This window comes from Erigeron canadensis, chromosome 9 (assembly GCF_010389155.1).
Source record: "Erigeron canadensis isolate Cc75 chromosome 9, C_canadensis_v1, whole genome shotgun sequence".
Lineage (NCBI taxonomy): Eukaryota > Viridiplantae > Streptophyta > Magnoliopsida > Asterales > Asteraceae > Erigeron > Erigeron canadensis.
In genome coordinates, this window is record NC_057769.1 from 7,246,449 (window position 1) to 7,318,537 (window position 72,089).

At 33.2% G+C, this 72,089-nt stretch overlaps 3 protein-coding genes, 1 long non-coding RNA gene and 1 other non-coding gene across 5 annotated transcripts in view; 1 reads left to right on the top strand and 4 right to left on the bottom strand.

Annotated features, from left to right (window-relative positions):
• Positions 1 to 22,073: 22,073 nt before the first annotated feature.
• On the bottom strand, positions 22,074 to 25,191 carry LOC122583122 (pentatricopeptide repeat-containing protein At3g63370, chloroplastic). Its single transcript, XM_043755556.1, has one exon. It carries the CDS (start codon positions 25,189 to 25,191, stop codon positions 22,507 to 22,509), a length of 2,685 nt encoding a protein of 894 aa, XP_043611491.1. The 3' UTR covers positions 22,074 to 22,506.
• A 1,043-nt stretch (positions 25,192 to 26,234) lies between these two features.
• LOC122581797 (protein SPIRRIG-like) lies at positions 26,235 to 47,008 on the bottom strand. Its single transcript, XM_043754077.1, has 19 exons — positions 46,791 to 47,008; positions 45,181 to 45,250; positions 45,011 to 45,096; positions 44,118 to 44,253; positions 43,974 to 44,030; positions 43,634 to 43,798; positions 43,216 to 43,404; positions 43,073 to 43,138; positions 42,721 to 42,835; positions 40,516 to 41,594; positions 39,112 to 39,799; positions 38,546 to 38,648; positions 37,364 to 38,445; positions 34,917 to 36,537; positions 31,188 to 34,175; positions 29,921 to 30,214; positions 29,176 to 29,482; positions 28,554 to 28,700; positions 26,235 to 27,840 (listed from the first exon to the last, which is right to left on the bottom strand). The coding sequence occupies exons 1-19, from the start codon at positions 46,973 to 46,975 to the stop codon at positions 26,668 to 26,670; spliced, it is 10,551 nt and encodes a 3,516-aa protein (XP_043610012.1). The 5' UTR covers positions 46,976 to 47,008; the 3' UTR covers positions 26,235 to 26,667.
• Positions 39,875 to 39,979, bottom strand: LOC122584058. Its single transcript, XR_006321410.1, has one exon. It is a non-coding gene; the product is annotated as a U6 spliceosomal RNA (small nuclear RNA).
• Positions 47,009 to 64,382: 17,374 nt separating the features above from the next.
• On the top strand, positions 64,383 to 68,993 carry LOC122583866. Its single transcript, XR_006321339.1, has 3 exons — positions 64,383 to 64,524; positions 65,343 to 65,523; positions 68,622 to 68,993. It is a non-coding gene; the product is annotated as an uncharacterized LOC122583866 (long non-coding RNA).
• A 1,733-nt stretch (positions 68,994 to 70,726) lies between these two features.
• LOC122582799 (protein indeterminate-domain 12) overlaps positions 70,727 to 72,089 on the bottom strand; it is a 3,999-nt gene continuing 2,636 nt past the window's right edge. The window contains exon 3 of the mRNA XM_043755236.1: positions 70,727 to 71,573. Coding sequence (XP_043611171.1) covers positions 70,940 to 71,573 — 634 coding nt within the window. The 3' untranslated portion in view covers positions 70,727 to 70,939. The remainder of the gene's footprint in view (positions 71,574 to 72,089) is intronic.

Consider the following 72,089-nt stretch of genomic DNA (forward strand, 5'->3'; position numbering starts at 1 on the left):
AAACCTTGCATGTTATCTGGTACGGATAATTTTACTACTTTTGTGTTCACTTTGGGGGTTTTGTTGGTATTTAGGGAGCTTATATTAAACTTCTTTTTTAAACTGTGTGATTTGGATCAGTGATTCTGACTTTCGGAGATAAAAGTCAAAGGTTTGATTCTCTATCCCATATAATTGTCGGGGGTCATTTTTTACCATTTAAGTAAAAAACAATTTTTAAAATATTTTTATTACTTATCTAATTAGAAAACCAAATAATATACAAAAAAAAAAAAAAAAAACCCATAAAAATAAGCATTTTCAAACACCTCTTAGTTTTTCATATATTTGTAACTTTATAACTAATTGTTGACATATCTAAACAAACATATATCGAAATGAAGTCAGGCTTTAAGCTTTGTGGCAAAATATATTTGCTAAGCGAAGTCCTAAGGACTGTAGTCAAGGTGTATTAAATAGGTATACATTTATCATAAAATTTAAGAGTGACTTTTTGATATGAAAAGTATAAAATTTTATGTATGTTAAGTGTAACTATAAAGACTATATTTAATATTTTCCATAATTTATTATCCATCGTAATAATTTAAAATTCTATTTATGGATCATACATAACTCTTATATCATATACTAATATGAAAAATCAGTATATTAGATATCAAATTGTTTATTAAGTGACTTTGGGACACAAAACTAATTTTGATAATCTAATCATAGTAACAATTTTTTGTTGTTGAACTTTTTAGATAGTTTTTTACAAGTTTATTGTTACTTTCGTTATCGAAAAGAATGTAGAACTAAATCGTAAACAAAAGATATAGAATCCATGTGTAAAATAACATGAATTTATGGATTTTAATTTAGTTATTCCGAAAAAAACATATTTTTGAAGCATGTGGAAGCAATTTCTAGTGGTCCAGAGGAGACAAATTGAATATTATCACACCCACGCCACCTCCCTCATTAGGACTTTGGACCTTTTCTTTACTACCTTAATTAATAATACATCGGGGTATTTTTTAATAAGAAAAATGTTAAACCTAGCCCTATTTAATGTGTATAAAAAATTTATACATTTTGCTATCAAAAGCCCACTCCTTGAATTTTATGATAAGTGTACAACTATTTAATGCACCTTAACTACAGCCCTAAGGGTTCCGTTTAGCAAAACCTTTGTTATAAAGATACCGAGAAGTGAAAAATAAAATGTAAACTAATATTATTCTGACAAAATTATTTTAACAATTTTTTTACAATAGTTTCTTTTAAGATTTGTTGCCTACCTTTTACGATTTATACACTGATGGACAGTTTTGAAATTATCAAATTTTCAAATTGACAAAAAAAAATGAAAAAGGAAGGATGAAAAGTAAAAAAAAAACACTAACGAATGTGGGCAACATTAACAGAGAGAATCTAACGCCATTAGTCGCGGGGACGAAAAGTGAAAGAGTGCCAAGTTTTGAATTTTTTGTTATTTTCACTTAATGGATGAATAGTACAAAACGTGTCAAGTTTAGAGACGAGTTAATAAAATTTTGAATGTAAAATATATATATATATATAGTTTAATCGGATAATACCACAATCACACAATGTGTGTTTGTATATGTAAGCATATATGTGGGGGATAAGGAACAATGATGCAATTGGTTCTTTCTCTCGGTTCCTTTCATTGCACATTTTGACACTTCGGTTCCCATACACCATCCTTCGACACAAAACGATAAATAGCACCTGTTATATATAGGCTTTATGGTGCCGATGCTTGTAAACGTTGGGAGCGTGTTGTGTGCTAGTTTTTTTTTCTCAGTTGTAGTGCTAAGCAAGATTTCGCCGAAAATCTAATTTATAAGTTGGGGTTTTATGATTTTGAGACTAATATTGTGTTTTTCTTGGCTTCTTTTGCCGGAATCAATGTCAGAACCAATTTTCCAATGCTCCTCAACGTACACCTTCACTATTCCAGCGAGATCTGAAACCCTTTTGTACGTTTCCAGCGAACATTGTTTTTATCCGTTTGGGGGTTTGCATCTCCTTGTATGGGATTTAAAATTCCTTATTTTGGGGTTTCATTTCATCACCGGCCACTACTACTATTTTTTGGGTTTCCGGTCACTGCTGTTGATATATGTTACTGCTACTACCTTTTTATGCTTATATCTTACTGTTTATGTATATTCGTTGCATAATATTGCCGCTAATTATTTTGTGATTAAGTCGGTAGTGTTGTTGGAATTGTTATTCCGATGTAGTGTTGCCGTTTTTTTCCATTAAAGAAATTGTGGTTGGAAAATGTGGTGTTACTGTCGATGATGATATCGTTGAACATTTAGGTTGATGGTTTTAAGTTGAATGGGTAATAATGATAACAATGTTCGGAAAACGAGACTCATATGAACCAGGACGTATCTTGGCGAGATAAACCTTTAGGTTAACAATTATGGTGTCTTCGATTTTCGAATTCCCGGTCCCCAATTTCCGAACCCAAATTTGTTTGCAAAAATATTTTTACTCTTATATTTTCCAGTAACTTTTATAAATTTCGGTCATGTTTTTCATATTTTTGGTTTGGATAGTTTTGACACCATACCTTGTTTTTTACATGTATATACATGACGCATTCTGATTGTTCTACTTTTCTTGCCAATTAGCACTACGCCCCTTCAAGAGAGATTCTTTTAAGTTCATTAATATAAGGTATATGATGGATGCTTGGTAAGCATGCAACAAATTGCGACATCTATATACCTCTAAAGAACAAAAAGTTTAAACATATCTCGATTAATTAAGTAAAAGGTTCTAGGGACTACTTATATCATAAAGTTTAACCACTTCTTGCCAATTAAAAACTAACACATCCCCAACATGCATTATGTATGATTAATTTCTTCTTTTCTTAATTATATTGTTCGATAACAATATCTATACCAAATTAATCACCAATATCTTTAACAGTTCTCTTTCACATTTTAGTGTGCTGTTGATCATAGTTTTGTTTTTCTGATTATTCTTTATGGATCCATCACTTCTCGTACGTAAACTACTAAACTATCTGTCTACCCTTTATATATTAATGTTAAATTTAATTTTAACTTTCCCATGTTCTAAGTAAGTTGGGGCATGTGAAGTGTGAAACCATTAGATGCGCAACACATGCATGCTTATAACAAATTTTCATTAGAGGAGAAAATTTTGGTGTTCTATATTGTAAGTAGCTATTATATGGGCACGTTAATTTGATACATCTTTTAATTTATATTCTTTAAGCTTTTTCTTTTTTTACTCTTTTAATCTAATTTTAGCATTATGCATGAGATACTTTCGAACGAAACAATAAGGGGGGAGGGAGCCGAAAGCAAGTTGGCCAGCGAGATGGAGGGAGCTGCAGCGAGGTCGGCGAGCTGCAGCGAGGTCAGCGAGCTTCGGCCGCCATGGAAGGGAGATGGCAGCGAGAAGGGGGGAGCGAGTTCATAGCTCACGGAAGGTTGAAGGGGAAAGGGATCAGAAGTGGCAACCCATCAAACTTGGGTGTATGACCGTTGGAGGACCAGAAAGGGGAAGAAAGAAAGAGCCAGGGACCAAACTTGCAATTATGCTGAAAGTTTTTTTTTTTTAATTTTCTTATATATATTACCCATTTAAACTTCTAAAAACACAACACACACTAACACACACTCCAAATCTATACTATATATTATAAAGCAGATTTTTCCTAGATTTTCAACATTGAACTTGAAATTTTCAATATTGATTTGAAGTTCTTTCCCAAAATGCCCTTCCTATCTATTTTATATTTATCTAAAATAACTATAATATCATTTCTCTCTCTTCAAATCTCAACCAATCATCTTTTTTCTCTCTCCTCCATAAATCATTTATTCCTCCAATTCATTCAAAATCTTTTATCTCAAAAACCGTACATCGATAAATTATAAAAATTGTATGGATGTTCTTAAAATTTCATGCTCTTTCATTAGAGATGTCATTCGATATACTTTCGACAAATTTTTAAATCCGAGGGCGGATCCCGTACGGCTAAGGCATTTGACTATCATACTCTATGACATATCAACGCCTATAACCTATCATATTTTTATGACCTAGGTATCACCCTACCATCTCACCGCCGCAACGCGCGGGTACTTGCTTTCATTTCTATTGAGCTCGAAGTGGCCATAAAGTAAATATATATGTGACATCCGTCACCAAAATCATTATTTTATAATAGTCTCTAAGTTGTATTAGAAATCATAATCCTATTAGAACTCTTGATAGATTATATACTATTGTATCCTAATTATATTCAAACTCCAAAACACTTATCTCCATAATAAATATAAAGTGAATATTTTAAACAAAAAAAAAAAAAATTAAACCACAATTGTGATTTTTGCTCTCTGCCGTGGAATACATCACCAAAACCAAAATTTTATAAATCATATATTTAAGCCTACATCCTAAAGATTTCTTGGATATTTAGTATCTAAGGAGTGATCTTCAATCTTGGGGTAAATTACTTATCTTTTCTTTTCATATATATAACTATATTTTTTTTATTGATCTTTTATTATAAGTAGCATATTTGATGAATATATATTATGACAAATTTATAATAATGAATGAAAGGGGTTTTTTTTTAGGGTTAAATCAAAAGCTTGAAGTATAAATCATATTAATGTTAAAAGTTTACGTATCTATTTTAGCATAATAATTAAGGTGATTAAAGAAATTCAATTATGAAGGCATGAAAATCATAATAACAGATGTAAATAGGTGTTGGAAAGATTTGAAAGTTTATATGTGTATATTAGTTGTAGTAGTCTTTAAAATACTAAGTTTGAGTTATTTCAGAATTTGGACAGATTCGGTTTGTTAATTTGAAAGGTCGTATCTTGGTCATGGAAGATGGTTAAGTCACGTTTTTGGTGTCTAAAATTAAATTCAGGAAGTCTACTTTCTGGTGGAGTTGGTTTCGTGTAAAAATATGAAGTTTAAGGTTGTCAAACGAATTTTATAACAAAACTGCGCAAAGCTGAGTTTTCCGAACAGATTTAGGTCGACTTCAAATAGTCATATCTTGGTCGATTTTATGAACTGGGAGATTGTTTTTTTCCAGAAACATTTTTAAGATGTTAAGAGTATGCAGTAAAAATTTGGATTTTTTTTGAAGCTTCGAAGGCCCTTAACTTTTATAAAAATTTTCTGCGCGCAAATAGTGAATTTTCTGACTAGTATGTGATTATGGAATTTTTAAAAATATTTAACTTGCGAAATAAATTAAGTAAAAATTCATGTAAGTTTATAACACTCTAAGGTTACAGTAGTTAAGAACTTGCATTGTTCGTTTCATCCTAATAAAAAATAGATAAAGTTACCAAAATTTTTAGTGAATATGAACTTGTAAAAACTAATGGTACATCATTAAAACAAATACACTATATTAAGTTATGTGACTTGTAACTTAATAATACATGACAAAATCAGTTGTGAATATTTTGAAAGTATCCATATATGTATATCATCAAATGCGGGTTACAATGGACGGTTATTGACCATGTCCATAATTGTAACTTGTACATGTATATGTTGTGTAGATTCTAGTGATCTTTTGGACTTTGCACAACTGCTTGCTGATTGAGGTGAGTTTCGTGGCCCCTTTTTATTTTATTTCTTTGGGGAAAAATGATGCTCAAAACACTTTTCATTTCTTTACTAGTTGTGCCAAAACTTATTTGTTTTCTTGGACAAGTACGTGTAATTATGAAATGTGTATGCTAGCTTGTTTGTGTTGATTCTATGATGCAATAGATGTCTGTTGATATCTATTGAAGACTATTTGAAATCTATCGACCAACTATCTACTCCGGCTGGTAGTTGTTGGTATTACAGTGTGTGATTGAGTTGTTGGCAAGTGATGTGATTGAGTTGTTGGCAGGAGTGATGGGCATTGTGTTGTTGGATAACTATGATGGCATTGATCAGTATTTGGATTGCATACAGGCTGCTACATGTTTATATTTATACTATTGTCCAAACCTCATTTATCATGCACAGCAAGTTCATTTGTATTCCTATAAATCTACGAACTCACCAACATTATGTTGACATTTTCGAGCATTCATTTTTAGGTAATAACAATGCTTAAGGATATTGAGCATAAGGACTTTAGGCAGACTAATAAAGAGATCCTTCATGGACCCCTAGATGCATTTAATCATTGAACTCTATTTGCTATTTGTTATATCTTTTGCTATTTGAGGCGTGTTGCCTAGACTTATCCCGCTTGTAGGAATTACATTTAATTGGATTTCATTTAGTATAACTCTATTACAAATTCCATGTGCTATTGCTATATCTTTTCGTCATATCCTACGATTCCGCCTAAGGTGGGGTGTGACATATATGAAGGAATTGAAAACAGGCGCGGGGCTAGTAGGGGACTGGCAAATGTTCAGCCCCGCCAACATGGTCTGTTTAATCTCGACAGGTACAATCCAACAAATAATTCTTGAAAGTTTTTGTAAATGAGCCTCCCCCAATCACTTAAAAAAAGATAAATTTTACCCTTTAGAATCGAGTAATGGAATTAAACAACTGTTTTCTTCTAAGCTTTTTGGTGCCGAAAACAACCGTTTGGTTCATCTTCTCCAGTTAGTCACGTTTTCTTCTTTTATTGTTAAATCGAGGTTATATGAGACTTTTTAGGTTATATCTTTATTGTTTTATTGAAAGTTGATAAAATTTTGTATCTAACTAATTTAAGGGGGTGTCATATCAATGGGACATCCACAACTTATAAAGTTACAAGAAATATTATAGATTTTTAATTTAATTTATATAATCTATAAGGTTTTTTTTTTAAGTTCTTGAAGGATTGCTAGAAGTATTACCACATATCTAGATCTTTTCAAGGTCATTCAATTATAACGTACTGATACTCAATTAGTATTACAAATCTGGCTTGTTTTGAACAATTATATATAACTCGGATAAAAGTATAGTTATACAACAATTACCATCAAAAGACATCTTTATCGTTAAATTTACAGTGAGGAAAATTCTTGTTGTTGTACTTTCTAATATAATAGAGTTATGATTTTTTTGTATAAAAACGTTTACATTGTATATCAAAAGTCTACCTTTTATGATAAAGGTATAAGTGTACAACTAATTTATGCATGCACTACAACAAATATGTTATTTCTTAACACTCATTTCTTCGCACTTTTTAAAAATGTTAAAAAAATTGTGAATTTGTTCACACTTATAAATGTGTGAAAAAAAACTCACATTTAAAACTGTGAATAAAGTTAAAGGATCAAAAAAATTTCACAATTATATATGTAGAAACAAAAAGTTCGCATTTTCAATTGTCTAAAAATATATAATTGTTCACACTTAAAAGTGAGAAAGTAATTTGTGACACCAAATTTTACTCACACAAGAGGAAGTGCGAGGAATTTGAGTGTGATAAATTAGCTCTCACACTTTTAAGTGTGAAAATGCTTAATATTTTTTCACACTTCTAAGTGTGAACATTTTGTTTATACATTTATATATGTGAAAAAAGTATTACTTTATTAATTTTTTCACACTTCTAAATGTGAAATTTTTTTATACAATTTTAAATGTGAACAAATTAACAAATTTTTTCACTTTTTTTAGAAATGCGAGAAAATAATTGTGAGCAATTGACATTTTTGTTGTAGTGATGTGAATAACAATTCATAGCAAAGCCATAGAATTATTAGTTTGTAGTGTACAAATAAGGTTGACTTATTAGACAAAACTTTTAGATTATTTTTATTAAAACGAAAGAACGTAGTCATTTATAACCTAGAACCGCAACCTTGCTAGATTATACGATACGAACATGATATTAGTCACTAAGTATAATAAGAAATCCACCCCCGATAATTCGAAATCCTAGCTCCCCCTTTGATTGAAAACATGAATAAGATGTAGCTTCTAAGCAAATGACAATCTTTGATTTACACGTTTCATATATATCATGTTCTAGAAGGGTTTAAAGTTCCTACTATGTGGCCACATATCTAAGGGATATTCTCTTTCTCTTAATAATAAAAGTTATAAAAGTTAATATGTTTGAAAAAAGTAGTTATAGTTGGTTTCGATAAAAGGGTGTTAACATGAAATGAAAAAGTATGATTTTAACATAATATTACTTTTTAAGTCTGCATGTAAACTATGATCAATTGCTGATGTCAATGTTAAAATCGATAAGCAGTTTTAATAGATTTTTTTAACACGTCCATTTTCAATAATTTCTCCATAATATATTATCTATATATATAAATAGACTATTGTGATGCAATTATGTGATACTCATCTAATCAAATACTTTATTAATTAATTTTGCCGTGTTAAGTTAATGTATGTTATGTTTTTCCGTATGATTAGTTTAGTGAAAGCAACTGACATAGATAAAAAAAGGCAAAGCATATTAGGTGGATTATCTGGGATTAATAAGTGGTGATTAGGCATTGCAAGAATCTTGAATCTTAAGTGGCTTTGCTTAATTCCCACTTTAAAATTATACCCAGTAAGTGGTTTTGTTTTAATCATATCTTTTTATTATATTAAAACATAATTACCATAATAGTTTATTAACCAATCAAAGCTCATGATATTCTTAAACTTTAATTTTTGATTTTTATGACTTTTATTACGAATATATTATTAATTAATACATATTTACGCTAACTAATCCTATATCTAAAGATAAGTGTTAAAATATTTAAAAAATTATTAAAGTTCATAGCCAGTTAGCCACACTCCATAATTTGATACAAAATTACTACAAATATACCACACCTATGGGTTTGCATAAGGGATAACATCATTAATGTTAAATTCTGAGAATTTTAGTTTTATAACTGAATCTTAAATACAAATCAATATAAACCTCATTTAAGATTTGTACTATCTCTCAATAAAAATGATACAATTTTCTTAATTTTATGTATTAATCTATGTATAATAATGTTAAATCAATCAAGAGTCTTAATTGTTATTAAAACATCTAATATTAGTAATGTCGTAAGCTTCGTGTCCAATGTTAGACACGGGTCAAAAATCTAGTATTCTTATCATTTGTTAATCATCTAAAATAATGTAATTTGGTTTCTAATAGTTGTTCAAGAGTTGGAGCCTAAAAGACCTATCGAAATAAGGCCTTAATTACAGTTATGGGAAGTGATATGTACACCACCGGATTTTAACCGTACGCCATCAAACATGCTATATAATGTTGTACTGTACAACACTCTAAAACACATTTGATGGTGTATGGTCAAAAACATGTGGTGTACAGATCATCTCCCTACAGTTATATGTTATCATATTTTATTTTTTCTATGAGATAAATATAATAATTATTTTATAGAATGTACTGTATTAGAGTCAACTACATGAAAATTTGCTAATAAAAAAGAAATTGAACTAGAATAATGTAAAACAATTAAAAATAAATAAAATTTAATAATGTAAAACAGTTAAAAATAAATAAAATTTAATAATGACCTTCAAATCGAACATATATACTTTGGTTGACAATTGTTTAGGGACGGTGAGGAGACATCCTTGGATTGTATCATAATTTTTTTGTTCAATTTTTTGAAGTGACATATATGATATATATGTCTTATTTTACCTGAATTTTTTACAATCACATAATGCCCTGGTTTGTTTGGGTCTTCGAACATTAATGTTGTGTTCATGAGTTTTTTGTTGAAGAGAAAGGAAGAGAATATGAAGAATTTTTAAAATATTTGTGTTCTTGAGTTTTATTAAAGAGAAGAAGAGAAAAGAAAAGAAAGGAATTGGAAGGAGAAATCAATACATTTTGGTTATAATTTTTTCCTTCCACTTTTGGGATGATTTGGAAGGAAAGAAAATTCACTCATTCTCTTCCATTCACCTCTCTTCTCTTCTTTCCCCTTTCTTAAAAAAAAAACTCAAGAACATAGCATAAAAGAAGAAAACATTTTACTTAAAAGGATATGGTCAAAGTGAATCCATAAGTATCAAATTAGTTAATTCTTTTCGATTTTGATTTATAGCGATATGAGTATAGAGATCATGCACATATTATACATTATAAACCCCTAATAATTAGATAAACAAAATTAATACTACTGTTTATATATAATAAATGCATAACAAAATGTGGGAAACCCTTGTAATATGTGTCCGGTACGGCCAATGGGTTAAAACCCCAAGCAACATTCCGAAGCCTTGCAATGATGCTTGGATCCTGGGAGACTAGGGTTCGAGTCTGAGCAGGCAAGGTTCTACCTCCAATTTAACGTCGTGCATTCTGCAAGTATAGATGTAACGGCTAATGACTTCCTGCAAGTATGGATGTAACGGTTAACCGTCCTGTGACACGAACGTTCAAAAAACAAAAAAAAAAAACAAAAGTGTCCGGTACGTAATGAAGTACTGGAGTCATTGGACCATCTTTTGATTCCGTGCTCGTTAGCTACTGAGGTAGCTACATAAACATGCTTCAGTTATTGGCCTAATTGAAATACGCATACTCCAATCGATAGTCTTGTTTGCCTGTTGGAAATTATAGAAAGTAAGAAATTAAAGACAAGCTTTTCAGTGGGATAATGTTAATGGCGAAGGAGATTGTACAAGACATAATATATCTGTGCTATTTATAGATTAAAAACGGGGTCTTCAGATTAAATTAATCTTGAGTAAGATAACTAAAGGAACTTTCTATTTATGTGTGTGGATACATATATAGCAGTTTTTTCTTTGTGTATACAATCTCGTCATATACTAGCTTGAATGTTTTGTTGATTAATGAAATTCGTCATTAAAAAAAAGTGCATAATATGGATACAATCTATATCTATACTCCTTTATAAAACAAACTCCCCCCACCCTCTTTAATTTTAAGAATTTGAAATGACACATTTACCTATCATCTTAATACATCTTTATTTATATTTTATAGACTGTGACTAAAATGTCTTTAAAAAAAGTTCAACATTTATCTCCCATCACGCAGAAACACATAACAAAAACCTTAACTCAAAATCCGTCTCTCTTCTCCCCCCATTTCATATCTCACGCAACAATTCATCACATCTCCGGCCGCAATTAAATTACGTATATGTTAATAACCACACCATCACCGTTGCTGTTACAGCCGCTGCATTGTGTGGGTACCAATCTATGTATAATCTATAATCTCTTATAAAGAGAATTAGGATTAAGAGATTAAACACTTTTTTTTCCCCCAAAATACCCCTACTTAAAATAAAACCCTTATATACTTTTCTTTTCCCCATCTATACTCTTTTATAAAAATTATCACACCCCTTATTTTTAAAAGTAGTTACATACGAAATTACTAAATTACCTTTAATAAACACCTACTATGCAAAGAGTTTTTATAAAATACCAAACTTGCTCTGAATAAATTAATTTACACTTTAAACTTTTATTTTAATAATTAACAGTTTAAGCCCTTATTTTCTACAAAATTTCCACTATCACAATTACATCAATCTACACCACTTGACACCGTCATCACCACCAATAGTGATTGTGCACCAAATCGAGATTAGGCTTAAAAAGGGGATGCTGGTTGTTTTTGGTTATTTGTTGACGATTCCACGAAGGTAGGGTTCGTGCCTCTTTACGCCAATCAAATATGTATGAGTGTTAGCCTATTGTGATCGTGCTATTGAATGAATTTTAGATCTCATCGATCGTATGGTATAGTGTGTTAGTACGGATTGTATGAATGATGATGTAAATGAATTTTAGATCTCATCGATCGTATGGTATAGTGTGTTAGTACGGATTGTATGAATGATGATGTATGTCCATCCTTAAAAGGTTTTAGGGTTCTCCTTTTATAGGGAGAATTTATTTTGGAGAAAAAGTCAAACCTCTTTAAGGTTTCCTTAAGTCTTAAGCTATAAGAGTCAAGGAAGATTTTTTCCTTTTTTATTGGACTTAAGTGATAAAATCAAATCCCGAAATTATGGAAAGTAAGGAAAGACAAGCTTTTCAGTGGGATAATGTTAATGGCACAGGAGATTGTCGAAGACATAATATCTTTGCGCTACTTATAGATTAAAAACTGGGTCTTCAGATTAAATCTTGAGTAAGATAACTGAAGGAACTTTCTATTTATGTAGCTAGATACATATATAGTTTTTTCTTTGTGTATACAATCTCGTCATATATTAGCTTGAATGTTTTGTTAGATTAATGAATTTCGTCATTATAAAAAAGGGCATAAAAAAGTGCATAATATGTATACAATCTATATCTATATCTATAATTTCTTATAAAGAAAAATTAAGATTAAGAGATTAAGAATATTTTTTCCCCAAAATACCTCTACTTAAACATAAAACCTTTAAATATATACCTTCCTTTTCCCCATCTATACTCTTTTATAAAAATTATCATACCCCTCATTTTTAAAAATAGTTATATACGAAATTACTAAATTACCCTTAATAAACATCTACTATGGAAAAAGTTTTTATAAAATACCAAATTTACTCTTAATAAATTAGTTTATACTCTAAACTTTTATTTTGATAATTAAGCCATTATCTTCTGAAGAATTTCCACCATCACAATTACATCTACCTACACCACTAGACACCGCCACCACCACCAATAGTACCATCACTGACACCATTAACCCGTCTTCCCCAGCCACATTGCGCTGGTACCATGCATGCTCGTCTCTCTAATCATAACACACTCTGATCGACCTTCTATCACCTCCGTCGTCGCCCTCCTTCTCCACCGCCTCCCTTGATCTCCACCACCGTCTCCCTTTAATATTGTTTTCACCTTCTAGCCGCTGCAACGCGTGAGCACTATACTCGTGCATACAAATATATAATATGTTTTTCTACTCTCTAGTCTTAATCTTTAATCTTATTCGAAAACACAACCACAGCGTGAGTAAATAATGAATCATTAACATACATAAATTCATGTACTCTAAAGAGTAAAGATACTGAAATGTCATCGAATACTTTTGGGCTTTTACAAGGCTTTGCTCATATATATTTTAGTCCAATACAAGCCAAACGGATTAGAGCCCAGATAAATAAAAAACCAGGCCTACTTTTTTTTTAAGTCAGAAGCTGAGAAAGTGAAAATACTGAAATAGTTTTTATATATTTATATATAGACATTAAAATTTTGTTTGAAAATTATAATAAAGTAACTAACCAGTATATGAATAGTTTTTTACTTGTTTAATTATTTTTCACTTTTTTTTTATTTTTATTTAAAGATTAATGTTTTAACTTTTCATATAAAAGCTATTCTTGTTGGGCTAGCGCAATTACCATGTAATTTGTTCCGAGAAGTGGGGGGAACTACAAATGCCTCTTTTAGAAATTATTGTATTTTGACTTTGGCAAATATAAAACTGTTGCAAGAAAACTTCTAAACAACCATAACCAAATAAAGATTAGGTTATCTTAAGCTGATATGACATTTACCAAAAAATGTGATATTATTATTTTTGTTTTAACTTTTTAAGGGGAAAGAGACAAAGAGTCTAGTTATATACGGAGAAAATAATAATGCATTATCTTTGGCATTCTTTTTATAATATTTCAATTTGATTTCAAATAAATAGCTATAGATAGGAATTATGAGTTACAATAAATTAGCCAAACGCTATTTTAATTGTGTCCCAATGAAACCAGCTATTGGTCTATAAATTAGATGAACCAACCGCTTAAGTAGCTTAAGCAACTTAAAAGTAAATAGCTTTTCTGATTCATGAATGAGGTTCCTTTAAAGTTACATATATTTTTTTTTTCCTATCTAGCAAATATTCAGTCAGTAATTAAATGCATAGATACAAACTAATATTTTCTTAAAAGTAAATAAGAGACTTTATGCTCTTTTCTTTTTTGTCAATACAAAATATGTGATTTCATGTGACTGCCTACTTTGGTAATATTGCTTGCATACTAATTGATGGTTTAATAAATTGCAGTAAATTAAAATTATGATCCTTAAGTAAATTATAAAACCTATTGACTAGAACTAAAAACAAACAAATTAACATTGTAATAAGATTCTATTCTAACACTGCACCGAGATAAAACAAACGATCTAGCTAAAGTATATGCAGGTTTCTTGGAAAGAAGTAAAAAAAAAAAAAGATTCCATGCTGTAATTGGAAGTTGCTGATAAATTAGTAACTAGATAAAAAAATAATAATCACCGCAAATAGGTTAGGTTGACTCAATATTCAAAAGGTTTTTCAAATATTTTTTGGCATATATATATAGAAACATTCTTAGGTTTAATAATTTTCTGGGGGGTATATAGTCTATCTATGAACTAATAAGAATAGGTTCCACATGTAATATATAGATAGCATGAGTGAAATTACAAAGATAGCTAGTGAATCAAGAAATAGCATATGTGATATATATATAGAGAAAATATAAGTATTACCATAGTATATTTGGTTATTTTCTTGATTCGAGACACTCGGAACAAAGGAATAAGTGAAGCTGTCCGCATGACCTAGCTTGCAACGTGTTTTGAGATACAAACAAAACAAACATGAGCTAGATCATGCTGGCAGCTTCACTATTTCCTTGGATTCCATTACTAAATATAGCATCTTCATATATGTTAAACTTGTATATGGAGGTGTATGGTAGAAAGCTAGTAGAGAAGTGTGAAAATGGATTAGACATATTATGTGAAAATAGTTAGAATTTATATTGGGGTTGGTGGTGTGAGGGGTGGTTCTTAGGGTTTATGGTATAATAAAGATTGTAACCTAGAGAGGTAGCAACAAGAGTATAAAAACCAGAAGGTGAAACAGTGAAATACAGACGCTTTTTAAGACTAAATCATGTGATCGATCAGCAAATGGATTAATTGCTACTTCACCCCTTTAGGGTTTCACTTCGCAACAAATATACTTTTATTTAAAATCACATGTACAGTATATAAAAAATGATATATTATTCTAACTAATTCCTTTAATAATTTTTTAACTACAAAATCATAATACGTGGTAAAATCACAAAAATAAAATTAAGAAATATAGTTAATGGAATTTATATGTTCTATTTTGGTGGTTTAAGGAGATTTTAAAGAATTAATCATTTTTCCATATATATAATTGGAATGGAAAATGATTAAGGTGATTAATTTGTATACCCAAAGATAGGCCTAAAAGAGAGAGATCAAGACATGTGGCAAGATCAAATTTAAAGATGATAAAAGAGAACGAATAGAACACATGTGTCATTTAATATATGGAGTATGTTTATTTTTGGGCATATGAATTAAATATATATATCATCATCCAATCATGATTAAGATGAAGAAAAACCAATGCATGAGGATTAATAACCGCAAATACATATAAAACTTGTACACGAAGATCGACCAAACACGTATCTAATATCTATAAACAAGTACTAGCATGTTCGATATCCGTACAATGAGGCGATGGTTGTGGTGCTGAGTCGACTTTTAGCAAATAAACTTATATTAAAAACTAAAATCAAGTTATGTTATATTAATGATCAGAATTCAAATTCAAACTAGTATATACCTATGCATGTTAAAAGGACCGACATATATATAGTCTACATCCCAAAGTGACTATAGTAGCCTAGTAGGATTTGACCATCAATATCTACTGTCTTGTTCTTTTCCTTCAACTTTGGCATCTACTACAGATCATCATTTAAGTATAAATAACCGTAGAATAAAATCATACATGATCAAGTATAGCTTTAAGTCTCAATAAGACAAATAATATAGTTGTAAATATAAGTTGATGAAAACCCGGTTGCAATTTCTATTCCAAAGGAAAAACAAAGTATTTCACACAAATTTATGAATATCTACTACAGTATTTTCTCAACATACAACATCTTGTAATCATAAAACAAGATGTTTTGATTTTGTAGTTTCATTTGTAAGACCATTCACCTTTTTTTTTTTCCGTCCGGAACGCCCCACTTCGGTCCCGGGATGTTTCACCTCCTTATTTTGCGTGGTCCGTTTCAGTCGTAACACGTCTTTAGCTTTGGAATTTTGTGGCTATATGGACTTTGGATGCATAGAAAATATAATAAATTATTTTTTTCAAATTATATTAAAAAAAGAAAATGAATGTTCGGGCATTCCCCCACTTCAAAGGAATGGGAGAATGCTCATCTTAATGATTGGATATCAAATGTCAACGTTTGATAGGTTAAGGGCATTCCCGTAATGTTCAACTCCCACTAGTCTAATAGGATTAACTTTTAGTTCAAATAAAAAACTAACTCTTTAAAATCCAAATATCTAGATAGGTTTTAGTCTTTTTTTTTAGCTTTTAAATTCACAATATAGTTTTGGGCATATGCTATAGAGTAATTATAGATTTAAAAATTTATAAATATAACTTTCATCAATTAAATCATTCACAGCATGGAGTTGAAAGAAGTTTATGAATTTTGCGAGATAATTACCATGTTTTATCAAAAAAAAATATGACAGTTTCGTTGTTATGGACTTAATTAACAGAGTTCATACATTGGAGATGCTTTAATGCAATTTTGTCATTCAAAACATAGCATTGGAGTATAACAATTATATTTGATTTTTTTTTTTTGGACGCCAATATATTAAATATAGCAACTGGCTTCTAGCAAAGTACTAGACGCCCAAGAGTACAACTTAATTATGAACAAATACAATTACAACAAGAACACGATATCATAGATCAAACAATGCACGATCCTAGATGGAAACGAATCACTAGAATAAAAAGTACTAGATGCCCAAAAATACAACTTATGAACAAATACAATTTTGTCATATTTGATTCTTTGAAAGAATCAAATTACACATAATGCACAATTTCACATACAACTTCAATAACTATTCTCTCAAGAGCGTTTGGAATTGCCTCTAGAATAGATTATCTATTATTAGGTTTGCAAAATACAAATAATCTTGAAAAAGTGTTTGGCTACAAAAGTGATATTTGCATCTGCTGAAAGAAAAAAACACAGGTTTCAAAATGGAATGTGAGACACCTTACTCTCTCAACCTAAACTTTCTATAATTACTTATGATTTATCTCAAACTAAGAAAAAACTAAGCCAACCATAGGCCAACTAAGCCAACTAAATCGTTTAATGTAGTGGTTGTGTTTTGGATTGTTATATACTCTTATATTAATATTAATACTTATATTACAATTGCATTTTCATAAATGTCTTGAGCTTCCTATTTTTCTTCAATTTCATAAAAAAAAATCGGTTATTTTTGAGAAAACTCCTATCTTCAACTTAAAAAACATTTTGTCTTCATCTTTAATAACATTTTACTCATATCCATATTTAAAATTTAAGATCTTAAAGTCTTGAGTCTATTCTAATATCAATCTATTTGTTGATGGTTGGTGTCAAGCTTCCTACTATACACATAACTTTGGGACATTTCTACTAGGAAAAAAAAGCATAATTTTGGCACATGAATCCAATAGTTTATCTATATATCAAATATTGAAATGATAAAAAACATAAATATCAACAAGTCCACCACATAAAATACAATAAAATAAAAATCTCTCACAAAGACGGTAATGCATGTACAAATGTGTGAAATTAAGGACCAAGTATATCTCTTGGTTGGGGGCAAGTCCGTGATAAGATAAAAAGCTGATAAAGAGTAAACAAGATAGTAAATGTTCAACTGTAAATCATGAGGTGTAACAGAGTAGTAGTATAGGTGTATGTATGTGAATACATATATATATATAGTAGGCTGTATATATGTAAGTATATAGAGTGGTCCTTTTTTTTCCTGTTAGAATTTGCTTTCCCAAGTGTCCTCCGTGTTTTTCCTTTACAGTTTTCAGACCGTCAGGAATACCCTTTTATCCTTCCTTGTATCCAACATATTCATAACAATAATATTTATTTATATTATCAACAATGGTTATTGTAGCAACATACATCTCTTAATCGGATCCGCGCTTATTATAAGTTAGAAAAAAAAATGATGTTCGCCTAATCACCCATTATTTAGATATGGAAAATGATTAATTCACCTAACTCATATGCCTAAAAATCAACCTAAAATCTTAAGGATTTGACACGTAGATTCCATTAATTTTCTTTTCAGATCTTGTTCCATGATTTTTTTACATGTCATCATCTTACTATTAGGCATATATTTAGATACACTAATTAGGTTGATTTATCATTATTATTTAAATATATATCCATTTACTAATATAATTAAGAGCATATCATATGTACAGCAAGCTGAACACATCTTAGGTAAACAATTTTGAAAATCAAGGGCACTTATGATACTTAAATAAGTTTAGGTCAAAATGTAATATTTTTTAATATTTTTTGACCCATCATTTTCCCTATATTAAACGTAGTTGAAAGTTCTAACTAGATCTTGATACATACGTTTGTAATACATGTTCTTTTAATTTTAGATTCGAGAGATAAATGCATGTGATAAGACATATTTAATTTTCTTTTCTTTTAAAAAAATTTGAACAATGTATAGTCAACGTATCGTATCAGTATTAAAACTAGTTTGAAATTTAAAATGAATATCCGATATTTGAATCTAAAAACACATATATCCAAGTTTAGATATCCGAATTTTCAGAACCTCAAATTGGTAGTTTGGATTTATCGGATCACAAGTTCGTGGTCAAATTTCTCAAACAACCGCAATATATCCTAGTTTAACTTGGATGTTATTAATATTACGGAGTATTATTTTTCGCACGGCAATTGTAATAATAAAATTAAAGGCTACTAGTAAAGTGCCAAATGCCCAAAGAGTAGAGGATTAAAGCAAACACAATTTGGAAGTTTTTGAGTGTCCGATTTGAGTTCTTTCATTTCCTTATATAGAAATGACCAACATGTAATTATCAAATATTGCATAGATACATTGGGCTAAATATACTAATTTACCATAATATTCATCAAGTAACAATAATTACACCCAACCTCCTTGATACAACATTCATTCAATATTACTAAGATATGTAAAGCTCCGTTCAAAAAAAAATAAAAATGTAAAGCTGGATCCTCTTTATATTTACTCACCCTCACCTAAAGTTACTGCATTGTGATGATGGTTAGGGGCAGGGCTGTGGGCTGGAGGCTGGACCATGCTAGCTAGTACTGCATGTGGGCTGGCGCTTTTATATCATTTTAGCATACCAAGATATCATTTAAACAAAGATACAAAGATCCACTTTGAATTTTACTTGGTTTCCCCTCTTTCTTTTTATGGCAAAATTATGTTTCACACAATTAATTTGAGAAACAAACCAATATAAATTGAAGTCTTGAACCATTTGTTTCTTTATCAATTATCAAGTTATACTCCCTACGTCTGAAAACAAGTTAGTGTTTTTATGCTTGTCTCAAAATGAAGGTTTTACTTTTAAAAGTTAAACTTTATTTTTTAAATGTGAATTTCACTTGAAACTTTGTGTCGCAATTCGACAGTGGGAGGTTTAGTATACATCTTTTAATCGGATGAACATAAAATTATAAGTTAGAAATATAGATTATGATTAGTATCAACTAGTTAATTTAAGATATTATGCAGATTGAGATAAATCATTGTAACTTTTATATATTATAATTAAATATGCTAGATTTATACTCATGTTATACACAAGTTATGACATTTTCAAAATAAGATAAATTATTAAAATATGTATATTTAAATGTAAAAAATGTAGGTCGAATCAATTAAAAGATACAGTACGTGTCAAATTGGGGCTAAGATGGGTTGGGCCATGAGAAATTCATAATTTATAAATCCCGAAATATTGTTGGTGAAGTTCGATACATGTATTGATTGGAACGTAAGATGGGAAAAACTAAACCGAAAATTAAAGGTCGATCAAATTTGGTGAAAAAAAATAAGAAAAAAAACTCAAGATTTGGCTATTTGAAAGCTGAACTTTTTAGTCCTATTTCGGTTCCATATGAAAACCGAGAAATAAAACTGAAACCGAACCGAATACATTTCTAATTTATTTTGTGTATATATATATATATATAGGGTTTGGGTATTGTAAAACAAGTATTAAAGTAAAACAAATAAGACAAGATCTTGATCCTTAAATCATAGTTATATTGATGCACGAAGATTCACAAACCAATTGATGTACGATGATTTTCATAATGCAGGGTGATTATCACTGAATAAAAACCTATTGTTTTATTTGTTTTACTTTAATAGTTATTTTATTTTACCTAAAAGCTATATATATATATATATATATATATATATATATATATATATATATAATTTTAATTATTATATCCTTTACTTAGGTTTAAAATATACGTTAATTTAGTTGAATTTTCTTCATTTTAGTTATACGTATTTTAAAAACAAATAATTTTAGAAAGCAAAAAAAAAAAAAAAAAAGTCATAAAAAAACTAAAACCAAACCAAAAATCGAGCAACTAGATTGACAAAATAATAAAAATGAAAAAATAGAATCCAAACAGGTTGGTTTCAAACGCCAATTGGTTCAGTTTTTAGTTAGTCCAAAACCAAACCATACTGAGTTAGTGACCTTTAATTTAAACGAGATGGATACCCGCGCAATGCGGCGACGACGGTGGCAACGGGTGGTACTAGCGGCGGTGGTGGTAACGATGTAGTTATTAATGTAAAAATAATTAACGTAAATGGTAGTGTATTTATTTTATGGTTAGGCTAATCCCATCGGTGAACTTTCCAATAGATTACTCAATATAATAATAATAATTACAGTTGAAGCCAAAAAGTCTTCCAACAAACTACTCGCTTGCACGAATCAAATTACAAGGAGATTGTCCCATATTTTGAGCCACGTGTTATCTTTCCAATTGATGAAATTTTTTTGTTTTTTTTATTATGGATGATTAAATATATACTTCATTAGTTTTTCTTGAATAACTTACATTTTATAACATTTTATAAAAATATAACAGTATAGTATTTTTTAATTTTTTTTACGAACATTTTGACATATGTTTTACTAAAAACGAACTACTTTTAAAAAGATATTTTTTTATATATTTTACCAAATTTGTATTTTATTTATGTTATTTTAATATTAATAGATTATTGTATAAAAAGGATTTATTTATTTAAAGAAAAAATTTATTTTTAATATTGTAGAAATAGAAATAAATTATATTAATATAATAAAAGTGCTTTAGGTTGGGTTGTGGATGTGAATGAAAATTTAAGTTAGGTTGGGTTGTATAGGTGTGAGAGAGAGAAATTAGTTTTTTAATTAAAGATTGGGTTGGGTTGGTTCACCGATAAGGATAGTCTTAAGAAATGTATCATTTGTAAATAACTTTATTAACAATATTATATATTGAGATATTAGATGAAAATATTTAAATTAATTAATAAAGTAGATAGATAGTTTGGATAAATATGAGTGTAAAATATTTTGGGGATATATTGGGTAGATTTAGTGTGTGAGTTAGGAATGTGTTGAAAATTAAGAGTATTTTAGGTATTTTAAAGGTAGAGAGTTGAAAAGAGGAGATGGTATTTGTTTATTACTAATACTAGCCTTGTACCCGCACGATGCAGCGGAGCATAGGAAAAAAAACGTTGGTTAAGTAGTGGTACCGTGTTATTACATGAATGTATGATTCAACTCAAGTGTTTCTTAGTCCGACTGAAAGTGCAAACCGTCGTTGTTGTTTTAGAGTGAGCAGTTTTTATGATGATTGATTATTAAATTCAGTAACACATGTGTGTTTTTTTGGTATACTATGTGAGCAACTTCAGGGAAGTGAAGGGACATGCGTAAGGTTTTTTTTTAAGGGTATTTTTGAAATTTCAAGAATAAAGTGTTTGATGGTAGTATAGATTAAAAGGTTAATTAGAGATTTTAAAGGTAGAGTGTTAAATTTTGAGGGGGTAGTTTATTTATATAGATAGTATAGATATAGATATATATAAGCAGCCCGCTAAGCCATCGTGATTAAAATAAACCTGTTAAATTAGTCAAGCCTGGGCTTGGTAGGCATTGATTCGGCTTAATAAACATTGACTAATTTGACATGTTTATTTCCAACTAGTTTTCTACATCCGTTACTTTTAATATACATTATCTAGAAAATGTAACCCGATTTGATTTGCTTCTATACAAATGGGTTGAAATTGTCACATCTAATACAATTTGAAGATTGTTCCCCAGTCTCGAAAATCAGACTTAATCCATAGCATGCTGATTCAAAGTCTATGTCTCGGGTTGGAAGTTCTTGAAGAGGCATGTCACTTTACATTAGCTTCTCTAAAAGTTTCAAGGACCGAAGAAACTTGTCGAATGAGTTAATGTGACAAGATCAAACCCTTCAGTCATGACGACAAGACGATAACTGTAAACCAAGTGACTAAAGACCACGGAATATTACAACCAAGTTGCAATCCTTTTTACCAAAAGTCTTGACAAGAGCATACCCCAGAGCCAAAATGATGGAATCTGCTAGCATCTCTAACAATAATTTCAACTTCAAAATACTTAGAAACTAGCTTACTGAAAGAATGACAATCATCACAAACACGAAGGTTCTTTGTGATACGAATTGGTGTTCCATGACTCATTTTAAGTAATCCATAAGCAATAGCCAATCTTTCACTATGCCCATTTTGCCTTTCCGCCTTATCTTTCTCCATATGGCCGCCTACCCTCCTTAAAACATCATTAATTTGAGCTAATTTTTTGTAAATCTCATCAGATTCTTGATGAGATTTGTCACTCGCAGTAAAAACATGCAGCTTGTTTGCAATTTCAATCCAACTACAACCAGGATCTTTCTTCAAACCTTTTCGTTTCATTTTCTTTCTTATGTAATCAAGGTCATCCCATTGTTCACACAAAGTGTAGAAATTTGACACAAGAACGAAATTCTTTATATCGTATGAATCTAATTCAAGAAGCTTTTTGGCTGCAACAGTACCTAATTCTACGTTACTATGTACCTTGCACGCACCAAGAAGCGAACGCCAAATTTCAACATTAGGGTTAATTTCCATGTTTTTAACAAACAAAAACGCTTCATCTAACTTGTTTGCACGACCAAGAAGATCAACCATACATGTATAGTGTTCAGGCCACGGATTAAGACCATAATCGTACACCATTGATTGGAAAAACCATTTTCCTTCATCAATTAACAATGAATGGCTGCAAGCATAAAGAATTGCCAAGAAACTTACATGATCTGGTTGAAATTTCTGAGCCACCATTCGATTAAATAAACGAACTGCCTCTTTCCCCATTCCATGCATTCCATATGCATTAACCATGCTAGTCCACAAGACCAAGTCTTTAACCTCAATACAACCAAACATCTTTAGTGAATCCTTTAAAGATCCACATGAGGCATACATATCTACAAGGGAACTTGAAATACGACCATGAAGAACAAACCCATTTCTTATTATATACCCATGAACTTCTTTTCCTTTTCTTAATGCAGATAACTCCGCAACAGCAGAAAGTAAGGCAAGTAGTGTAACTGAATCGGGCTTAATGTGTATTTCCTTCATGGAATTAAAAACATCAAGAGCTTCATTTGCAAGTCCATTTTGCACAAGACAACACATCATGGTCGTCCAAGAAACAACATTCTTTACATCAATAAGTTCAAAAACACGACAGGCATAATCTAAGTATCCACATTTCCCGTATGTATTAATCAATGTATTCTCGAGGACAATATCGTGCAACCCTTTCCGTATTATACAGCCATGGATTTCTTTCACAATAGAATTGAGCTTCAATTCACCACAAACTTGCACAATACTTGCAATCAACGTAGAATCCCTTTCTATTCCGTTCATTTGAGCTTGACGAAATAACATCAATGCTTTTGAATGATACCCATTTATAGCATAGCCCGTAATTATGGTTTTCCATAAAATGTCATCTTTAAACCGGATCCTTTTAAAAAGGGTCTCGGCATAGTCCATTTTATGACACTTAGCGTACATATCAACAAGTGAGTTACAAACCTGCAAATCACAAATCATCCCACTTTTTACAGCATATGCATGAACTTCTAGACCACTTAACAAACTGCCCAGACGACCAATAGTTGAGACCATGCTTATAACTGAATATCGGTCAGGTTTATGACCCATAACCTGCATTCTGTGAAACAGAGCCACGGCTTCATCATAAAGATCATTTTGAACAAATCCTGATAGCAAAGAGTTCCAAGTCACACTATCCTTTTCACCCATACCATTGACAATTCTTGCAGCCTCTTTCATTTTGCCACATTTTGTGTACATAACAACCAATGCATTACCCACATACCTATCTAAATAATAGTCTGATTTCAAAAGAAAAGCATGAATTTCCTTCCCAAACATCACATACGACGACTTTTCACAAGCTTGAAGAGTGGCAACAAAAGTATATGTGTTAGGCACAACCTGGGCTATCTGCATATCTCTAAACACTCTCAATGCCTCTGCATACTGCCCTAAAGACAAATAAGCTAAACTAATCGAATTCCATGACACCACGTCGGCTTTCTCACTCATTTCCTCAAACAACATCTTAGCCGAATTCAGATCACCACATTTCGCATACATACCAATTAACGAGTTACTTACATACACATTACAAACAAAACCCAACTTAATACCCATCCCATGTACTTGAACCCCAAAACAGCGACCCTCAACCTCACCACACGCCTTAAAAACCGACGTAAAAGTACTTGCATCATAACCAACTCCATTCAAATCCAAAAACAACCCAATCACCTTGAAATATTCCCCACTCATCATATACCCACCAATCAAGGCATTCCAAGTGAAAACACTTCGTTCAGGCATTTCGTCAAACACTTTCTGAGCATCTAACAATGACCCAGATTTGCCATAAGCATACACGAGTTTTGTATTTAAAAAAGTTTTATCATTTACATAACAAGATTTTATTACATGGGTATGGACTTGTTTGACTATTGACAAAGATTGTTTTGTAGAACATGTTTCAAGAATTAATGAATAAGTGTCATCTAAACTGTTTTTGTGTTGGTTGTATAAATTGTTTGTAAGTGAAACAAATGATTCATTAAGGGTAGTTTTTAGAGAATACATCTTGATAGAATAATTTGGGAACCTTGAAATTGATTGGTTATTGTTATCATTAAATTTTCCTATACTTCTGGGATATTGGATAGTGGTTATAAGTGTAACCATTTTGAGCCAAAGGTTTTGGTAGGGTGTGGGAAATCGAAACCGAACCGTTATTGAGTTTCCCGTGATATAACCGATCCACAGAAGGTATGGAGGGACATCAAACGGAAACGTGGATTTGATAGTGTACTCTAAGCCTTGATAGTTCTTTTATGCTCAAAACATAAACATTAATTGTATCGAAAGCTAACTTATTGTGTATCAAAAGGTAAATTATCTTCCTCGTTAGTGTTTTTATGTATAGATACATATGTTTATCAAAATGTACTCTAGCAGTGACTAGCACAGTGCAAGACAATCAACCAAAAAGGAAAGTCGCTGCACCACCGCGACCACACTGCAATTTTATTACATTCAGTAACCAGCAAGACCAACGTCTAGATATAAATGTATGAAGGCGAGTCCACAAACAATCGGGTTCAAGAGTTCTTAAAATTTATAAGTGGTACATGGTTCAGGTCAAGTATCCATTACTTGAACAAAGCATTTGTCTGACGTGAACAATTTAAACACTCCTTTTGATGTATATTTGATCAAAAATGACAATTTTTTGGATTACTTCACCTATAAATGAATTGTTATGTTACATCTCAAACAAGTCAAATGGGTAACCTGAACATAATAGAACTGCAAATGAATCAAGCAAATGAATCAAAAGTGGCAAAAGTGCATTCATAGATGCAATTTACTAAACCGCTTCTAATATATAATCATTCCATATTAAAATTACCATTGTCTATACAAATTACAACATTACACACAAATGGAGGTATATGAATCAACCCCATACTAAAAGATTGCCACTTTCGCTCCATCTCTTTTTCTTTTATAATCCTGGCAACTTCAAAATAGTAGCAATGGCATCGAACATAAAGTAAACCCAATGCAATAAAGACCATCCAAGAGCACTGGCAGAATACACCTAGAAGGGGACTCGACTAAAATTCATCAATTTTCTACTATAGATTAGAAGACTATAACGAATCATGTATTGTATATTCTTACAAATTACAAATGGAACAAATATGACAAAAGACACAACAGAAACTATATTCCCCTTATCAAAATAGGGACATCATAGTCCAACTCCTCTCCCTCACCAGCACAACTATACAAATTCAAATTTGGTAATCTAGATTTAATTAACCCCTTCTATGTACACTAGTCTGAAATACAAAAAAGAAGAGACCTTTCACATACCTCCGTGTTCCCAACAAAGCAAGTGATGCCATGATTTCACTCTTCATCTCGTTCTTTAATCCGGGCCAGCCCTTTTCGTGTTAGGAGGATGGACACGGACCCTGTTAACCCTTTAGGGTAATGGGCTCTTATATGAATAACAAAATGTGTTCATGATTACCTCAAGATAACCGAAGCTCACCCCCTTTTGATAGAATTTCTCAAAGTTTCATCAGGTAACGTCCATGAAATCAAATGACCACCCGAATCACCACTCAACAGCTGTTTCATGTCACTTGTGAGGTGAAGAGCAGTGACGGAGTGTTTATGACCCCTTAGCACCTTCCGTAGAACCAACGTGTACTCAGGAACCTGACCACCTAGCCCTAGCCCAGATGTCTGGTTTGTTTGGGTTTGGACACTTTCACTAGAATTATGAACCATTTGCCAAACCTTAACCGCACCACTCTGATGGCCCGAGACGTACCAGTTTGTTTCTAGCCAATCAGAGAAGGTACAAGTGGTCACTGAGACAATGAAATCAGATGGAAGTTGCGAAGTATTAACAACTGCTAAACAGTCACCGTTTATGCTCCAAACCGCAAGCATAATCCCTGCAGCTGTCACAATTTCACCTGTCAAATCGTTCATATAAATAGCCGAAACCGGAGATGAAAACTCAGGAAGCTGTTTGATGAATCCCAACGAGCTAAGGTCCCATAAGACCACGGTGCGATCATCTGAACCACTTATAATGATCATATACGGCTGGCAAATGTGAAGACATGTAATTTTAGACGTGTGAGCTGAAAGTGCTTTTTCCAATTGCAAGGTACGCGGTGCACGGGACCCACTGTAGCTTCCGACCCGCCAAACACAAACCAATCCGTCATCTGCACCAGTGACTAGAACCTGACCATCATGGCTAGCGCTGGCACACTGGATCTGGTTACCACCATGGAGGTTCTCATGGGTCGAAAGGAGCTTATCTTGATCATAGCTCATGTATCTCAAACTACGGTCAGGGAACCCCCATGCAACATACGTGGCATATGTTCTTGGTTTTAAGAGATTGTTGGGACCCACCATGAGAACTTTGTCACTTGAAGTGACAATCTGGGCAATGGAAGCTGCACTTTTACGAATCTCATGTGGTACAAGAAAATTAGAGTATTTAAGTGGATTTATTGGAGGTTTTTTATCTTTTCTTCTCTTGGCGTGGGCCCGCTGAAATAGCTGCTTTGGTGTTTGACCAAAGTGATTAATCTGAGCTAAGATAGATGCTTTCATTGCAGGATCTGTAACTGCATCTATATCGACACTTCCTTCATATGTATAATGGTAGAAAACATTCACAGCTTCTTCAGCCGCCTGTCAAAAAGGGAAGTAGATAAGCTGAATGTGTTTATTAAAGTAATCATGATTAAAACTTATCAATTATGGTTATTTAGGATTAAAATACTCATAATTGGAAAAGAATGTGATTTAAAAAACTAAATGCTGAGGTGAATTTAAAATTACTTGACTACTCTGACTTTATAGGGGTGTGCTAAGATTTGCATTGTCAAACTGATTTTCCGATTATTGTGACTTGAAGTCATAAATCCTAATAATTAGTTTTAAAGGTTTAGATAAAAAGATTCTGCTGCTTTTGACAAATAATCAGTTTTCGGTTATTACTTTCATACTGGCTACACTACAACTATCATAAAAAAGTAAAATATAAGTACTCAATTTGCCACTCTCAAGCTTTCCTTTTCTTTCAGGGTCACGGAAAAGTTACTTTCAATCACATTATTTTATAATTCCTTGGATGATTATAATCTGTGAAACACTCGAACAGCAAATTAACAGATTATTAAAACTTGAAACAGGAAAAGCACATCCGAACACCATCTCCTACATCCCGCTTATTATCTGATTCTGATAAATCTAACTCATATGACTAGTAGAAATGCACATTCAGACACCCTTGAACCCTTATTATAAATAATTATCTGATTTCGATGCCTCAAAATCGTGATGGCTATATTGAAAACGCACATCCAAATGCAAGTAAAACCACAAAGAGAAGTAATACTCACCTTCCCACGTTGTTTATAGCCAAAGATGAGGTCTATCCAGTGATGCAAATTCTCGGAAACGTAGTCAGATTCAAGAGCTTCCCGATGCTTTCTGATGAACTCTCTAGCACTACCTTTAGCCCAAGGAGGTAACATAACACCTCCAACCTAGTAACCATTCAATCATAAACTCTTAACATAACTATGTAATATTCAAAAGGTGGGCAAAAAGGTATTGGCAAAAGACCTAGAAAACGAAAAAAATATCCAACCCATGCATCTTACCACTTGTTTAATTTTTGAGAAAATATTCACAAAAGACCTAGAAAACGAAAAAAATGTGTTCAAGACTTTTCCAAAAATTCATCCAAAGAAAACAAAATACTCTTTGATCTAATTTGTAAAACGACGCTTTAAAAATTCATCTTCGTAGTTTTCAAATATTTTCTATTTCAGAAATAAAAAACTCCTTATATTTTCCAAGTTTAAAAATGAAAAACAAAAACAGTGAAACGCATTCTCAAAAATATTCACAGTTTTCCAGAAATAAAGAACACCTTTCATTTTCTTGAAACTAAAAATTTGGAGAAAAAACTTTGAAACTAAACCCACCACGAGGAATGCTATATAAAAATAAACCAACCTTTTCTCCTGACTGTTTCTCTCCGAGGTCAAGATCGAATCTGTTTTCCAGAAATTCTGGCATGTAATAAAATTCTGGAATCAGTTCCTTTACATCTGAGGTGTTGCCTCTTCCAGCAGCACTAGACCATGTATCTCGTACACTATTAAAAAGGCGGTCAGCATGGTCAAACTGACCACCTTGTAGCTTTTGATTCTCTGTACTGAACGGTGGCAACCGTAAAAGATAGAAAAGAACAATCCCAGCACTAGAATAGTGAGATCCATAATGAAACTTGGGAATCTCGGGATCATCCCAACTTTCATACCTATCAAAAAGTAATACGATTAATCCAAATTCCGAAGTAACAGAATTTCCAGACTATTAAATAAAGTATACACAGAGGTGGCTAGATGGGTCCTGTAATGAATCAAACAAATTTGTACAGGTCAGCCTGAATCAATTCGGGTCAGGTCGAGTCATTGGGAGCTTTTTGTAGGGTATAAAATTTTTTTTTACTCGAGTGTCTGATAAAGTTAGAAGGATTAAACTATCGAAATGATGCATAATTTAGTGATGCTATAAGAGGTTTTATTATTATAATATATTATTTTCTGAAACTTTCAGCCCAATTCTTTTCTGGCCAAACTTTTTGAACGGTTTCCTTTCTAGCCACCTTTATTGGCAGATTAAGGATAACACATAACACAAGTCATTCACGAGTAAACGGGTATATATTGACATCACTAATACAGATAACCCCTACCTTTTCTTGAACTCATCTTCTCCCTCTTCAGTTTGACAGCCCATGGGTTTGTCAAGTTTGCGAAAAGACTTTACATCAGTTAAGTCCAAATTCTCACTCTCATAATCTGCCAAAACCCAAGGGAAGACTGGATATTGAGTAAGATCACTGTACCCACGACCAGCAAGTGTGTTCAGGTGCATCAGATACTGGAAGTTACTAATTTCTCCATTTTGCCACCTCTTGGAGAATGATTTAGCCATAATCTTGAAGGCACTTTCTTGTTTCACTGATCCTGAGATTGTGGTGTCCAACCTGTTTAAGGAAAGAAAGATCAATAAGGTGATAACTTTAATATCTTCAGCATATTTTGAAATACATTTAGGGCATATGAATGAAATATCGAGATATTTCAATCAAATATCTAACAAAAACATAAACAATGATGTACCCTAATCTATGGAATAGAATACAGAAATCGTGCATTCTTGAATAGCATCAACCAAATCATTTGTGTACACAATAGATTACAGATCAGTAAATGTCCACTTTTGTGAAACTAAATCATATACAAATTCAACACAAAATTTTAGCTAACTTATGATGAGAATATGAGATGAGAAGTGGAGGCAATTACAAGTCATTTATGAAGAAATGGATCAATTCAGGTTATTTATATTGCTAACAGATCAAAACAAAGAAATTGGAGAGCTATTCCCTGTTCAAATTACCCAGGGCTGGCGAGACTCAGATGTAAGAGGCCCTAACCAGAGTATCCCCGTGACCGATTCCAATCATTTCCCTGGATACCGCCAAGATATTTACCTAGAGTTTCGAACCTAAGACCTCTTTTGAAAGGACAACACGCGTAACCACTAGATCACCTCGGTGTTTATTGTGTTGCTAGCAGAAAAATTAGGTGCTAATAAAAGAATTCAAAAAATAACCTACAGGAACTGTGTCAGACAGTTTAGAAGTCCCCTATAAGATACTCAGTCAAGTGTTTACAACATCTTATATAGTTTTAATCAAAAAACTTTGATCATTATTTCAGTAACAGTTTTTGTGATGACATGTAAGAAACATGTAACGTACAGAAGTATTGGCAAGTCAATCCAACCCATTTTGTCCTGCCCTAAAAAAATTACATATTTTATCGAAACCCATTTTAAGAGGTTACCAACCTTGCCATTTTGCCACCTATAATTAAGATCTGAAGGTACCAAACTTATTTAGCCTAGAGATATACATCAATAAAAATCAAATTAAGATGGAGCAAGCAACATACATGCTGTTTCTAGGAAGATTCATGGCCAGCAAATTTTTGAACACTTCCTCCCTCTCCTTTTTATGAAAAACCAGAAGATCATTGCATCCATCCATGCTGAATATTTCAACAGCAACAGGACGTAACTGGTAATCACGCTTCAAAATCTCATGAACACTATTTAGCTTCCACATTCGCCATAAATGAGGTATGTTACCACTATTAGTGACCTTTTCCTTACCCCATGCACCACCGTTATATTCCCAAGCCCTTCCCCCACTATGTGATTTTACAGTCATACCCCATGAAGAAGTCAACTTGGAATTTGAGTCCGTACTCATAGAGAAATCTTTTGTTACACCCAAAGCTTGATCGATAACCGAAAGTTCATCTTCGCATTCCTTTTCACAGATGCATCCGGACTCATCAATATAGAAATTCTCTATGACATATAAACATAGTTCCCCAATAAGAAAAATCCCGTCATGTTTATCAAGACCCACAACTCTTTCACAATTGTATCTGAATTTGATTTTCTCTGTGGGCAAAAGATAAGGCCTAATTAAGTACTCCCCGTTGTTACTTAATTCCTTATCCAGTTTGTCCTCCGCTGATTTATTCTCATCAAATCGTGTAGAAGAAGACTTCTTTGGAGAGCTTAAAACCGATTTTTCTTGTATGCCTTCTGAAAGTGGTACCGTCGCTGAGCTGGATTTCATACTAAATTCAGCAGCAGAATGAAGACTTTCATCATTAATGCTACTGTCCCTATCGGTATTGCTATTCCATCCAACTTTCACTCCATCTGAATCCTTAAAGATCGACTCGTCATACATTTCATCATCAAGAGATTCCTGCTTCGCGTCATTCGATATAAGATTGGCCAAAGGATCTGAGTTAGAATCGGAATCGTAATGACCAAGATCGTTTTCTGTTTTCCCCTTTTCAAACTCAAATTTCCCACTTAAAATGTGCTGGACTGTGTCAACTTTAAATTTGCAACGCTCCAATTTCTTCCGCATTCTATATGGGCCTTCAATCGGGCAAAGCTGCCATTCAGGCTCGTCACTCGAATTCGATTTGGGTAAAGAGAAAATGCCCTGCTCGTGCATAAGTTGTTGGAGATGTGTTTGCCACTCACTCTCAGCATGGAGTACCCATCCATATTTGTCTTGACGAACAACTCTTAATTCTGTCGACATCGCATCACGAACCAATTCCAATGCAATTCTTCTTTCATTGACCTGCTCCCAATGTCTTTGATCCAACTTCATCGAATCCCGTGATTTTCTACCAATTTCTTTCTTTCGACGACCATCCATGCCTTTGATTCGAACACCCGGGAACTTAACGGACCCCGCAACATACTGGACCCACATAATCGCAGCACATTGTTCCAAAATTCTATTAACAATAAGTTCAGACATGTAAAGCCAATCAAAGAAAGTAGACAAACTTCCAGTAAGAAGAATGTCAAATCCGCCATGTAACACATCCAGAACCGGACCTTGGTTCGGTTTTGAGACTAGCAGGTCCTCGAGTGCTGACCGGCGGTGCACAAGGAGATGCTTGAGGATGTCCACAGCTAAGTTGCGTGCATTTGGCCTCTGATCATGCAAAAGTGAGATCAAGTTTATACAAAGACAGCAAATTAGATCATTATCGAGATTACTAGGGCAAAAAATTAGACTGCTATGAGCCACCAATAATTGCAAGACTGTGCATACGTCTATCACCCCATCTTCTTGTGACCCATTTGTGAACAATCTCTTTCTGGGCTCGATTTGTAACCCTAATCGCGAAAGAAATTCGTCTTCACCTACTGATATCAAAAATGAAGGAAGAAAACAGTACATGGTGACCCGATTCATGTTTTTAAACACCGCATGTACATAAGCATCGAGTTGTCTAATTCCTCTTCCAATAGACAAAATCCCTTTGCCCACTGGTGGTGCTTGTTCAATTCTACCATCTTTATTTGCCAACTGTAGCATAGACAATAAGAACTCAAGTGTTTTCAGTACGGCAGCTGGTTGAGGAAAGGCACCCATATAAACGCGATCCACAATCAAATGGCATAATGCATCCAAATTCAACGACCATCTGGTTTTATCGAGTTTCTTCTCATCTTCTTCGTCATCCCGCAAGAGCCGTCTTTCTAGAAAGTTCATTAGTCTAGTAAGACACAAACCCTGAAATACCAATACGGATTCAGGATCAACATATAAAGGAACGGTTTCCAAAATGGTTTCAATAACTGGTGTTGATCTTATCTGCTCGGTCACAAAATCAGCAAGAACTTCTGCAACAAAATCTAGCATGGCGTTTGCACCCACAGAACACGGGCCGCCGCCATAACCAGAATCATCTACATCAAGAATCAGTTTTGGATTAATTGTAGAAAATGAATTCGCAGGATTTGGTAGTTGAAATGGGGACTTTAAGTCAGGAGTCGAATCCAATTCAGTCAAAGATACGGAAGATTCCACGGAAGGAGAAGCAGCTGATCCCAGCCAAGATGGCAAGCCAAAAACCTGAGAGGGTGAGGGTACTGACTGAAATCGAGAATTTGATTTCTCTGATAAAATCGGAGAATCGTATATACTTAAAGATGGAGAACCCGGTGAACCCGTTGGGTGAACATTAACTGGAGTGATTTTGAGATCATGGAAATTGAACTGCTTGCTGTCAGATGGTTGATCAGGTGGTTCAGAATCTACAGTTGAGAGAGGCTGTGCAGCATCTTCAATTAACTTTTGTGTCTCCAGCGGTTCACTTTTAGAAGCTCCATCAATATCGTCAGATGCAATCGGTATGTCTTCAGAACTTGCACTTCCCTGTACTGGAGGGAAGCTTGTGATGCTTATGGAGGTCTTAACAGATTCTTCTTGCTCATGGGGCAAGCTAGAAAATGTGTTCTGAGAGCTACTAGTATCATCACCATCATTTATGTTTTTGTCTTCTGACTTTATTGACAGCTCTTTTGCCATCATCACAGCATGAGCAGACCTACAAAATATGACCCACGGATTGAAAATCTTAGTAACATCCAAAAAAGCACTATATTTCTTAGAGTAGGCAATTTGGTTAGTAGAAGAGATACTTGACTCATTTAGAAAAAAATAGCTCAATTTGGTTTGTAGGGAAAGCGCTTTTGGCTTATTTATATTGTCAAACTGGATTCAAATTATAGGTGACAACTTACAAACAGTTACCTATCTACAAGTCGATTTGGGCCCATTGTGATCCCAAAAGGGTCAAATTTCTCAACCAAAAAAAAAACTGATCCAAAGAGGAAAGTCGGATGAAACGCACCTTTAACATATACAACTCACTAAATCGTTCTAGTCACGGATTTTAGATAATATTGTACCAATATTGATTTTGCAATCATCTTTAATGAATAACTATTCAAAAAATATTAGAAAACGGACCAAGAAGTGTTTGTTTCTCAACCTGGATTTACACAGGCATTGAACCGTGCTTTACCCACCTGGCAAATGCATCTTGCCACCTCTAAAACCAATGTTTATAGCCTCTTGAATCAGTTTATTTTAAGATATAAAAATTGAATTATTATTTAGATAATAAAGCTTTCGCGATCATATTTACATGGAAAGAGAATATATTAGACTTTTCTGGTTCTGATCCTCACAAATAATTAATTGTTTTTCACAGTTATACGACAAATGCATTTTGCTACCCTCTAATGTTTCCAAATGAAATAATTAGAAAATGGGAGAGCAGTACCTGATACATGAGAAATAAAGATCCACGCAACTCTCGATAAACTCAGCCCGCCTACAGACAGCCAAAAACAGAGGAGACATTTTGGCCAAGTCAACCATGAACCTAAGAACCGATGCTGTGGCAGCAGGAGCCGAAGCCTCACCACCCATAAGACGGGCAGCATAAGTTTTGTGCATCAAAGCTTCACCCTGAAGGTCCCCGGTCATTTCTGTATTTCCGTCCACTAGATCTGCCGCAAGTCCGCCACCAACTTGAGTTTGGACAGCTAACCTATCAAATGTTGACTTTGCCATTGCAACTACAGCGTCCAAAAGTTCTAAAAACTTCAAGTCAACATTATTTCCATCATTTGGCATAAGGGCATGAAAGTCCAACATTCGAACTTCCGGTAATCTCGGATACACGGGCTTCCCAAATATCAAACAGAAGAGAACATAATAGATATCTGGGGAGTCATAGAAACTCGGGAGCACCCTCATTAATCCTTGATATCCGCCACTTGTTCTAAACTTGAGAGCAAAAGTAGGAGATGATGTAAGACACACGCCAAGAAGAGTCATGATCCATCTCATACTTGTGGGATGAACACCTTCATCAAGAAAATAAGTTATTAATTTTGACGAAACAATCTTATGCCATTGTTCAAGAAGCTCTTCTGATGAAATGGTGACTAAAAGATCGATTAGCATCTCAAGCAGCATATTTCTAACAATAATATGTTTCCCCATTGGCTCTCTTGTTATTTGGATCCGTGAAGTCAGTTCCGGGGGATCAAAAGTCATAATCACAAACCGAACAACATGTTCAAGTTCAGAAATAACAAAACCATCCTCCAAGATCACTCCTAAAAGCACAACCAACTTTTCTAGAACGGGAACCTCAACATCACCTCTTTGGAGGGTAACTAGCAGATGCTGAACAAGGTTGATCCTACGCAAAATGGTGAGATTATGACTACGGTACCAATGCATTGAGACAAGATTCTCAAGAAACCCTAGAAGAGCGATTTGTATTGGAATTTCAGCGGCAACCCACACTGTCCAGTCTAATAGCACATGCTCGACCATATCGGCATTTGAAAGAACTATGCAATTTGATGTTTCATGAGGTACGTCGTTATCAAGTTCCGAGATATGGCTGAAAGCGTCTTTTTGCATCGAAAAATCATCCATGTCTTCATGTGAACTATCTGAAGAAACTTCATCATGGAATGTGGTTGAAGTAAGCTCGTCAAAAATCGTTTCATTTGGGGTGACGGGTGTCGGTGACAGATTGTTTTGAGTTTCTTCCAACTTTTTCGGTTCAGGGAAAGACGCTTCGCAAGCAGCTATTTGGAAGAAAATCTCAAGTGAACGCATATCAAACATTGACATCCTTGAATGTAGAAAGAGAGCAAGCAAATGATACCCTCTAAATGCTTGCATGTCTCTAATGTTTTGAGGATTTTGATTAAGTGCACAAGCAAGCAGTGTTAACGCCATTTGTAACATTTCACTGGTTTCCGCTACTTCCACAAGGGCCAAGACAACAGCTATTCCACCAATGGGACGCAACGTTTCACCAATTATACAATGCTTACAGACATACACATCACCGTGAAGACGTCCAAAACGTGGTATACCTGAAGAAAGAAGATTCTCAGATTCAGATAAACTTTAGAAAATTTGGACAACAAAATAACAGCAGAAGATAAAACTACTTCTGGTGAACCAGCACCTTTGGACACTCATTCACGAAAAGGTTGTTTATCTTATACAAACCCATTATAATAAGGTGGCAAAACTGGCAGCTTGGCAGGGTTGGTAAGAGCTAAAAACGGGTCTGGTCGGTCTGGTTTAATTACCATTTTTTGTCTATTTCTACTATGGAAGTAAAGTATTAATTATGATATACAGAGAGTATTATACAATGCTAGGAACACTTTACTAAACTTTGGGCAACTTTCGACCTATTCAGCCCATTTGGTATCTTTTCTTTTAGCAAGTGTTTTACTCTAGCCATATGACCCTTTAGAGATAAATAACCAAATAGTCACCTCCAGTCCTTCATCCATGGCCTTCCACTTTTTAAGTCACAAATAAGTAACTTTAGAGGCGTTAAAAATTAACTAGCCCCACCCCACCTCCATTAAGAAGCTGAATAAGTATAGAACTTGGGAACATCAATCAAGATGCTAATGTAGATAGAGAAAGAAAAAACGGGTGGTACCACAACCAATTTATACCCCATTCTCTATAAATAGTCAAAGCACTAACTATGATTACGAGAATTCTGTTAGTATATTAACAGTTCGATTTATTAGGAGGAAGGATTGAGAAGGCTGTCTGAGTTTCTATATTTTGAACCATTTAACCAGTAAAGGACAAATCATATCCTCAATCTTCCCATTTACACGTAAAAAGTGCCAGTTTTAGCAATATCTATAATAATCAAAATTCATAACAGACCTCCAATTGGAGAAGCAGCTGCAGAGAGTGGATCAACTAGATTGAGCATAGACAAAGTTCCTGATGCAGGAAAGGCTTCTGTAGACGTTCCATCAAATGCAAAAATCAATTTCCTTCCAGAAAGCTGTAATGAGAGGTTCCCTAACCTTTCAAAATCCCAAACCATTCCACTTCGATCCGTCCTAAAATTTCCTTGCTTGTTACCACTTTCAGCCCTCTGACTATTAGAAGTCAACACCAGATCTGTCTCTAGAGAATCTAATATGGCCATGCTACCCCCACGACACGCCTGGTTAGGAACAAACTGTAAAAGATTCGTGTCTTGAAAAAGACCCCTATACCCTCTGCCCAGAATATACATAAAAAAGATGGAACCTGGTGTCAATACTTCTTCAAATAGATAGCATGATCGTAGGGTCCACGACAACTCACTGACCCGTGCATAACTTACAGGTGTCCCGATTGTTACCTGCAAGGACTTGCCAACTGGCGAGGGAGAATATCCTAATCTCCCAGTATGCCTAAGCTTACCGTTAAGATAAACATATGCAACACTAGCTTGGAATAGTCCAGCCAAAGCATTTGGTTTGCTATGTACTACTGCAAGATGATGCCATTGGTTTTCGTTGATATCTAAGCCTGAAAAGGTCAAAGAAGAAGAATTGCTGGTTGATAGCGTCAATGTCCCATCCTCTTGAAGACGGAGTTCTGCAAAGAATGTATCACCGCCATCTGTCGCGCCAACCGAAAAAATCCGCAACGTATTCCTTTTAGAGAATACAGTTTTGGAAGATTCTGAGTCTTTGGTATTTGATTTCAGGAAATTCCGATATTGAAACCAACATACGAATGAATAACCAGCAGCAGGAGGCCATGATCTCTCTCCCAATGACACGTGTATGGATGCATACCCAAGCTTTCTCATATCCATTTCTACAAATGGAGCAAGAGAAACACTTTCTGAAGTCATATCTTGCATAGTGACCATCTTTTCCATCATACCAACAAGATTATGACCGGGATTTTTCTGTCTCGCTTGCAAGAGGCATCTTATAATCATTCTAAGTTCTGCTGCTGATAACCTGAAACAGAAAACATAAACAGAGATCAACATTTATAAAACCTGGGTACCCTCGTTGTTGCATATTGAGATACAAATTCTATAATTCCAACAGTATTAACCTATAAGCCCCAAGTACTTCAACAATCTTTAAAGCATGGGAAAGTAGAGAGGATGATCCTGAAAGGAAGGGATATAATGTCTCCAGAAGAAGTTCCACGCAACCTGAGAAAAGAAATACAAGGCAAAATTTACGAATGAATTGCTTCCAAGTAGTCACATCAATTTCAACCATTTACTTACAAATAATTCGTATCGGTTACGTTTTATCCTTAACAATTAACAGGTCAAACAGAAATAGTATCTTTAAAGAAAACAGGTAAAACGGGTCAAAAGTCACCCAGACACAATTGAAATGCATGTCTCCTTAATCACTTTTTGAAGACATATATACTTACTGAAAAAACTAACTTTTGTAATCATATTTGACACGATGATTATTTTTGACATTAAAGTACTGAAAACAGAGTGTTTCAGGTCAGGTCAACGAATCTGGACTAACTCAACCACATACCCAAAAGTTTTTTGTCTTGAGTTGAAGTCACTTAGCCTAGTTACCCAATGCACCAGCCCCCCATTTGACACATCTACTTTTAAGAGTACATGCCACATATATGATGAAGTTTACCAGCAGATGTTAAGTTTTCTTGATTAAACGGGCCAGCACGAGCAAGCTCCTCAATAATTTTTAACAGCTCTAGCTGCAATTTCGGAGTAAAGATCAACAATGAACGAATCAGTACCCTCAGTGCACCAGGATTATATATCCGCTCCTTATCAGGAAAAAACGAGCCTGATTGTGTAATAATGGGAAAAGAAGTAGACGAGCTCGCAAGAACGCTTGTTTCAGGGGTTGCAAAGGGCGGAAGTATAATCTCGAGGGCTAGTTCCAAAAGCAACTGCGTTACTTGCCTTTCACACTCCACACAAATCAGGCCCGACTCACACAAAAGATCATAGAAAGTGGGTGAAGATAGAATGGTGTTCAATTTCTCCCTATTGACAGCATTATTGCACACACCAGCTGTTGTTAGGCGCAATAAATATGTAAGAACTCTTATGCAAACGGTTAAACGAGATGGTTCAATCTGCCCTGTATCTCCCTGGAAACTATGAAGTGTTGTTAATAGAAGAGAAAATCCAGTGGCTTCACCAAATACTCTCTGAGCAGATGTATTAGCTCCTAAGACCCGCCATATAGCTCCAAAAACATCACATTTTGCATCATCTTGCAGATTATATTGAGATCCTGACACACTGGTAACCATCCCACTCTTTGAAACTTCAACCAACATACTTAGCTCCTCAGCATGAACCTAATGAATATATAAGTATTGTTGGTCACTTACTTAAACTTTATTAAAGAAAACAAAAAGCCCACAAGGCCACAAATACAAGTCTAAGAATGCTATTTTGTGTGTGTCATCCTTGCGCAGGGGCCATGCTAATCTTCTCTGTATTGTTTTACACTTTTAAAAACTAAATGCGAGTATTTAGAAAGCAGACATCAAATGGATACATCGACCTGGTGTATGATGACTTAATTTGCAACGAATAGTTTCCAATCTATGTGATTTAATATAAGAGATAGAAATAATAACTTTATGGTTCTTAAATTTTCAGGTTTTCTTAAACAAAAATGGTCATATGCATTATAACGTAGTATAGAAGTATTGATATTGATAATAATATGTTGCAAGTTTGACACATATAGTTATAAATTGTTCACTTCGGATTGCATTTTATCTCAAATGAGTCCAATCAAAAAGTTTAGGTATAAAAGGGATTGGCATTCACCTGAAGTCTATATTAAATCCAAACAACCCCTAATTTGCTTTCCTCAAAGATGTAAATTAATGTAATAATAGTAACAAAATCAATGCATTTACTACTTACTATAAAGATGCCAAGATGGACAAAATAAAGCTTGTATTCAGCCCAGCCCATTAAAACCAAAACAAACACCAACCCATTTAAGGCCCATATTACCACCTCGAGTTTGCACCATAGTTGGGGAGTTTATTTGGCTAACCTGTGCAGAGTCTTCAATGATTAAACAAGATAACACACGAAGGACGCCAGGACGGTGCATATCAGACACCAAAAACGGAAGAGCAGTTGTTACACCATTAGCAGTACGAAATGTTACTTGGTTCTGCTCAGCTTTCTTCAGTAAATAAAACAAACAATCCCAAGCGACCGAGATTGTGCCTTCAGTTTCAAAAAGAGAGAACTTTCCAGAACCCGAATCCAATAACTTAGGAGATGAAATAATTGCATCTTTACTGTCTATATGTTTCTTGAAGCTGCTCGAGTTTGCCTTCTTTTCTAAATCATCAGTCATAGCATTATGCTGCTCAGAACCCAATAAAAACTTGTGCTGCTTTAAATCATCCAACAGAACTTCCAAGACACCTACTTCCCGCAAAACCTTTTTGTACTGTTGATCAAAGGACAATAACTTTATAAAAAAAGATAAGATAGTGTGCTTCAATTCAGATGCTATCTGTTGTTGTAATAAGCAGCAGAGTGCAAGTAATTCTTGTTCGGGTATGCAGTTAACAACGGTCACTGCATATTCAAGAATTTTAAGGATGATTTCTTGCAAGGAAGTCGGGAAGCCCCCCATATTGAGGATCAATAAGGGCACGGTCCTTAACTGCTGACACAACATGTAATTCTCGAGATGACTCGAGAATATTTTGAACATTCTATTCAGAACTTCTGCCTGAAGTTCCCGGCTATCCGCTTTGAGAAAAATGTCCTGTAATACTTGAATGGCGTCAATATCTTTGACTTTATAATTGTCTTTATCCCAACCGTCATCGGGGAAGAGATCAGAAGAAGTTTGACTTCTGCGGTTACCCTTTGACCCAGTCATCACAGCATTGGGTGGGCCCGTTTGAGCTAGATTCACGAGGACATCAAGCAATCTAGATAAAATGGGTGAGAGACCTTGTGATGAGATGTCTCCATTTCCCTTAGCAGCCTCTAATGCTGACTCACTTCTTTCAAAGTTTTGATCTTTTGCAAGGACCAAAGCAAACTGAACAAGATACTGATACCCATGAGCATTACGAACATCCTCCCTGAGCCTTATATCACCAGCCTCTGCAAAAAATATCGTTTCCAGTAAGCATAAACAGAAGTTTAGACAACAAAACTATAATCCTAGACTAATTGAGATACTAGAAAAAAGCAAAACCACAATAGAAATTATAAAATGGAGCATTCCAAAAGCAAACATTTAATTACAAAAAAAAAGGAAGGGAAGTTACGCAACATAAATACCGTAATTACATATTTACCAAATTAAAGTTGATAATATCATATATGCCCAATGTTATTTTAGTATCTATCAAATATACCCATTCTATTATTAACTGATTTAAAATCAAATTTACTTCAACAAATTCCTTTCGAATTGCGCTTTCTTCTTTGCTGTTACAAATGTTTATACAAAATGTACAAATCCCATAAGTTGTACAATTTACAGATATTGGTCCTTTACCATTTGTAATTGTTTATTATCTCTAATTTACTATCTTCAAAACGAAGCTTACGCTCATCAACTTGCATGAGTTTTCGTGATATACTGGTATTTAATGTTTGATTTTCATGTGGGTGGGGACGGGACCATTGACACACCCCCTGTAAATGACATTCGCTAGCTTCATTCTACCACCATATTGAATTGTTTCTTTCTAATTTAACTATGTATAATTGTTCAGAAAATATATTATTATGTTAAATGTGTAGCATAGTACTCTAAGAAAATGTTTTATATTTAAATTTAATACTCGGTAGTATCTTAATTATTTATTGTTAAAAGCAAATAGGGAATATATTGATATAAATCTAGTTTCGATCATTTGATAATAGAATGGATAAATTTGATAAATCTAAGATAAAATTGGGTATATATGATACTACTATTAACTCGAATTGGGTAAATATGTAATTAGAGTGTTTACATTGGAGATATATAGTCCCAAAGAAGAAAGATGACTAGAGGTAGCAAAACAAGCAGTCTAATAATGGGTCAAAACAGAATTGGGTCAATAGGGGTAGTACTATAGTACAAGTCAAAACAGATCAAGCCAGGTCGAGATGACCCGAAACACTTACTTATATAATGTGTCAAAAATGCATAAGTTGAAATGCAGTTCAGCTCACTAGTGAATAATCTTATGATAATTAATGTTTATGCCAAAAGGGGGAGAAAAAGGAAACTCACCAGGTCGATATGACAATTCTATGCATTCAAGCAGCAAGTCAACAATGCTCATTGTATATGCAGGGTCTCCAGTTTCTGGCTTAAAATCTTTCACAGCAATTACCAGTACTTTCATCTGCATGTGATTAATAAACTGTATCAGAACAGAAACTTTAGATTCAGAAAGATAGACCAAGTTCCCATTCTTTTTAAGTGAACTGGCTTTATATCTTTGACACCCAAGAACGGGAACATAAAACCTCAATGAGAACCAAACACATGTCAACTTGAAGTAACAGAAAGAACATATGTATGCTTTACAGTTTATAAAGAGAATTAAAATCCATTTATGAAAGGAAAGAATGTGATCTACCAGTTGATGCTTCCTTATGTACTTGGCAGTGCTTCCATTGTCATTAGCTATAAGCAGACCAAGTATCTGCAAATAAAGATGACAATAAATATGTTAACATAAATTTGAATGAGAGGTAATAATTTAATGTGTCCAAACATTACCTGCATTGCATGTCTATGTAGCTGAATATTGTGCAAGGGTACAAGACCTTCCTTGTATCTTGAGAATATTGACGATCCATTGGCAACCATCTCAAAGAGTAACTGAAGTGATTTGTCTTCTATTAAACTCTGAGCAGCTGCAGTATGACTTGCCAATGCCTTCATGATGTGCACAACGCTGCCCTCTACCTTCAAAGATGATATCAAACATTAGCAACTATCCTACTTGTGCTCACATGCGCAACATATCTAGGACATTAGTAAGCAATTAAAAAACATAAAAGTATCGACTAAAACTACTTAACATTCTCGAGATAAATTGGGTAATAGCTAAACGTTAAAAAATAATTTGAATCAAGCTTATCAACTACATGATATAATAGTGTCGTAAAATAACTGGTTATAGCGGATAGTATACCTCAAGCCGTCGATCTGGACCTGTGTTGTCCATGACTTCTGGCCCCATTTCAATGGAGGTAACTTTTTGCCAGGTATTCCTTCCATCAGGACCCAAAAGGGCATTAAGAATATGAATAAGACAGCAAAAGATCCCAGAATCAAGAAGAGATTGTTTATCAATAGGCTGTCAACAACAAGCAAAGGTCCAGTATTTCAGATGATTATAATAGAAAAGTACGAGTTCTGACATTCATAAGTACACAATCTAAGGTTTTTACAGTATGAAGAAGTTCATAGTATGAAAGCTAAAAAAATAATTCCACCCTATTACTCTAAACAAACACAGAATAAGAATGTACCCCAGATACAAGATATTCAACAGCCTGCAAGAGATTTGATCCAGCCTGAATTCCACCCTGCAAAATACAGACATAAATATTATTGCACTTTCAACAAACTCATACCGCCATCCAAAAACCAAAGGAATAGAAATGATGACAAACCTCTGTGACCTCTGAAAAATAGCCAATCAAAGTGTCAATCTCCAACAATCGTGATTTACTGCTCAATCTTAACTTTTCTATATCTGTAACAAAAGCTCTACCCACAACAAAAGAAAATATGTGTGTCTCTACTAACCTGCAGATCCACGGGACTTGTCAAGATCACCTTAGACGGAAAGAAATAAGTCTATGTAATTGTAGTTTTGTAATTCAATCCCATTCAACAAATTCCATTAGAAAGTATGACTGTATGAGTTAAGTCAGTCAATCAACACGAAAAAATAAACCAAGCTGTTGTCTACCATTGCCTTTAAATTGTTTTAAAAAACAGGACTCTCACAAAATATCATTCTAAAAATAATTTCATTAGCATCCAATATTGGAGTTATACCTACTATCTAGACACTAAATGGTGTAGCAGGATGAAATGAACAATAATGTAATGAATATCTCCCTTGATATACTAAAGGAGGGTTAACCAATACATCACAAAAGCTGATGTGCCAGCCATTTAGCATGACCAACAATGCCTTTCTTATGTCAGCATTATGTCATCATCCACTAACAATTTTAAATATATACTCATAAAAGAAATGGATAGCTTCTTTGAGAAGCCTTTGGATTATTTTTACTAAAATAATGTTTATTATTTCTCCTCTGAAATACCAAAAACAAATTTATTTGATATCCCTGCGTATAATGCGGGATATCAATCTAGTCATTATCAGATAAGAGCACTTGCATGAATGTGTCTGTGTAAGTACATGTATGTATGTATGTATGTATGTATGTATGTATGTATGTATGTATGTATGTATGTATGTATAAGAGATAATTGTAAATAGAATAAAGAAAACAGATGAACGATCTAAATACAAGAGATACAGTCATACATGGTAATCAACTGTGCTACATTAGAATGTTGCTTTACAAATCTACAAAAGACTTCAACCGTCATGTTCAAGGCCTTTTCTTTCTCCTGCAGGTAAAGATACAATTCATAAGAATATGCGGGCAGTTTCTATATATATTTTATTAAATAGGTAAGCTGTGTGCATTAAACCTTCTCCGATGACGAGGTCCGGAACTCTTCCCAGTGTCTCTTAAAGTCCAATTCCAATTCAAATTTGTCTCTGAGATACAATGCGATAAAAGTGAATCATGGGAATTGTAGTTTGACATTCACTTTTAGGGAGAATATTCACTTTTAGGGAGAATTAGAAATGTACAAAATAAATTAATTAAGCATATAACTCAAATATGTTCAAGTTACAAGCACTCCCATCATAGCATTGTCTACTAAAGTACCAAAGCCATATTAAAATAACAACATTTGAAATATAAGAGTAAAACTTTTTACTTTGTGAATGGAACTATTAATGTAGGAACTAAAAGGATGTGTTGTAAGGAATCTCATCATTTGTATGTGTAATCTACTCAACATTAAAAACTAAAGGTTATATGGATTTGGATTACTTATAACATTAATCATTTTCTAATCTTATGCAGAACCATAAAATAATAACGTTTGATTACACTGCCCCATTCATTCACTATGTTTGGAAATGAGTGTCCCCTTTAACAGTATGGAAAACCCACTAGAATATGTTTAACCACTTCGTTTAAACTTTTATAAGATACAAACCTTTAAAAGAATAAGAACAGGACTTTAAAATGTTAAATTCTGACACTGTTGTTTATCATTCTTGATTCATACAAAGAAAGATCTAGAAAGGGATGTACATGACATCATTTACTCAATCAGGCACCTTTTCTCAAATAACAATAGTCAGGTAAGACCAACTAACAAAAATACTACTGTCATTGAAACCAGCAGCATATGCACTTTGAATTTTTGTAGTTCAACCTATTCATACTCCAATTCAATGTCAACAAGAACATTTTAATTTTAAACTTTTAACATTTCATCTTTGATACATTGTTACTAGCACTATAATCTAGCTATCAAAAATCTCTTTCTCCAAATAAAACAAGTTCATAAACTCTAACACCAGATACAATCATACTTCATCCTTTCTTATTATAGAACTTACGATCTCCTTCCTTCTAACTATAGCATAAATCCAAAAGCACGATCTCAAAATCCCAACTTACCGTAAGGAGATAAATTGTCATCTTCTTATTTAAAATAGCTGCATTTATTACAAGTGACCACTTACAAAACAATAACAAATTAACAACACTAACCATAGTTCATCTGACCATAGAAAATAAATTCAAAAAAACATCACCCATTTCCTTAGAACAATTCATAACGGCTCTTGCTCACATAAATATTAAATCCTTACTCATTTTCACCTGTATCATAATTATATATATATTCATTATACATCACTAACGTACCATAACCAGATTTGACATATCAAGTCATTCATAAAGTATTCCGCTTAAACACATCAGGTTATTTATATCTATATCTATATATAGATCACGGGGATACCGGTCAGGCCACATACATCTGAACAAGAAAAACCTCCTCTGTATACCGTTTACGCGTATAAATCACGATACAACAACTTAAAAAGACTTCTCATTTCTATCTCTTAAACCCTAAATCATGTAAATCTTAAGCTCTACTACTTCAACTTCTCAAGACTTCAATCATCATCATACATATATAAACACATATATACAATATATATAAAGTCTGACCTTGAAGAGGTGGAAAAGAAATCAAGTGAAGAAGTGGCATTATCATTAGAATCATGATAATAAGGTGAAGCAGCAGTTGATGATGAAGGAGATGGTGATGATCCAGTTGGTGAAGCTCCTGCTGTTGTATTATTTGTTAATCCAACTTTTTCTTTAAAATCTTTAAGCAATGATACCCATTTCATTTTCTATATCTATATATATCTATATATCTATATCTATATATATCACATCATCCACCGGAAAGAACACACACACACACAAGACCACCGTTAACCGTCACGGCAAATCGGATCTCCGATTAATGAAATAAACGGTCAGCTGATCGGATGATGATGATGATAAAACAAAAACAAAACAAAAAAAAAAGTCAATATTTAGGGCTTCGATTTGGAAGAAAGAGGATCTGATTAAATGAAAATGCTGATTTTTTAAAAATGTATCAATTTTAGGGATTTTGTGTGACCTAATTGTTATTATTAACACACCACTTAAGTCTGGGATTTTGTAAATTTTTGGACGGCAATTTCTTTGTTTATTTCTCTGTTATCTATTTGAAAGATTATTTATTTGTTTTGTTTTGGTTTTGTCAAAGAAGGAAGTGGAATGCTAATTTCGCTAAACCCTTTTGCTTTCTGTTTTCTTTTCTTTATTCATTCATCATTCATGTTCTTTGAATGGTTTCTTTTTTTAAAAGATGTAGATGTAGATGAGCTTTATGGTCCTTGGTGTTTTGGAGAAATGACAATTGAGTACTTGTATAATCCTATAAGATTTTATGTGATTCTGAGTGAATACTGTTTCAGTCTGGTTTTTTCGATTGAAGAAAAGTGTTGATCTTATTACGAGATTGTGTCAAAAAAAAAGTCAGGATGTATTAATTATGTGACTTGGATCTATGTTTTAGCAGTTTGTATGGGTTTTATTTAACAAGAAGGTGTCTAACATGAGTACATCTTATGACTTTCAATTTATACGTTTAATTTGAATATATGAACCAAGTTGAAGTTCGAGGTATGTGTTTGTGACTTATGTATGATTGTGCGCATGAAGTTTTGTTGTGGACTAGGCTACCTCATACTAGCCCTCAAAATATATTCCTATAGATAACACACTCAAATAGACAATGTTGGTGACATGCTGAAAACCAACGTCGTTCATTACGAACCTGGGTTTGTCTAGTGTCATTCAAAACGACGACGACAAATATTTATTTTTCTTTTACTATTTTTAAGGTCTTATTTGTCCCAAAGTATCGCTCATCGTATCATTTAGTTTGTCCTATAGAATCAACGATTGGCTATGTTTGGTACTAGCTTTTCGGTAGCTTTTAGTTTGGAGAAAAAGCTTCAAATCCAAACGCTAGCACAACAAGCGTTTCATATAGGTTGTAGCTTTTAGAGTAATTATTACTCTAATACCCTTCCTTTTAATACTCTTCCATTCGCTATTTCAAAATATACTAAGGCTTGAAAAATATAGATTGATTACGAAATAGTACTGTTACTGTTAGAGTGCTAGGTGGATGATGAGTGATGACAGAATTCACCACCTATTTTTAAAGTTCTTTTCATGATATAGGCTAACAAGCAAGATTCAATTTACTTACTTTTAAACAATATATATAATATTTAGGTAGTGAAAAATATATGTTTGAAAAAATGACAACTTTAAGCAATGGTGTATTTGGTAACGTTAAATATTTATATTTTTATATATAAATAAATGACTAGCATCATAAAGCATAAATTTTATTTTTATTTGTTTGTCCTTTTTTGTCATTTTGCACTTTCATTTTGCAGCTACAGTTACCGTTCCAAACAGTTTTAAAAACAAAAGCTCGAGCTAACAGCCTATAAGAAAAACTACAGTCAGCTCCAACTAAAAGCCACAACTATCAGTTACAGCTACTAGCTACAACTAGTTCTGTCAAACATACCCATTATTAGTTACATTCTCTTAAACAGCTATAATGGACCATATTTTTTTGGATTGAAGAGATTAATGAAAATTTTTATTTTTTTTAACATTAAATTTTATATTTATTAATGGAGTTGTTAGTTTAATTATTAAATGTGTTCGATTTGCCAACGAGACACAAATCAACTGGCAACTCTGAAGATTGTGATGAGGCAATCTTGTTTTTACCCAATAGGTCTTAAGTTCGACTCTATGGAGTGACAAGCTTGTGGAGTTTTTCCTTGAATTTTTGTGATCGCATCTTGTCCAATTGTTCAGATCCTAGCCGACCCTGAGAATCGAATGTTAGAAAATAGATGTGTTTAATTTTTATTTAAGATTGTAATTTTAAATAAGGTGGGTTTCAAATTTTGGTGTGATAGGTATTTGTGTGATATGATTGTGTTATTGGCGATGTAACACATTATTAATGTGTTGATGCATTATTTCAATTGTTACAGATGTAACACATTGTTAATGTGTTGATGCAGTATTGCAATTGTTACACTAAATATATGTATTTTGAAGCTAAAACATCTAATTTTTTTATAAGAGTTTTATTCATAATGAAATATATAATTGCATAGACATGTTATCATATGGTATTCCAATAAGACCATTTGTATTTAGCAAAAATATTGTTTTATATATTCAAGTATCAACCAGATATGGGTATGATTTCAGTATAATATTATTTATAGTATTAGAGTAATAGTCTTTTTATGATCTAAATAATGATATGAAAATTGGTGAGTTTTTTAGAAATTAACTGAAAAAAATAGAACAATGTTTTAAAACACAAAATAACATATAAAGTTATTTATGTAATGTGGATGTAAACTTATATACTTAAAAGGTTTATGGCTGGTAATATATCTAATTAACTAGTCTACAAACTTATAAGAATATTTACTATTAAAGATGCTATCATCATTACTGATTATATTCATAAACTTTTTATAATGAAAGGTTTTGAAAAAGGTTTTATGAACTTATTATATTCCTAAGTATAGGCGAGATTATAATGACTTTTCATGAAAAATTTATGTTCTATTTATAAAGATTTTGCAAAGATTTTGCTTAGTATTCGGATTGGTGGCAACATGAATAGGTTCTATTCGAAATTTTCGAGAAAAGATTAGCTAGATGGAAGGCAAATTGCATATCGATTGGTGGAAGGATTACTCTTATTAAAGCGATTATGGAAAGCTTACCTACTTATTACTTTTCACTTTTTAAGGTTCCTGATACGGTAATTAATGGACTCGAGGCCATTATGAGACGTTTTCTATGGGGTGGGTCGGAGGACGTTAGATAGATCAATTGGGTTTCTTGGGAAAGGGTTACATCGCCTATCAAGGACGGAGGGCTGGGTATTGGGAAACTTAAAGACTGACTCTAACGTGGCATTGCTATCTAAATTGGTTTGGAGGTATCGTAATGAAACCAATGCTTTGTGGCGACAAGTTATCGGTTCTTTACATGGCTCATGTAGTGGCATAGGTGACTCAATTCGGTTTTGGATAGATAGATGGATTGGTGAGGATAGCCTTATGAATCTGTTTCCATCCTTATTCAAGTTGGAAAAGGAGAAAAGTTGTAGGATAAGTGATGGGTTCTGCGCGCGGAGAATACAAAAGATTTATTGGAAGTCCAGATTGGTATGGTTAATATGGAATTTGTATCCGTAAATTCGAATACGAATTCAAACACCAAATACACTATTTGAAATATCGGTCTAAATTAAAAAAGCACATATAAAATTTCCAGATGAAAATAAATATGCAATATATAGTTCAAAAACACATATAAAATTTCCTGATGAAAATAAATATGCAATATTTAGTTCAAACAATTTCATCGTCAAACACTACATGAAAAATTTGATGTGGTGATAACTGATGGATCAAACAAGTTTAATATTATACTATATTATACATTATTATTGTAGTTTTATTATTTTTTCTTTTTGCTCTCAAGGCCAGCCAACTCTTCAATTAATCTTGGTCAATAAAGGTTAAATGTGTTTACTCAATTTGGAAGAATTTATATCGTTAGTCTATGATATATTCTAGTCAAGCTATTAGCCTATAACATTACATGTTAACTAAATAAAAAGAGGAAAAACAACTTTTAAAAATGTGAGTATACAAAATAGAGCACACAATAATAGAAAAGTAAGGTGTGCTGAAGACGTCGTCATGAAAGGTGTTCTAAACATATTACAATTGTGGATTATGTCTACTAAATGTAATATTAAAAGGTAAGCGAAACAAGTTAGGATATTCATTTTCAAATTATTCAATAATCACAAATCCTTTAAATAAGTCAATTAATGATATATTCCTAATTTTAAATTCTAAATTTACAAGAACGGGTCAAAGTTATTACAAACCTTCAAATATAGAGTTGTCATCATGATTTTTTACAAGTATTTTGGGATGTAGTTGCAAGCTTGTTCTGAAGTTGTCTACTGACATTACGATTTACGATCCCCCTAAACTCTATTTTAAAGAAATGACAAATGAGGAAATACGCTTCTTTTCGAGGCTTTCTAACGTCTCTATGTGTCTGATCAATGATAGAATTGTATTGTTACAGAGAGATGGAATGACTCTCACTTTATTTGGAATTGGCAACCATCAAATTTATGTAGGTGTAAAATCGGTCCATTTGAAGTATCTTTATAATTTGCTTTGTGATAATGTGCAGACTCATGAAGTCGGTCTTTTGATAACATGATAAATTTTCGATAAATGGAGTCAGAAAAATTTTGTATCAGGTGTCACTTCTGAATGCACCTTTAGGAACCAGATGGAACTTTCTACATTTGTGGGGTGGATTAATAAGATTTTTCGAAAGTTATGATTTCCAGTTATACGTGTAATTTAAGAGTAAGATAGAATGTTGTTAAAAAAAATCAATAAATAAGTGTTTTAAATATTAACTAAACTTAAAGACTTATAATTTTAAAAAATACATTAAACAACGAATTGACTTACAAGTGTCTATCTTATATTACAACATAATGAACTACTCGTACGAGTATTACTTATCACAAGTTACCCACGCATAGCAATGACGATGAGATGGTATTTACGTGATAGGCGGGTAAAAACCTAGTAATGAACATCAGAACATGTTTCAAGTGTTGGGAAATTTTACTCTACATAGCAAACAACGCATATAAAGTCGATGGGTCAAAACAAAAACTTGAATAACTTAGGGGGCAATGAGACATTCTTCATACTATGGTGGCCAAAAGTAACCTTTTTAAAATATTTGAAACTAAGATTTATTAGTATGAGTTTAAGTTTATGAGCAAGTCAGAGAATCTACGCCTCCAAAGATGCCACGTGTTATGTTGTGATCTACTGCCAAAGACGTGAGTACGTGACGCCCTCACATGGACTTAATTAATTATTTTCTTTCTAATTTTGCTTTGGCCATTTCTTTTCTTTTGTTACTGCTTATGTCAAGGCAATTAATTAATTTATTAACTTGTACGCTTTACAATGATTTTATCTACTATTCTTTTATAATGATTACTTACCCCCTATTTTAAGAAAGAGTTAGAAAATAGTTAGATAGGAAATTACTAGATTATCTTTAATAAACAACCCTTAAGAAAAGGGTTATAGATATTACCAAAATTACCCTTAATAAATTAATTTACACTTTAAACTCTTATCTTCTAAATTATCACTATCACCATTGTATTAACTTACACGGTTAGACCACTCGACACCAGTTGTCGATGCATCGATCACCACCCGTCACCGACACAACTAAACCACCGTCGCCGTCACTGTCGCCGCATTGCGCTGGTACAATGCTAGTATAATATAACTAAAGATGGGTTAGGGGTACACTTGGCACCCATAATCTCTTTCCTTTAGCCTAATACTATCTCCTTATTAATCCTTTATTTTTTAATATTTATTAAAAATCTTGGCTGACTTTTTAATAAAAAAATCTTTATTATTATTATCTATATATATACCACCTAGAAAAAACTCTCACATGTTCTCAACCTTAAGAAAAAACCTACGGCAAAAAAAGAAGAAGCTACGATCGATTATCAAAAATGTTTTTTATTTATATACTTTGTTCTCTCTTAATCATTATTATTATTATTTAACATTGAATTATTATGTTATTGTTATTATTATCTCTTTTAATTTAGTTTGTTGTCCACTATAGGTTCATTATGGCTTCTTAAACCTTCACATATTCTCAACCCTAAGAAAAAACCTACGACCAAAAAAAGAAAATCAAAACGTTCGAGATGGTCTTTATTGATGAATTGGTATGTATTTTTCAAATTATACACTCTACACTTTTTGTTTCTCTTTTTATTTAACTAAAGTTGGAAAAAAAAAAAAGGTAAACTGGAATCAATATTTATATGGAGTTAATTTTCATATGTTTTTTTTTAGCTTTCGTATTGATTAAGTTGTGATATTGGTCATACACTTTTTGTTTCTCTGAAAATCAAAACATTCGAAATGGTCTTTGTTCATGAATTGGTATGTATTTTTCAAAGTATATACTCTACACTTTTTGTTTCTCTTTTTATTTAACTAAAGTTGAAAAAAAAGGGTAAACTGGAATCAATATTTGTATGAAGTTATTTTTCATATGTTCTTCTTTAGCTTTCGTATTGATTAAGTTGTGATATTGGTCATGCACTTTTTGTTTATCTTTTTATTTAACTAAAGTTGGGAAAAAAAGGTAAACTTAAATTAATATTTATATGAAGTTAATTTTCATATATTTCTTCTTTAGCTTTCATATTCATTAAGTTGTGATATTGGTCATACACTTTTTGTTTCACAATTATTATAAGATTTATAATATAGCTAGAGACTACCTGTCCAACGGACGGGCATGAACACTAGTATATATATATATATACTCCCTTATAAAAAGTATTGGATTTCTAAAATTCCAGTAATTTTTTTTTCTTTCCAAAATACACATACTTAAACATAAAATCATTATATAACCTCCTTTCTTTCATTCTTTCTAATCATTACACACTCTCATCGACCTTTGATCATCCTCCTCCGCCGCCCTCCTTCTTTACCGCCTCCCTCGATCTCTACCACCGCTTCCCTTTTATATTTTCATTACCTTCTAGCCGCCGCAACGCGCGGGCACTATGCTCATTATTGAAACAACCTTAGAGTAAATTTCAAGATGATGTGTTTGACCGTTCATGATGCATGTATTGATTATGTGAGGTGATAATCGTAACATAATTTTGATTAATTTACCACAAACATGTTTTATTGATTTGTATAGTATGTTTTAATAGGTTGATTTTTAGCACATCAATTAAGTTGATTAATCATTATCATATATATATATATATATGAACTGCAATTGAGATTAGAGAATACAACTCGGTGGGTATTTTTATATTCATTATATACAAAACTTTATTTCCAGCCACTGTATTATTTAAAGTTTTCCTTTTTAAGTCTTTCAAATGTGATATATTTTGTTTATATTTATCTTAGTTTATGGTTAATATTAATAGTCACGTTATTATTATCACATTTGTCTCTTCGGGCTGAGGTTGGGTTCCTTACAATAAAAAAATCTTGCTCTTTTGTCCAAATGGTGGTGGCGCTTCCGTACCAACCCTCTCTCCTTATGGCGAAGGGTCATCAGTTCTATCCACCCTCGAATAGAAACTGCTCTCCACTGCCTCTTAAAGCAAACTTGAATGGCGCATGGAAAGCCATTTCTCTTTTAAACTCTCACTTTCATAATTACAATATTGCCCTGGAGAAACTTTTTGCAGGTCGTGTAGGAAACGGAGCCTCGATCCGCTTCTGAATTGATACCTGGAATGGTGCAACACCCTTTTTCGAGAGATTCCCTGAACTCTACAAATTGGAAAAATCGAAAGGTTGTTTCATCAACGAAAGATACACAGGTGGTGGTCGGTTTTCTCAGTGGGTTTGGGACTAGTCAAGACCCCCTTCAAGGTCAGTCGAGCTACCACAATTTCATGATTTATTCACACAAATCTCTGGAGTTGTTCCTTGTTACGAAAAAGACTCTTGGAGATGGACAGAGGATACCCCGGGAACGCTCAACGTCAAATCGATGAAATCCCATATACAATCAACCATGATTGGTCTGAATCATTGGCTTTTCCCATGGAACAAATTGGCTCCCCTGAAAGCTAACATACTTGGTTGGAGATTGGAGATGCACAGGATCCCAACAACTGATCAGCTGCAAAAGAGAAACATCCCCATTGCATCAACACAATGCCCCCTATGCAACCAGTACACTGAATCTGTTGACCATCTTTTCCTTCACTGTGATTTCGCATGATCCTTGTGGCATTTTATTCTTACTTGGTGCAAGCTTCCACCCTCCAGGCCCTCCACCTTGAAAAAACTGTTCGAAATTGACCAAGACTCCACCTTCAACCCTACGAGACGCAAGCTTGTTAACCTCGTGGTGATAACATTTTGCTGGGTCATCTGGAAGTGCCGCAATGAGTACATCTTCTCAAACAAGCAACCCTCACTTCGATTCGCGACTAAAGAAATCAAAACTACAAGTTTCCTGTGGCTAACTGCCAGGTCTCATCATCATAGAATCGTTTAAAACAAATGAAACTCATTCAATTTATAATCTTATTGAATTTTTGTATTGCTCTGCTTAGTACTTTCTCCCTTTGTACACTCTAGCAACTCACTAGCTTTTTCCAATAAAATGGTTTTGACTATTAAAAAAAAACATCATCCATTTTTTCACATTTCATCTAAAAGTCATCAAAAAAACTTGGAATTGTCTCATACATTGTTCTTCTGTTAATATATGGAATTGAATTTAATACACGCTAGTTGATTAACTTGTAAACATTAAAAAACCAATAGATGGATGTAACATCAACCGAATTGAATAGCATAATTCATACATAATTATTATTAGGGAAAAGTAAATATAAGATTGTACGACATATAAGTTTTGGTGTTAAATATATCGCATACTAATTTTTTAATATTTTTATTTAATAAATAAATGTTTGAGCTTTTATGAATTTTACAGATTTAAAATTAATATGTGAGTGTTTCACAATTAAGTTTATGTACCTAATAGCTTTATAATATGATTATTTACTCATTAAAACTTAAAAGGTAGTATTAACTATCTGATTAAACCCCAGTGGCCAGGGGTGTTTCACTAAACTTGCTATGCGGGGCCCGAGGGAGTTTACTCTAAGGTCTCAAGTTCGAGCCTTGGTAGGTTTTCCTCGACGGTATTTTCCAATAAAGGAGGTGGTATGGTGATAAAGACTATTTAAGATCCGCTTAGTGCGGAACTCTTTCGTTGTGCGATTAGCACACATCATATGCGTGTGAGATAAAAATCCACTTTAAAAAAAAAAAACTATCTGATTAAGGAATGTTATGAGAAAAACACAAATCACAAGGAAAGTTAATGTAATTAACATTAAAAGGGAAGTTGCTATCCATATTGCGTGTAGTGTGCAGGCGGGGTAGTTGATGTTAACCTTTGTCTTTTTCTTTTGCATTTGTCAAACGTGAATTACGGCGTAATGGAACTTTTGATTATTCTGTTTTTTAATGGGTAATGATCAATCCTTCTAAATTATTAGCCTAAAAATCCTCCTAATTAATAGGATTGTGATATGTGAAAAATCAGAGGGTGAGAGTAGGAAAGAGAATTAGTGGATTTATGTGTTAACAAGTGGATATATTAGGAGGATTTTTAGGAGGATTAGTTAGGAGGATTTATCATTTTCCGTTAGAGAAACGAGAGGGGACCTGCGCAATGCGGCGTCGGTGGCGGCAACGGATGGTGCTGGTGGTAGTGATGGTAACAATGTAATTATTAACCTAAAAGTAATTGACGTAAATGGTAGGACAGTTATTTTATGGTTAAGGGATGTATCTTTTGTAAATAACCTTTATTAAGAATATTATAGAGATATTAGGTGGAAATATTTAAATTAATTAATAAAGGAGATAGATAGTTTGAATAAATATGGGTGTAAAATATTTTAGGGATATATTGGGTAAATTTAGTGTGTGAGTTAAGAATGTGTTGAAAATTAAGGGTATTTCCTTTAAAGATATAGAGTTGAAAAAAGGAGAGACTAGTTTGTTTACAATATGCTGCTAGAAGCATGGAAGAAGCATGTTTCTCCTCACAAATTACCCTCATAAAAATCACATGTTTGAATATAAAATCTCTTCCCCTAAAAATCATTGTGGAAGCATGCTCCTAAAAGCATACTAGTTAACCCCTTCATATAATATATATTAATATCTTTTTCGTTGTAGATTGACTTTTGAAAGGTCAACTGGTCTCCGTTTGGTCCATTACAATAAAAGTGTAAAACCTCCGACTTTAATTTCTTGTATTTTCAAAACTTGATTACATCTTCTTTTATATCATTGTTATCTAATCTATCTTATTGGGTTATTGGATCATCATTTAGGTTAAATAAACCAAACATTTAGAAAACAAGTAGGTTTCTCTCTCAAATACCATTAGCTATTATCAATTTTTCTCTTTTTAAACAGTTGAATCTCAAATGAGAATATCATAATTAAATATGTCATATAACTATTTTAAGAATACATGTGTTTTGTAAATTTGATTTGAATCTTCTTAACGATTATAACTGTATGTTTGTTCGTGTGTATAATTAAGGATAAAATCCATAAAGGTAATCTTTTTACACAATATTCCTAATAAGGCGAACCCATTTAATTTCCGTCTATTAAAAGGATCTCATTTCTATAAATTTCGCAATAAAAAGAATATCGTTAGTTTTTAACGTCAACCTTTCGTTAAGTGACACATCACCGTGCCATGTCGTTAAAAAATAAAATTGTTGACTTTGATTGAAAATTAAAATATACGTTCATCGGAGATTAAGAAAAGATGTTGATACATTGCATTAAGAAACTTTGATGTGTTGAAAAAGATCCATTTATTCGGCATTTAGCTAAAACTTTCCCCCACGTAAAAACATCTTTATCTATATTAGTGAAGTGATCAAGTCCTCCATCGTTACACATGGCATAAAGTTTTTGTTATAAAATGTTGGAAAATGGAAGGAATGTGAATCATCATCATTAAAATCTAGAGAATATCATGTCAATATGCACCCCGAGCTACGAAGTGTATATTAACATGCCATTCCAATTATAACGTTGTAAACAACATATTGTTAAGTATGAAACTGGTGGAAGCTTGCGGATAGTATTTGTGAAGGGTTTAAAGAACATTGGGTCAGTAGAAGAGATTATGCCTCTATGCAGAGACGGAGTCAGGAAATATATTGAGAGGGGACAAATTATATAGTTATATGTCATAATTTTTTGTATGGTCGATCTTGAGTTTTTCGATGCTTAAAACGAATTCGTTAAAAAATGCACCTATTAAACCACCATATAAATAATCTTTCAATGGCAAGATAAAAAGTTTGATTCATATATTTGATCTGAATTTTATCGATAAGAATATATACTAGGGAAATGCTAATGAGTGCCTCTAGGGCATTGCCTAAATATCATTAATTATCTCAAAATTTTTAAATATAAATAATACTTACATTAAATGAACGTTACTTATTTTGTTATTCCAAATATATCCTTCCTTCATTTGGTTTTATGTTACAAACTTTAGAGCTCATCGATCACACGCACTACTAATTTCGTACATATAGTTATATTCTGTACAACTTATTATTTTTGTTTAGTGACCAATATTTTCATAGTTTAAAATGATTGTGGAATTTCAAGTTAAGCTATGTATGTACTACAAAAGTTTGAGACGAAAATAAAATATTTGTTTTAGCCAGATAATCATTTGCATAACTTTTAAAAATTATTTTACAAATTTAAAAATCGTTAACATATACGAAATAAAAATGGTTATTAAATATATAGTACACTTCCATTTATGTACTACAGAAGTCGAGTTTCGACTTGAAACCAACACCAAACTGCTCAAAATTGTTGTCCGAAACTCGAAGAAACAACAAAGTTATGATGATTTTAAATTTTACGACGAGTTGATGAATTATCCGACGAGTCTCAATTGGTTTAACTTTTGCCAAGGGTTTGTTCGCGGCTGATTTTTTGAGTATTTTGGTGCCAATTTTCGTGGTCTAATTCGAAGAAACGAAGGTTTAATCGGATTTTTAAGTTTTCCAACGAGTATTTACAGTTTCCGGCGAGTTTGAAAAAAATAATCTGTTTTTTTTTAATTGTGTGTATAAACTAATCCCAAAAAATTTATTGTGTGCATAAACTAATCCCAAAAAGTTATTGTGTGCATGTCACGTAAGCAGTCAACGGGTCAACGTGAAAGTAGTGACCGACTAACTTTTGACCTGGTCACTTTTGCATGCTATAGGACTATTGAACAAGTTTCATGAATACAATAAAGCTGACCTAAAGTTCGTGCACATAATAACTTTTGAGCATTTGTTGACTGCATTTCTGGGTACTTATCCCAAAAAATGAGTGCTACGATCTAGACATTCTTTTATTTTTTTAACTTAATAGATATATTAATTTAATATAAATAATAATGTCAAAAAAATGATTAATAAGATTAACAATAACAATTATGTTATGTGAATAACGTCCAGGAAGTTGTTGTTGATATGTAAGAGGTGAGTGGAGAGAAAAATTAGGAGGTGGTTAGTGGAGAGAAATTAAAAACTGGGTAATTGATTGATTACTCCAAGTTACTCTATAATGGCTTATTACCTACTTTTGGTATTTGATTAACCTCTTTTTCTTTTCAACCAAACATAGTCTTTTATTATCATTATTATTCCTCACATCCAAATACATCTAACCAAGCACCCCTTATGTTTCTTTAACATGTTATTACTAGTTATGTTAAAAAAATCTTAACCATCACATTAAAATCAAAGATTTTGACCAAGAGGATCCCCTAAATAAAAGAAAATATGGATAAAAGTGTTTTTTACGAAAGTGGTCGGATGATTTGAGTCTTGAGTTTTTTACGAAAGTGGTCGAGGCATACGAGGAGGAAGAAGATACGGCAAGGTCTAAATAACCCACGATCAGGAGAAAGCTCATGTTGAAGGTGAAATGGTTGCTTGGAGTAATGATGATGATGAAGATGCTGATGTTGTTAATGGGCCTATTCAATCTAAGATGCTTTTTTTGTGATTTTGCTATTGAACTGTCCAGACGTACTTATTAGGACTTACAATGTCACAATAGCATGTTTTTTTGCATGAGTACACATTATGGCAATTTTAATTGGGATAACATGCAAGTAACTAAGACCAAAAAGTTACCTTCATTTCGGCATACTTATCCCATTTTAATTGCAGGATATCCGTTGAGTACCTCCAGTGACTGTAACCATACAGACCACATCATCAAACACTTCTAAATAACAACGATTTTTACAAAAAAGGGTATGATGCTTCGGTGAAAATGATGAAGAGTTATCTGAAAAGTTGGAGTCTTCAGATGATGAGAAAGAGGCCGAGTACAAGAAAATGATAAAAATGTCAAAAAGGAATTCAAGTAAAGAGAATAACTGGCATATGAAAAAGGAGAAGCCAGGAAATCGGGGCAGCAAGTGTAATAATGATTAACAGACTTTGGCTAACTCGCAGGTCAACCGTTCTTCCAGTGGACTACACACAGTTTCACCATCACAAGTCGAAGGTTCTTCGGGTGGACCTACTTGTGATCCTCAGGGTTTTGCATCGAGTTCACAGGGACCTAACCTCGACGAGTCTAATGTACCGTTTATGCAACATCACTATTCTCAACAGCCCTTTCAGAATCTTGGCTTTCCGAATTTAGCACCTTTTCTGCATTTAACAATGCTGGTGTGTTATCTTCTAATTTTGTTCAAGGTGCTCCTCCCAATTTTGTGGAAAATCCTGCATTTGCATCTTGGCCTACAGGAATGCCTCAGCATAATTTCAATCACTCTCAAGTTGGGCCACCCATGATGTTTCAAGGCTTACAACAAGGAGTTACAATTCCTAATAGACTTCAAACGGAAAACAATGGTGCTATGAGATCTTCTTTTGCTGCTGCAAATGTTGAAACTTCTCTATTTCTAAATTCTGATCAAGGCAATGGATTATCAAACCATGGAGGAAGACAACCATTTCAAAGAGGAGGCAGGCGTGGCGGAAGCGGGTCTCAATCCAGGTGATTTGCAATCATAATACATAACAAATGTGTAGGTTTCTAATTAGTTTATTTGTTTGTATCTTTTGATACAAGGAATCAAGTGCTATTTTGACTCTAAGCTGTTATTTGGTTGTATAACTGTATTATATTATGAGTGTGCTTTTGGTGCTCAAATTGTATGTCAGATAGGAGTAATATGTTATATCTGTTTCCATACTATAGATTTTACCACCACCACCAGGTCCAACACCATGACATTGCCAGCACTTTTTCTTTGTTTATGCGTGGAGTTGATGTTAAGCCACCAGAGGTTGATAAATTATATTTGCCTAAATAGAAGATACAGGAGTCACATGTCAGGTTTTTGGAGTTGGACCCTGTAAGTCGCATGGGTTCGTTGTAACTGGCATTTGTGTTTTCTCTTTTGATTTTTTTAGTACGAAAAGGTACTTCTGTAAAAAGACGACATATATCAAAACAAGTTAGATTAGAGAGATAGTGAAAGAACGGACTTGGTTTTTAAAACTGAAACCGACCCAAACCGAAGTGGAAAATTGACAAACCGAACCGAATCCAACGGTTTATGGTTTTCAAAAACCGAAAACTTCGGTTTGGGTTTCGGTTTTGAGGCCAAAACCGACCCAAACCAACCCATGCTCATCCCTCCAGTGCTTAGTGCTTACTTGCATCGCAACATGTAATTTAGGTGTTCGAGTATAAAATATTTAGAGTGGAATGTTTCCCAAAACTTTTGTAGAACCCAGTTGTCAACAAAATTATTTACAGAAACGGATAGTTCGGGTTTCCCAAACCCAAACCATGCCTACAACCATACACCAAGGTTTGGAGCACAGACTATGTCCAACGACCACCTGCAAAGTTCGTGGAACTATAGTACGCATGTAATAGCTTTTTGCCACCTATTAGAGTTACTGCAATACCCATCTCTTATTTAATGCCAGTTCCCAAACCCGGGCTATAGTATGCATCCTATAGCTTTAATGTACACCCGAGTTTCGGAAACTAGGTGTATGGTTGCCGCTGTCATAGTCCGGGTTCGGGAAACCTAGATATACTAGTTCCAGAAAATGTTTTGTCGACTTCCTTGTTCTACAATTTTTTTTTTATAAAAAAAACCTCACTTCTCCCAAAAATTTGTTAGGGTATACGTGTGTCTAAACTAAAGTTTCGTAATAAATTTTTTAGTACCCGAAAGCTGGTTCTAGAGATGAGGGAATTTGGAAGTATCACGTCCATCTGGCTTGAGCTGATCGGGGTTGTCGGAAAATTGGACTTTTTGAATATCTGATGACCACTTTCAGCCTTTCTGACAATTTATGGGCAGATTTGAAGTTATAAAAAAAGGTAGGAAAATATTGAACTTATGGAACTGATTATTTTAATTGTGGACTTAACTAGCTATCTCAGAAATTAATCAATAGGTTATCTGTTCTGATTACTAAAAACATATAGATTACCTAGTTCAGTGCGATGTGTTTTTGCTGTTCATCCTGTAATGGTTTATGTAGAATGCTGCAAAATCTAAAACGAATCATCTGTAACATCTAAGAGAACAAACTTAAAAAATTACTTCGTTCTTGATAGTTATTTACTTGATCGGTGAATAGAAGTATTGCTAATGGCTATGAGTATAGTGAGTACCTATCAAGAAAATTAGTCCTTGCAAAGTGAGATACTAGTTTGTTTGGATCTATGAGTCTCGTATAAGGAAGCCCTTTTAAGATTGAAGCAATAGCTTGCACCAAGCTTGTGAATGTTAATAACTATATGGGTGGGGTGGGGGATACAAAGACATGCTAGCGACTATCTGGCACTAATGTTTGGAAGCTGGTTGCTCGTAAATACTTAAAAGTTAAAGAGTTTTCTAGTCTGCATTTAGTTTCTGCTGTATCGGAAGACATCAGTTTAAATTTCCTAACATGTCGTCATGTCAATACATGACTCTTTTATACATGTATTCTGAAACTATATATCCCTTCTATGTAATTCAAAGTCTGTGCTGATAATATCTTTTTGTATTTCAATACGATCAATGACACTAATTCTCGTTCCGTGAGCTGAAAGTTTGCTTCTGGAGGATCCATAAATCCTAACAGATTGGTTTGTAAGAAATAGTTGAAATCTTTTTGTTGCGTTTTATCTGGTAATCATGGTGTTCTACCTTTAACAACTATTTATATTTGAGCAATTTATGCTGAGCTTGAGATAGTCTCAAACACTCGAGCTGAAATGGAGCCACCATTCTGAAGGTTACTCTAGCTATCGAGTCAAGTTCGAATCCATTCTCTTGCAACCCGAGCCTCGCTCAGAATCCATTTTTTTTGTACACATCAAGTTGCTCCTTACCCGAGACTTCCAATTGTTCATATTTTCGATCTGATTGTTTGGATGGGTCAGGGAGCTGACATAAGCAGGTAATCTTTTGTACGCGTCGAGCCATAACCCTTTTTTTTTCCTCCAAATATTGATTTTTGTTAAATAATTAGAGTGTCAAATATGACTATTTTTTATATTTTTTTATTATAGATGATTTAGACAGTTTTGTGTTGAAAACTTGAAATACATTTCGGATGAATTTTGACCCATTTGGCCTATTCGACCTATATCCTATGAAACAAAAATTTAAGTTTCACCTGCTTGACCCATTACAGATAAATGGTACCTGATTCGGCCCATTCAAGTAAATATTGAGGATTACCTAATCGCTGCAGTTTTCCATTTGATCCATCTTTGTGTATCAATTCCCAGGCTTTGCTGAGTAGCACACCTTTGATGGATTAACAGTGTGGCCTAAATTCTCTTAGACGTTTAAATTGCTTCAATTAAGCAACATCATTTGCATTCTAGTAGACGAGTATTCATTTGGTAGAGAAAAGTGCATATGCTACTCGGTAAACATTATATGATGATAGAGTTGATAAAGCTTAGGCCATTACTTATATGTTCTGAAACCATGTTCGCCATCCATTACATAAAAAACCCAAAGCTATTGTTGTAGTATCGTGTTTGGTTTGGACTTTTTTGTCATTCCAATATGAACACATTACACATGCCTTGACATGTATGCTGATTGATTTGATCTGAGATGAGCCTGGTCTTTTTACTTTTATTAAGCTTGTGGAAAATTTTCCAACTCAATAAAGTTTGATGCCTACTTAGACTTGAAATGGAAACTGTCAACGACAAGCTTCTACGTCAACTTTGGACAACTTCTGCTTTGTGGATTCTGTAGAAATTTGTCTTCATTCAACCTTTTTGGGATGAGATAACGGGTTGTTTCCATCACATGTAGTCGATGCTCTGGTGACCCAACTCTTGTCAAGTTTGGGATACACTTGGGTATGAGTTATAGATGTACTCGTATTATTTATTGCACTAGCTTTTGTTCCCCACACCCAGTGTTTCTTATTCATCTTTCTATAAGTATCGCTTCATAATCTGGCATGATCCTGTAATACTTTGGGGCTTAAGTAGAATGCTTGTTTCACCCATAGGTGCTGAAGTTCTACAGGATTTGGTTTGATAGATCAATTAACTATCGAATAACACGGGTACATATCTATACTGTTCCGAGTGTTGTTTTCTTTTATTTTTTTATTTTTTTTTATCTACCTATCCAACCTGGGAATTTTTTTTTCATTATTCGTCTATTCTGGCAGTATTTATCCATTAATTATAAATAAGTGGTTTTGCGGTTATTCTTATTATTGAGCTAAATTGATGAAAAGGTTGAAATTTACTTAGACTTATAATTCAAATCACCTCTTGGATTATTTTACCAAAAAGCCTTGGATTGTTGATGTGCTACTATTTATGATTATATTTGTCATGTTAATTGATTATTACATCTTTAATGGACTAAAGAGTGTCCACGGGTCAACTCAACTATACCCTTACCTAAAGTTACTTGTTTCAACCCAAAACCTGTTCAAGCAATTTGTATAACCCGCCAATTTCGCCATCTCCACTCTATGGACTTTCTTGATCTGCTATTACACTACCTCAACGGCGCAGAAGAGTTTACTTTTGTATTGCTTGCTCAAATGCAGAGACTTTGTTATTGTAGATACGTGGTCTTTCTAACATTAGTTTTCTTATTGCTTTACATTGTTATTCTTCAACTTCAAATTAATGTTCTTACTTTTCTCAACTATTCTCTACCAAGTAGACTTGTGGACTATCTCAGTGTCTGATGTTCATTTTTATTCAACGTGGTACACAATCCACATTAAACCTCATGAATTTTAGATGATTGTCTCTGCGTTCATGGAAAGCACATCTTCATTGAAATCAAAAGCAATATTGATCATGGCAGGCTTTATTCTACACGTTCATAACACATTATAATGTGCTTTATATCTTGTTGCAGACGTTCAAGAATGTAATGGATTGAACTTTGGGAGTTAAAGTTTAATGGCCCAGAATGAATAAGTGGAACAGGACATCTATTGATACCGACGTGCTTAAAGATATTGGTCCCTTGGTGGTCTCAAGATGCAATTTTGATACTTGCAGGTGGAAGCGTTTTGTTTTCTGCGAGTACCCTACATGTGAGTCTATACTGCAGACTAGAATTAGTTTCTTATCATCTCTATACATTTTGTGTACTTTACTGCTCAGATTCTTCTCTTTTTCCGTAACTCATGATTACTTACACCAGAGGTGGCAAAAGGGCCGATATTGGGTGGGTTGGATAATGGGTTTGGATGACTCGAATCACTTAGATGGTCCAAAACAATTTGAGCAATAATTTAACTTATAAATATGTGACATCAAGGTTAGATGCTTAACATTTACACTTTGACAACTCTGACCTGTTTTGTGTTTAGCCCTTTATTTCACTTACATTTTGACCCACTACAGATGCTAAATAACCTGAATAGACCCATTCTTGAATAATGAAATGAAACTGCTCCTTTAAATTACACTTACGAAACACATTTTCCTAGGAGTAGATGTTCTCATAGAATACTTTTGTACTAGGCAGGGCGATTTGGCAATTGATTACCATGTGCAGATTAGATTTGTATTATTAATACACATTAATATTTCAATGGATCACGATCTGATCCATACGCTTTTCCCAAATAACTTGTATCTTACAAGTTACAACTAAATGCACCTTTGCTTGCATTCCTAAAAGTTCTTAATACATGAAACTCAAACTTAAATGATCAAGTGCATTTCAAAGTGATTAATGAGAGTTCAAAAACCAGATAGTCAAATAATCAGTTGTTTTAAGGCCAAGGAAAGCAAGATATCTTGACCAGTAACTAGTAGGTGAAAAACCTTATAATATGCCTGAACTCGTTGTTGCAAGCTTAAATCAGGAAGGTTAGTTAGGCTAGCACACATCTAAACACACCCAATAATTTCAAATTTTTTTTTTGTTGAACTCAATACTTGATGACTTGGAAATATAAACGCCTCTTGATGAACTAGGACATATTTCTTCACATTGCCATCCTCTTTTATGGTGGGTCATATTCCTCTTTAACTTTTCTTTTCACTTCAAATTCCTGTATGTAGTCAGCCTTTTGATATATGCACGTAAATTAATCCAAATTTAAGTCCTTACAGTTTGTGAAATATAGAGAACCTTAGGATAAAGACGAAAGAAAATAGTTAAATCAACTTACTTTCCATAGGTAAGTTGCTCTCTCAGAAATATATGCTCTACTAAGTTTCTGAATCATGTTGAACTTGAAAACAAACAAAATTCATAGCTAGTAACCACTACCTATACTTTTAACAGTTTATTTTCATGGAAATGAACTACGTACGCCTTGTTATCCTAATCCAAATATGAAATCCTTGCATTAGTAGACTAACATATATTCGTAACAACGAAAACTACACAACAAAAACTGAAACCCAATACTATCCTGGGCAGAGTGTAGGAAGGTGGGATGTAGACAGTATCCAAAAAGACTTGGTAATATATATCCATATAAGCTGGATATTAATACTTTTAGAAGGTCTAACACCATGCAAAAAAAGGGCAACTTCCAATAGGAGGGGGAAAGTAAAAAAGCATAATGTAATTATTGGGATTGGAAGGTAAAAAAAAGAAAGAAGAAAAAGGTAGAAATTAGATTAGATTCCATCTTGAAGAATGAGATGAAGTGCAAGTTTGTTACATAAAGAATAGAAGAGTACTAAAACTTTTGGTGTGTCTGGTTGAGATACAGTCTTTCTTTGAAGGCAAATAGTATGAAATGTACCTTACCTTAACATATATACTACTTTCTAAAAGCTTTGCCTGTCCCATGAAACACACCTCACTTCCCTCCCTCCCTCCTTTCTTTTTTAACTTGTCAAAGGACCACTATTCCACCCTCAATATGCTCTATGTCTTTTATACCAATTCCATTTCTTTTGTCAAACATATAGAGATTCATTTAGACCAAAAACTGGTCCACATGTATGTAAATGCGATATATATCTTGCTATGCCAATGATTACTAGTTTGTAGAATATAAGAGTTACAGTCTTCTCGCCTTACATATTTAGTAAGTAAATATGTAAGGCAAGAAAACTATATGGTGGTACCATGAGCCGGTTGGGTGGGTTAGGTAACAAGTCAAAATTGATTCAGATCAAAACGAATTATTTTGTTAGTACATGTGTTCAAATAGTTGATTTGTCAATACATGAAACGGGTCTGCTCAAGTTGCCCTGATCTAAAAATCATTTTTATACAATTTTATTATGCCAAATTATAGTTCACTTTCATGGATGCACTTCAAGGAAAGAATCTTGATCATGGATGTAGGCAAATTGGTGAACCACCATTAAAATACAAGTCCATCTAGTCATAGTATAGTAATATAGTACGGAGTATATACTACGCACAACATTTTTACTGCCACATATGGGTCGATTTTAATGAAAGTTAACATCTAAAAAGAATATACTGTGCACAACAAGTTGATGCACAATGGGAGCGACCCTAACACGCTCACCTCATATTTGAAACAGGTTCGTATTCCATTTAAGAGAAAAATGTTCATGTGAGAACCATTTAATTTGGAAAAACCATGCGAACGTTTAAGTTATAACTTGATTTTTATATGTCAATGGTATACGTGAACAAATCCGTTCACATATAAACTGATCAACTTAAAAAAATACCTACGCTCATATGTAAATGGTTTTAACATGAAATGGATAAGATGATTTAAGTATTAGATGTATAATTCATATATGGGTCATACTCGTTGCACGGAATTTAAGAAAGAATTACTCGTACATCCCAAGAAGTTAAAAAAATGCGTGTTGTAAAAAAACATTCCCGTTGACAATATAGTAAATTCTCTATCTTTAATTCTGTGTTCTTTACTTTTTTTTTTTTTTTTCCTGTTTTTCCTTTTAATCTTGTTGTCATGACTACTATGTCACCGGACCACCACTTAGGTTCCTTTACATACATGCTCACGCTTACCACAGGTTTTTTACATCTTACCTTACATTAGCCTTTACAAATTAAAGGGCTGTATATATATGTTACTTTGAATTTATCTCCCTGTCATTTTCATTTTTCGTTTTTACCGAGTGATCTTTGTAGTTGGAACTTTTTGAATTAAGCTAGATAACTGAGCACCCACTTTGCGAGCCAACTAATTCAGGGCAAGCATCCAATTTGCAGGTAGCCCAAAGTCGTTGCAGGTGATTCTGTAGTTACAAGAAGTATATTTTTCTGATCACGAGATTCAAACTTTGGATCTCTAGGTATTTTTACTCATAGAGACCAAATCCTTACCACTAGCCCGAACCGGTGAACTACACTTGCTTCTGGATAGATGTGTGGGACAGAGGGCTCGTGGACTCGTGGTACCTGCTGCCCACCCTTCTCACCAAGCTTGGAGTTTGTAGTTGAAATTTTAGTTAAAACAATAAATAGAAATAATATTGTTGTCCATTCGCCATACGTTTTGTAATTGGAACTTTGGTTTAGACTGGTTCATGCTATGTTGAATTGATTATAACATGTAACCATATACATATATTTTTCAGTTCTCATGAAGATGGATCAATCATAGATCGAAAAGGTCAAAAGGTCGATTTTAAGCAACTAAATAACGCGCCATTAATCCATTAATAACATGACTAGTTTGAATCAATGTGGTTTGTTTTGTAAGTATGTAGTAGCAACACCTAAGGTTGTGGTTTTTTTGTTATTTTATTTGAATCAAACTAGTAACTGTTTTGTTTACAGAATTCTTTGGAATTCATGAAATTGGAATCTGAATTTCATTTACATTTTTTTGTTTAACAAAATGAAATTCAGATTATATTCCATAACATGTTTGAGTCGTGAAAAAAAACTTGAAATCTTTCAAATTCCATCGAATGAAAAATTTCTTAACAAATTGAAAGAAGACAACTCTTTTTAATTATTATTAATTGATTATAAGTTTATTATAATTATGTTAATCAATTACTATTATTATTATTCATAGAAAAATATGATTGTTAATGATTACTAGCACGTTATCCGCGCAATGCGGCGGTGGTCGTGACAATGCCGTTGTAGTGGGGGGTCGAGTGTTGGTGGTGGAGACGGCGTCGAGTGGTGTGGATAATTGATGTAAATGGTTAATGAAAATATATTAAAGAATAAAGGATTGGTAGTGTAAATTAACCATTAATGTTATGGGTAGTGTATGTTGAAATATTTTAAGGGGTGCTAAGTGAAAATATTACATATTTTCAACACTTCCATAAATAAAAGAGGCTATTTCTTTTATAATATAGTATAGATTATTTGATAATAAATTATAATTTTATATAAAACTGTTTTTGTTAAATAAAACTTTGTTATTGTTTTATAAAAGGGATCTTATTAAAAGGTTATTTATTCTTAATAGTATAATTTTAGTTTATGAATTTCTAATTTTTTTTATATAAAGTTGTTATTTTATGAAAAATACTAATATTTTATGTAATTTTTTTAATTTTATAATAATATCTTATTTTATAAAAAAGGTTATTTATTTTTAGCAATATCATTAGTTTATAAATTTTGGATTATTATATAAAAAAATATTAATTTTCATAAAATGTTAATTTATTATGTAAGTCTTTTTTTTATTTTATGTAAAGATAATATTATTAAATAAATATATTTTATGTTTATTATTCATGATACCATGAATTCCATTTCATTACAATCCATTTGGGTTAACCACACAACAAGAAGTTATAATTTATTCAAAATTTAAATTTTATTCCATCAGATTCCAATCTCTTCAAATTTGATTTTTTTTTTACGGATTTCAATTCATGTTCTATGAATTAAACGGACTGTTAGAATTTTACAACATGATTAGTGAAAAGCATTTTATTGGGTCTCTTGTCTTTTTGTTTTTTCCTTTCATAATGGTTCATGTTCTTTAGAGAATAAAGATAAACATATATATATATATATATATATATATATATATAATATATATATATATACTAATTTTGGATAAATTTTTATCTAAAGTTTTATATATAAATGTAGGGATTAGATTATGTAAAACAATACTTAATTTATATTATTATATTATATATAAAAATCTAACCCCATTCTTTTGGAAAAACGTCCCAATTATAGCATCACTATTGATGATCGTAACCAATTTGCCCATTGAGAGCCTTCTTATAGAAAATTAATTTGATTGACGGGCGCTTTTCTTGTATGTTTCAGTTTTGAAATAACCAATCTTATAACTCCAGTTCTTAGTTGTTGTTCTGTTACCTAGCTAATTAAAAAGGAAAATTCAACTTGTAAACTAAAACATTAAAGTTTAATAAATTCAAGAAGTTCCCAACAACAAAAAAGAATAAGAAAAGATAATAATGAACATGAAATGATAAGAAAATTTTAAACTATGATGTGGCCACTTAAAATACTCTTCCTTTGATTCCTTCAGGTGTAGTTACTGTCATATCCTTTGTGACCATTGATATCTTAAAGCTTTAACAATTCCCCCATGCTTCTGAGGCAGTTGTGGTGTATCCATGTGATGGGATTTCTATGCCCCCAGCGTAAGTTAGCATGCCCCTCATGTTCACATTAGCATCAAGTTGACTTGTATGGTGGTCAACTTCTTGGTCTCCAGTCAACCCAAGAAAGTCTCTGGTCAAAGTCAAACTACTCATTGTTGACCCATTGTGATCCGCCACCGCACCTACCGTCGCCGCCTTCTGGAGAAGGGCGGTGGCAGATAGGTGTGCCGATGGATGATGACAAGGGCTAGTGCTGACGTGACATCCATGAAATACTGGTTGCCGTGGCATTGGTTCTTGGTAAAAAGGCGGGAGTAGGTGGTGGTGGATGGTTTCGGGTTTGATTCGGACCGGGCTAGGGTTATGGTTTTGGGTGGGGACCCAATCAGGGTTTAGAGTGGGAGTGAAAGAAAAAAGTGAAGTTGGGAGGTTTTGTGAACGTTGCTGAAAGTTGAAGGGGATTTGTGTAGTATGGGTGATAGTTGAGGGGTGGTTGTTGTTAGTTATTGGCACTGCAGAAGCTGCTGCTGCTGCAGCTGAAAGTCTTGCAGTTTCTTCAGCCAGGGCATCACAAAAAGCTCTATGCGTAATGAAGCTATCTTTCCTATAAACATAAAATGTAACAAATTACAAATAGTTACTTTTATATCATGCAATAAGACTATAAAACTTGTTTACATTAAAAGTTGATAGATAAATTAATTCTATATATTTTAGTTAATTAGAGCCGGCAAAAGGAACACGTTTGTACAAATTAATGCAGCTAATTATTAATTTCCCTATATGAAATGAAAATAATTAAACTGAATATATAAAGTATATATCATGAATTTGTGAGCTCTAAAGGGATTCAAAGCCTCTACTTTTGTAAGGCAAAAAAGTGGAAATTCATCATTGTAATGCAACTCACTTCCATATATAACATGCAAATGTTTGTCCATTTTCATGAAATTCAGGGACAATAATTCTCTGAGAAATTTTGCCCACATTATATGAGTCTACAAAGTAACACATATATAGGACTATATAGGGCTATCAATACATGATTATGCAGGTTCTTTAATAATTATGCTTAATTAGTTCGTTATGTTCCAAAACACCAATTATGCTTAAATAGTTA

Coding starts and splice junctions, on each gene's coding strand:
- LOC122583122 (XM_043755556.1), bottom strand. CDS start 25,191: ATGTATTCTCTAAAAACTACCCTTAATGAATCATTTGTTTCACTTACA.
- LOC122581797 (XM_043754077.1), bottom strand. CDS start 46,975: ATGAAATGGGTATCATTGCTTAAAGATTTTAAAGAAAAAGTTGGATTA. Junction 45,251..46,790: donor TTCTTTTCCACCTCTTCAAG/GTCAGACTTTAT, acceptor ATTGTATCTCAG/AGACAAATTTGAATTGGAAT. Junction 42,836..43,072: donor ACATAAGGAAGCATCAACTG/GTAGATCACATT, acceptor AATCACATGCAG/ATGAAAGTACTGGTAATTGC.